This window comes from Puntigrus tetrazona, chromosome 5 (genome assembly GCF_018831695.1).
Source record: "Puntigrus tetrazona isolate hp1 chromosome 5, ASM1883169v1, whole genome shotgun sequence".
NCBI lineage: Eukaryota > Metazoa > Chordata > Actinopteri > Cypriniformes > Cyprinidae > Puntigrus > Puntigrus tetrazona.
In genome coordinates, this window is record NC_056703.1 from 24,954,402 (window position 1) to 25,008,672 (window position 54,271).

The 54,271-nt window shown below is 39.8% G+C and overlaps 1 long non-coding RNA gene and 8 other non-coding genes across 9 annotated transcripts; 7 read left to right on the forward strand and 2 right to left on the reverse strand.

Moving 5' to 3' along the window:
- Positions 1–35,608: 35,608 nt before the first annotated feature.
- Positions 35,609–35,681, forward strand: trnak-cuu. Its single transcript has one exon. It is a non-coding gene; the product is annotated as a tRNA-Lys (tRNA).
- A 112-nt stretch (positions 35,682–35,793) lies between these two features.
- On the forward strand, positions 35,794–35,867 carry trnan-guu. The gene has a single exon. It is a non-coding gene; the product is annotated as a tRNA-Asn (tRNA).
- A 1,756-nt stretch (positions 35,868–37,623) lies between these two features.
- Positions 37,624–37,694, reverse strand: trnag-gcc. Its single transcript has one exon. It is a non-coding gene; the product is annotated as a tRNA-Gly (tRNA).
- A 105-nt stretch (positions 37,695–37,799) lies between these two features.
- trnak-cuu lies at positions 37,800–37,872 on the forward strand. Its single transcript has one exon. It is a non-coding gene; the product is annotated as a tRNA-Lys (tRNA).
- A 112-nt stretch (positions 37,873–37,984) lies between these two features.
- Positions 37,985–38,058, forward strand: trnan-guu. The gene has a single exon. It is a non-coding gene; the product is annotated as a tRNA-Asn (tRNA).
- Positions 38,059–40,647: 2,589 nt separating this feature from the next.
- On the forward strand, positions 40,648–43,136 carry LOC122346025. Its single transcript, XR_006251074.1, has 3 exons — positions 40,648–41,451; positions 42,573–42,719; positions 43,002–43,136. It is a non-coding gene; the product is annotated as an uncharacterized LOC122346025 (long non-coding RNA).
- On the reverse strand, positions 40,761–40,831 carry trnag-gcc. The gene has a single exon. It is a non-coding gene; the product is annotated as a tRNA-Gly (tRNA).
- trnak-cuu lies at positions 40,937–41,009 on the forward strand. The gene has a single exon. It is a non-coding gene; the product is annotated as a tRNA-Lys (tRNA).
- Positions 43,137–44,117: 981 nt separating the features above from the next.
- On the forward strand, positions 44,118–44,188 carry trnan-guu. The gene has a single exon. It is a non-coding gene; the product is annotated as a tRNA-Asn (tRNA).
- The last annotated feature ends 10,083 nt before the right edge of the window (positions 44,189–54,271 follow it).

Sequence of the window (54,271 nt, forward strand, 5' to 3'; positions counted from 1 at the left end):
AAATTGAAATGGCACAGTTGCATCAACAACAATCAGATATTTCGACATGACAGATCATCAACTTTATTAACATTCGCTGATTTATTTTAACCCTGAAACACTGTAATACATACCTATATTAATAAAAAATATGCCAGGTTCATGTATTAAACCTGTGTTTTTAGCGCCACTCCAGTGGACATTTCTCTTTTAAACTGCGGCGAAACATATAGTAAGGCACGTGATAAGCGGTGTTATTGCAAAAAGTGCACAGAGAGTCGCGCATTTTATGAGACCTTTTCCAGTCAGATTTTACAGGTTTGAGTGCAAAATGAATGTGAAAAGATGTGTGGTGTGGATCACAAAATAGCACACAAGCAAGGCCAGTTCACCCCAAAGCATTTTCATTTTGATTTACTTAAAAAAAAAGTTAATCAAGGTGTTGCCACCTTATAGGTTGCCAAGTCTGAAGACACTTTAGGTCTGCTTGTCTATTTCTCTGTGATTACGTCTTTGAAATGAAGGGCACTGGAATCACTGTCTCTTTATGCACAACAATAAAGCGGGTCACAGTTGAACTGGCTTCCTAGATTGAAAGCATGAGTAAATTGCAATGGCCATATGCTGTGTTTCTGTTATGGCAGATTATATTATTTCTCCTGATATTACGCCTCTTTAATGGGAATAACAGACATAAACATAAGGAGGAAGGGGATGAGCAGCTCTGGCTTTTATCTCCTCTTCCTCTTCCTCTAAGGCTAGGTCTTTTATGTGAGGCTATGCTTCTGTAGATCTCCTGCAGAGGAAGACTCCCCGAAGCAGTGAACTGCTCACAGGCAGACAGATTCAAAACTCGCGCTACCTCCTCTTTGTACATCTCTCTTTTGTAAATGGGTCGAAATCAGTCAGTCAAAAATCAATCACAAATCCTTCTTCCCTCTCTGCCTTCATCCTAGTTATCCAGCCAGTGTGCTGCTCCTCCTCAATCCTCCATTTAATGATTACTTCGGCTTAAAATGAAGACTTCTGTTCTTTTGAATTCTGAAAGTCAAAGCTGCTCTTTACAAACCACGAAGGCAGTGGCAAAAATCAAATCACCTAAAGTAGTCCATAGAAAGCTCTTTTTCATCTTCCAAGGCCATGTGATAGTTTTGTATGAGGACTAAAATCAATAAATACATTTTGGAGTTAATAAGTTCATATATTGATTGATTGATTGATTGATTTAAAGAGTCTTAGTGTCCTGAAAGATTTGGACAGTAGATATCTACAAATTGATAAACAATTTAAAGAGCAGTTTGAACATATCTCAGAACATCTCTTTTGTGGTCCCCATAAGACACAACATAAAAATAGATGGCGATTACATATAAATATAATAATTTTATCCGTCTTGCAGGAAAGGATATTGGTCATGTGTGCGCTGTCTCTTAGCTAGTGAATCTTCATCACTGATACCGGCCATCAGGTATCTAGTCGATCACCCATGTCGCTTCCTCTGCGTTGGTGACCAAATCCAGAGATTCCATGTGATTTCCATGGTAAATAATTGAAACAACAACTTCGGATCAAGTTCCTTCACCATGGCGATGGAAAATGTCAGACCCCGACGACCTTCTGTGACCTTGTAAGTGAGTGGGATGGTGACTGGAAGGGGAGAGAAAAAGAGAACCACGATCTTTGAACCCCTGAAACAATGAGCACTCTGGCCTCACGGATGACCAATACGCAGAGTGCATTCATTAGCAAAGCAACGCCAGCAGCGATCTGACCCACATTACTCCACTACAATAAAAGATTTCCTTGGGTGAAGTTCAATTTAAAATCAAATGAATAGATACTGGAAGTGGAAATGGTGTGTTAATGATACTCATCTGATTCTGTAACTTGAATAAGCAATTATTTGAAGCAGCAAAATCTAGACAGTTCCTACTTACAACTTCATACGCTTGTCTCTCTTTTCACTTTTAAATCATTTGAAGCATAACAATGTGTAATTAGATTTCAGCACAGTTTCTCCCTTATGCCTTTTGCTCTCAGTTGCTCTCATTATTCCTCACTGTTTTTGGTTTCCCATAAAGGGCAGGCTTTGTATTGGCGGCCAGTGTTTGTTGTGTTGCTTTATGAAAGCACAATCCTTGACAGGCTCACCCAGGCACTATGTGCTTTCTGTCCGCCAGTCTTATCAACATCTAAACCAGCCTCTGAATCTTTTCCAGAAATCCCCTTTCAAAGGGGCATTTCTTTTACACAACCACATGTCATTTCGAACTGGTATGCTGTTATTTTTCAGGAAACACAAAGTAGAATTTCTGCAGAAATTTCAGGCAACCCTTGCCATGCAATGACAGTTCATAGTGGCCACAGCTGTCAAGCTCCAAAACCAAACAAACAACAACAAAAGAAGTTTCATAAAACTGGCTTCTGTATCTTTATTTCAGGTCTTCTTAAACTGTACCATAGCTACCGTGCTGAAGAACAGGAACTGATTATAAACCACTAATTCCCCCACGTCAAACAATGTCATGAACACTCTTAAAAATAAGGTGCTCCACAATGCCATAAAATAACTTTTTTTGTCTTATGGTTGCATAAAAAAACTTTAATCTTTATCTGAATCTTTATTTTGCTGCGAGCGAGTAGGTTCCACAGAAAATGCAGGTTAAACGGCATGAGCAGAATATAACATTACAAATTTTTAATTTCTGAGGGGAGCTACTCCTCGAGCACAGATCTTTAACACTTCCTGTTATGATGATAATCTTATCAAACAGCTCCATCTGTTCTGGAGAGCCAAGTCACATCAAAGCCATTGATTCTGGTGCTGATCCATAACCTGACAATGAGCTGGGCACAATCTATCCTTTTTTAGTGTAAGTAAAGGATAACAAGGGAAACTATCTTATGAGGCAGTGCACAAACGACAAATATAGAGAAGGTGGGGAGAAGGGGTGAGATGGAGGACAATAGCACTTGAGCTTTTTTTTTTTAACCGTACTGTGTAATAATCACCCATCTGGGGTAGGTCAGATCAGCTCCGTTAACAAAAGCCTAAAGTGAATATGGAGAGGAATTGAACAGGATTTTATTTCCAACACACTAACAACTCATCCAGGAGTAAAAAAGGAGCGCTTATGCAAATTCACTTCCCACCCAAACGAGCGGAGTGGAGCGCAGACACAGATGGTGAGAGGCGGTGTGTTTCTGGAAGCCCCTGGCACCTGATTCATACGCAGCCATTATGTAAGAGAGAGCTGCGCTCAGACGCTCAACATATCAGAATCTACATAGGCTGCTTTGATGGGAAAGCAGAGGAAAGTATTACACAGAGACTAGGAGGGGAGGAAAAGAGAAAGGGAGAAAGCCAGCAAACAAAGAAAAGACATCAAGAAAGTGACAGAAAGAGATCAGTAAACCACAGACGAGGAATATTGAAAGCAGTTTTGTTTCTGACTCTAGTTTTGTCACTAAGCGATGTTTCCATCAATAAAGAATTTAATACATGTAAAAAATATATATAATAATAAAAAATAAACAAGTAAATCGGAACAAAATTCTATGGGAAAATGACTATACATTCCAGTAAAAAATTTAAACATATATACACATTTAATTATAGAATTTATTATTATTTGAGTTAACTTCATTACTTTTATATTTTCAGTTTCATTTTTAAAGGTGGTTATTTTGTAATTTTCGGTTTTGTTGCTTGTTCTATTTCTATTTGACTTTTATTCCAGCTTTATTAAAAAAGTTATTAGCAGAACCATCATAAGATTTTATGTATATTAACAAAAACCCTTTACATACATCTGTGTGTATTTGACTTACTCTTAGCTTTCGCTCTTGCGAGAAGCGGTCTCAAGCGAATACAGGAACGGTGTTCATCCAAATAAAGAGCCGCACCAGACCTTTAGAACCGTTCTTCAGCTTCACCATCACAAAGTCCCGACTGCATCACTCATGGCCGCTCAACTGCGAATACAAAATAAACACAGCGTACACATTGAGCGGGCTGACACACATAAACAGCAGGTGGAAATACTAAAGCGGAATAAAAATGGATTCTGTCACTACCACAAATAATGCTTGGTTGATGGATGGAGGTATCAGGGTGGCTGATAGCGCCACTATGGATATTTTTAGATAGCGTGGCGATGGGCGTCATTTTAATTGTGACATGTAGAGTGGTGAGATATGCCAAGAATTAGATCCTTTCAGGATTTGCTCAATTACAACCAAGGCACAGAAAAGAAAGAGCTTGAAGAAGTTTGGAACCCTGCTGAAAACTCTGAGAGGCCAAGTGAAGTCAGCAAGTAAAATGATGCAACACAGCACAGCCTGCCTGCAACCCAGCTTATCTTCTTGGCTAGTGGGGCCTAGCAACTCCCTGTCCTAAAGAGCCACTGGGACCAATTGGCTGACAGATCTGAAAGTCTCTAAATAAAACGTCTGCCTCGGCTGAGGCTGGCTAGCTGCAAAACAAAGACAGGCGCGAGGAAGGAGATACATGCATGGCGTGAGTCGGCTTCTCCTTCAAAATCACTTTGCACCATGACACCAGTAGCGCTTGGCTCATCTCCTCCATCAGAGGACCGAAGAGGGTCTGTGAAAGTCTCCTCAAGCCCGGCTCAATATCTGAGAAATGCTCCCGGCGCTACTTTATGCAGGTGGTGGGATTTGGTGGAAATCACAGAGGAGAATCGAAAATGTGAAATCGGGCAGATAGTTTTGTATGTGAAAGCGCATGTATATTCACCATCTGACACGATCAGCGGGCGGCCTGAGGGGGTGGTAGAAACAACAAGCTCTTGGATGGTGTAAAGCGAGGTGGAATGCGATATTGACATGTGATTTATACAAGAAAAATGGGGGAGAATTGATCCCTGCGTCCAAACTGCTCGTGCTTTGCGGGCATTAAATAATACAATTTAGTAATTTGCGAGCAAATGAAGCACATTTAATGCTCTCCTTCATGGAAGTTTGCATCTGAAAGGTAAACTGCATTACAAATGCTTATTCAAAGGTCTTATGTAACATTCACGATCTATTTCAGCTCTTGTCGAACACGCTTGTAGACAGAAGTACTGGGAAGGATATAGATCAACTGGGCAGGGTTTAACATAATGGACAGGACAACTGAAAGAGGATTTGAGAAACTAATCTCACTCCCAGAAGCAATGTCAGCAGGGCTGTAGATGCACACACACATTAACAGCTGAGACATATCTGCTATAGATGATTAGTAGAACATAATGGACGGAGGCTCAGGCGCTTTGTGCCGTCACTGTCTGTGATGATGAAGCGGAATTAACAGTTAGGAAATTAATTGAGGATAAAAGGCTGAAAATAAGTACAGTAGAGAGAGTACACAAGGAAAAAAAAACTCCTTATGCTCCAATTCACCTTAGTCGCTGAACTAAGATGCTTATGGAGAATCCATATTAGATATAGGTCTCTGGGTAAAAACAATTATTTTGACCCAAATTATAGAGGCCAGGCATTGAAAGATTATGTGCAAGTGATCTAAATCTAAAGAGTCCCTCTCTCTGCCTTCTATCCCTCCCACCGACTCATCTATTCATCCGAAATAAGAGCGGCAGCATCCTTTTCCTATTGACAAACCTCCATTTTTCACTATCAGCGCTTCACAGATTGGGACGCAATCACAATCCAATTAGATTTGACATGACCATGAACAATGCTTTCTATTCCCCTTGCAAACACCCTCTAACCCTCCTGTCTTTTCTTTTCTCGCTGTTTTCCAAACACTGACATTCACTTTACCCAGGTGGGCTTGTTTATATTGTTCCCAGAAACACGCCAAATTATTACTATTATTGCTGGATGTTAGAGATTTGAACAAATCCTGACCTCAAGTACTAACTTGCCCATGCAGTAGACATGAGTGAACTACCAGGTGAAGGACGACAAGAGAGTTCTATTGTTACTATACAATGCCTTACACTGTTTACCTTTATTGAACTTTCTTTAGGCTGTAAATCCCACAGATTTTTGACTGAAAGAAACACTAACTTGTTAGTTGATTTTTACAAATCTTCACTGAAATTTAGTCAAACAGGGCCTTCAATTTTAATACTGATGAACCAACCAGTTTAAAGGCTGGAGCTGATATGCTTTTTGCTTTTGGAAGAAGCATTTAATAGATAAAAATACTGTAAAACATCAATGTTGTGAATAATTTTTTCCAGACTTGAAAATCACATCGAAATCATTCCAACCTGGTTTATAAAAATAAGTACCTCTGTGCGCACTTTTGTGCAGCACCAGTTCAAGTGCCTTGCTGGATGTTTCACCTCCGTTTCAAAGAGAAATGTCTAGTGAGTTAAATGTGAACCCTGGTACATTTTTATTACATTGATATAGATGTGTATTTTAAACGCAATAATTGAAATATCAGAAGAGGTAACAATTACAGGTTATACTTCTAAAATGAAGAAAACCTTTTTAATCTACTGTCTCTAAACGTGTTTGTGGAGTGTCAACTGTATTGATAAAATATAAGTTATCTTTGTATATATATATATATATATATATATATATATATATATATATAATATATATATATATCATATATATTGAGGTTCAGAGACAGAAAAAGGAGAGAGATTCTGTGCACACCCTCTTTAAACAAGCCCTTCTTGTTTGAAAGATTCAAGGTCACTCTCCAAAAGCATAGATACTTGACAGAATAACCGCTCCCTGGTCTTATTAAGTACCTGGCTTAGTCTAGCTTCAATTTTATTATTTTTCATTCTTCGTTTTAATTTAGATACTTTTAATCCACTCTTTGCCTTTGTAGGATCTTTTCCAGATATTCAGATCTTATTTTCCACCACTAAGTCCTCTGTTGTTCCACAGTTTTAGATCTAGAAAGTAAAAAGTAAAAACAGAGAAACTTCTTGAAAGCCTGTCAAACAGTATCAGTAAAATCTGAATATATATTCAGAGATAATAAAATAAATCTCAATTTTCAGTCCCAGAAAGTTTCTGCACAGACAAAAAACTTTCCCAATACTTTTCTCTCCTTCTCCCCGTCTCTTATTAGCCTGCAGTGTTCATGAAGTCACTGTTAGTGAGCGTTACTGTGGAAGAAAGTATTGATTTTCATTCTCATGAAAGCAATGGCTCCACCTTTCCCCATAACACACTGTTTGTTCTTAAATCAAGCCCTCTCTCAGGTTCTCGCTCTCCCTCAGAGGTCACACTGTATGTCTTCGCCTCCAGCTGGGTTTCAACATGAGCTTGCAACACACGTTGCCAATACAGACTGAGCGGCAACAAACTCATTATAATCTCTGAGGGAATGGAAACTCAAAACCAAATGAGCCGCCAAACTAGACAGGGTTTGTTAAAGTTCTTCACCGAAAATTATTTACTTAACTATTTGGTCATTTCAAACGTATGTGCTTTTTGTTTGTAACTTTCTTTTTCTGGTTTTGTTCATAAAATGGAAGCAAGTAGATACAAACTCACTCCAGGAAAATAAATATACAAAATAGAGAATGAGAAAAGATCTGATTTAAATAAAAAAAAAAAACTATTGGGCCAAAATGTGTGTGCCTTGTATTCTATGCTTATTAGTGTTAAGAAACATGTTAACATCAAACCTGTTAGTTACAGTTTTAATACAGTTTAACTTAAACAACAAAATTATGAAATCTGTGTATGATATCTTTAGTTCAACAATAATTAAAAAATTCTGCCATCATTTACTCACCTCCCTTGTAACAAAAATGCTTTCTCGTCCTCACAGACACAAATCATCAACAATGTAGTAACTTCCCTAGTATTTTATTGATTGATTTTTACATACTATAAGTCAGCTACCGTGAACTATTTGGTTATCGTTCTTCAAAATATCTTCTTTTGTGTTCAACTGTTGCAAAATGAAAATGAACTACTAATTCTAAATACTAACAAAACTATCATAGTATCTCAGTAATAATAAAACAACACTGTAACACTGTAACTAAATACATTAGATAAATTGCAGGTTGTAGACATCCCAAACCATCCGCTGTTAAAGTTCAATCCGTTGAGATGCTGTCTTCGGGCTAAATCACACTGCACCAACAGATGCGGTTAATGGCGTCAATCACTAGATCGAGCTACTCTCAGACATTCGCTGACCCTATGAGGCTGACTGAACATGTTCATTCGGTGAAATAAGTACTGACTAATGCCGACAGGAATAGCACTGGTCCGACATAACCCAACAAACATGTCCATCGCTGTTGAACAGCATCTGTGGTAATGCAGTGTGAGCTCCCTATCTAGGTAGCAAACACTACGGGCAGCTCACCAGCTTGAGATTTCCTTGCTACCTTGTAGCAAATGTTGATGCAACATATAAATAGAAGTATTTATCTTCCTTTGCTTTTTCGTAGCCTCCGCTCCTGGTGAGCGGTTTTGTAAAATGTTGACATTATGGATCAGTACATCTACGTGCTGCTGTTCCCTGAGCAAAGCAAAACTATACTTTGAATAAAAATGGCTTTCTGCAAACCACTTTAAATAACACTCGCACTTTATCTTGCAAATAAAGGAACCAACTCAAAAGCGCAAAATAAAAACATTATGCGCTTCAGACTTATTTTAAACCACCCCTGGCAAATTCAAAATATGTGTCTCTAAGTAACGTTTCCATGGCACGTTATTAAATGCCTTACTTCCTGTTTGTTAGGCTTAGTCGTGCTATGTTAACTTACTTATACAGATATGAGCTGTTTTGTTGAATTGTTGATTTACCAGAATCTTCATCGTCTCGGTGTAAAAGCTGTATCTCATTAGCTACCAAAGCAAAACCTATTGAGTAAAACAAAAGCATTATGCATATGATGCAAGTGTGCCACGTGACTCTTGAAAAGTGAGGACTTTGATTCAATCTCTCTACGTTGTGAAGATTTGAAGAACCAGTTTATCCACCTTTTTCGTAAAGGCATTATAGATTCTCTGGTATAGATTCGGTCTCATCCGCATCCAGCTATTTTTAGCTGTACAAAACAATGATACTGATAATTGGTGTGTCCTATCACATTACATTGTGCTATCTTTATTATGTTGGATAATTTTTGTAAAGTTTAGGCTTACAATCAGTGTTTGGTGCTTGTACACCTTTGTCATTCATCTATCACTTCCTCCAGATTGAGTGCGTTTTGGAGTTTGGCAGAAATGTGCTGGAGGTAGATGGGCGATATTTCCAATTAGCCTAGGTTGGTTTTAAGGACCGGGAGGACTGTGTACTCTTATTGCAGACTCATGGGATTCGGTCCCAAACAATTGTGATTAGATTTTAAAAATGCAACCAGGGTGCATCCCAACTTCCACAAGGGCACTCGACATCTGTGTACACAAGAGGACGCGTGCTCTCCACCTGATTTAGGATGCCCAAGCACTTGCAAATCAGAGGGACGGAGTGTGAAGGAATGCCCAGGAGCGTCATGGTCACGGACAAGCATGTGTTCCCGCTCTTTTCGTTACATCTAGGGTCATCAATTGGATCTCTAAATTAAGAAATCCATTTTTAATGAGTGGTCAGAACTAATAAGCAGTTATTAGAGTCTCTCTCCTTGCGCTCTGTTCTAGTCTCTTGTCCTCCCCTCTTTGGACTCTTATTATTGTTATTATCATGGAGTCTCTCCAGCTCATTTGAAACAAAATTAGTCTCATGTTGAGTAAACCTTCACGGCGATTACTGCGCACTGCACAGTGGGACTCGGCACTGATCTCGAGGGGAAGGAGACGTGTTCATTAGGCTGCAGTGAGAGGTGAGAACACTTTAGAAGGATTGACAAGAGCCCCTCACTTCCAGGACACCAGCCTCCCCTGCCACTTCATGACATGATAATAATGAGTTAAAGAGACCATTCAACTGTACTCTGGGGCAGAACTTTGGAAGTGAATTAATGAAAGAAAGAAAGCGAATAGTAAATAGTATAATTTATTTATAGCCTGCACATACGTTTTATTATACCATTTTTTCTTTTAAATAGATTTCTGCATGTCACATCACAATGAAGTGTTGTTTGAGTTAATGGTAACATTTTAGATAGAGAAGGGTGCTATTTCCCACTTATTAATAATTTGAAGGTGATTGCTAAGTTTAGATAGGGTAGGATCATTACTATCGCCTAATAAGTACTATAACCAGCCATTAGGCTAGTAATATGCATGCTAGTATGCAACTGTCACATCTCTGGACACTTTTGTTATTGTTTTAAGTCTGCGTGCCATGTGTTCCTGTGCCCTGCCTTTTCCTCCATGTTAATTGTATTATTGTCTGCAGCTGTGGCGTCAATCTAGTCATTTACCCTGTGTATTTAAGTCCTGTGTTTCAATTCCGTTTGTCCGATCGTCCAATGCTCCTACCTGGTTGTTGTCTGCCTGCCTGTCACCAATTTCATGCCTGCCGTTTGTATCTTTATTTTGCCATTTTGAGATTAAGCCCATTTAAGTTCATTTTTAAGCCTAGTTATTAACCGTTGAAAAGCGTGAACATGACAACAACAGTGAGAAAGTGTTACCAAATAATCTAGACATTCATATATATGGAATCAATATTAACACTATTTACATTTTAATATACATTATTGGTCTTAATTCATCAGTGCACATTATTAGCTAAAAAATGATTGTGTTTTCCTTCAGAAATCTTGGTGACAACACCAAAGTTGTTAAGGTTTCAACTAAGTGCCAGTGGGTTTTAGCTAATAATGTACTGATGAATTAAGACCAATAATGTATATTAAATGTAAATAGTGTTAATATTGATTCCATATATGAATGCCTAGATTGTTGGTAACACTTTCTCACTGTTGCTGTCATGTTCTTGCGCTTTAGCGTAACGACACCACGAGGAGCTTAAAATGAACTTAAATGGGTTTTAATCTCAAAATGGCAAATAAAAAGAATGCAGACGGCGAGCAGAACAGATTGAGCAGGCAGGCAGGACAACAACCAGGTAGGGACATTGGCGATCGGACAAGCGGAACTGAAAACACAGGACTTAAATACACAGGAGTAAATGACTAGATTGTGCGACACAGCTGCAGACAATAATACAATTAACATGGAGAAAGGCAGGGCACAGGGGAACACATGTACGAGGCGAAAACAATAACAAAAGTGTCAGAGATGTGACAGTTGCATGCACTAGCATGCATATTATAGCCTAATGGCTGGTTATTAAATTACTTATTAGTAGCATAGTGTGATCTGCCCATATCTAAACTTAGCAATCACCTTTCAAATTATTAATAAGCAGAAATAGCACCTTCTCTATCTAAAATCTTACCATTAACTCAAACAACACTTCATTGTGATGTGACATGCAGAAATTTATTTAAAAGAAAAAAAAATGGTATAATAAAACGTATGTACGAGCTATAAATAAAATTATACTATTACTATTCGCTTTTCTTTCTTTCATTAATTCACTTCAAGTTCTGCCCCAGAGTACAGTTGAATGGTCTCTTTAACTCGGTATTATCATGTCATGAAGTGGCAGGGAGGCTGGCGTCCTGGAGTGAGGAGCTCTTGTCAATCCTTCTCTAAGTGTTCTCCTCTCCTGCAGCCTAATGAACACGTCTCCTTCCCTCCGAGATCAGTGCCGAGTCCCCACTGTATGCAGTGCGCAATGTCGGCCGTGAAGTTTACTCAACAGAGACTAATTTGTTTCAAATGAGCTGGAGAGACTCATGATAATAACAATAATAAAGGAGGACAAGAGACTAGAACAGAGAGTTTACCAGGGAGAGAGACTCTCATTAACTGCTTATTAGTTCTGACCACTCATTAAAATGGATTTCTTAATTTAGAGATCTAATTGATGACCCTTAGATGTAACGAAAAGAGCAGGAACACATGCTTGTCATGACCTGCGCTCCTGGGCATTCCTTCACCTCCGTCCTCTGATTTGCAAGTGTTTTGGCATCCTAAATCAGGTGGAGAGCACGTGTCCTCTTGTGTACACAGATATCGAAGTGCCCTTGTGGAAGTTGATGTACCCATGGTTGTATTTTAAAATTCCAATCACAATTGTTTGGGACACGAAATCCCATGAGCCCATAATCGTGCACAGTCCTCGGTCCTTTAAAACCAACCTGAGCTAATTGGAAATCGTTCATCTACATTTCTGCCAAACTCCAAAAGCGTCATAAATCTGAGAGTGATAGATGAATGACAAGGTATTACAAGCATAAACACTGATTAGCTAAACTTTACAAAAATTATCCAACATAATAAAGATAGCACAATAAAATAATGTGATAAGTTTGTTATCAGTATCAATTGTTTTGTACAGCTAAAAATAGCTGGATGCGGATGAGACCGGAATCTACCCGTGAATCTGTCGTTTTCCTTTACGAAAAGGTGGATAAACTGGTTCTTCAAATCTTCACAACGTAGAGATTGAATCAAAGTCCTCCTTTTCAAGAGTCACGTGGCACACTTGCATCATATGCATGCGTTTTGTTTTACTCAATGGGTTTTGCTTGGTAGCTAATGAGATACAGCTTTACACACCGAGACGATGAAGATCTCTGGTAAATCAGCAATTCAACAAACAGCTCATATCTGTATAAGAAATGAAGTTAACATAGCACATTTCTTCAACAAACAGGAGTAAGGCATTTAATAGCAGTGCTGCGAAGACGTGTTAGGAGCACATATTTTAGCTTGCCAGAAATTGGTTTAAAACAAGTCTGAAAGCGCACAATGTTTGCGCTTGAGTTGGTCTTTATTTGCAAGATAAAGTGTGCAGGTGTTATTTAAAAAGTGAGTTTGCAGAAAGCCATTTTTTATTCAAAGTATAGTTTTGCTTGCTCAGAGGAACAGTACGAGATGTACTGATCCATAATGTCAACATTTTACAAAACGCTCACCAGGTTGGGCTACGCAAAAAAAAGCAAAGGAAGATAAATACTTTGTTTATATGTTGCATCAACATTTGCTAAGGTAGCAAGGAAATCTCAAGCTGGTGAGCTGCCTGTAGTGTTGCTACCTGAATGAGAGCTTCACACTGCACACACAGATGCTGTTCAGCAGCGTGGACATGTTTGTTGGGTTATCGGACCAGTGTTATCCTGTGGGCATTAGTCAGTATGACTGCGATCGACATGTTCAGTCAGCCTTTATAGGGTCATGAATGTCTGATAGCCTGATCTAGTGATTGACGCCATTGTTAGGCATCTGTTGGTGCAGTGTGATTTAGCCCGAAGACATCAGCGGGTTGAACTAACGGATGGTTTGGGTGCTCTACAATAAATTTACTCCAATGTATTTAGTTACAGTGTTACAGTGTTTGTTTCTTATTACTGAGATATATGATAAATTTTGTTAGTATTTAATTAATGATTCATTTCCATTTGCAACAGTTGAACACAAAAGAAGATATTTTTGAGCGTGGATAACCAAATAGTTCCGCGGTAGCTTTGACTTCCATAGTATGTAAAATCAATCAATAAATAAAATGCTAGGGAAGTCACTGGCTACTGTTGATGATTGTGTTCAGGAGACGAGAAAGTTATATTTTATTTACAAGTGGAGGTAGGTAAATGATGTAGAATTTTAATTATTGGTTGAACTAAAGATATCATAATACAGATTTCATAATTTTGTTTGTTTAAGTTAAGCTGTATTAAAACTGTAACTAACGAGTTTGATGTTAACATGTTTCTACACTAATAAGCACTAGAATACAAAGTACACACATTTTGGCCCAATAGTTTTTTTATTTTAAATCAGATCTTTTTCTCATTCTCTATTTTGTATATTTATTTTCCTGAGTGAGTTTGCATTCATTTGCTTCATTTTATGAACAAAACCAGAAAAGAAAATTACAAAAAAAAAAAAACAAAAAACTTACATACGTTTGAAATGACCAAATAGTTAAAGTAAATAATTTTTGAGTGAACAATCTCTTTAACAAACCCTGTCTAGTTTGGCATCACTTGGTTTTGAGTTTCCATTCCCTCAGAGATTATAATGTAGTTTGTTGCCACTCCAAGTCTGTATTGCAACGTGTGTTGCAAGCTCATGTTGAAACGGCTGGGCGAAGAAGCCTGAGTGTGACCCCGAGGAGAGCGAGAACCTGAGAGGTTGCCAGAACAAACAGTGTGTTGCGGAAAGGTGGAGCCATTGCTTTTCATGAGAATGAAAATCAATACTTTTCTTCACAGTGACGCTCACTAACAGTGACTTCATGAGCCTGCAGGTTAATAAGAGACGGGAGAAGGAGAAAAAGTATTGGGAAAGTTTTTGTCTGTGCAGAAACTCAAAGACTGAGAATTGAGATTTATTTTATTATCTCTGAATATATATTCAGATTTTACTGGATACTGTTTGACAGGCTTTGCTCAGAAGTTTCTCTGTTTTTACTTTACTTTCTGATCTAAAACTGTGGAACAACAGAGGACTTAGTGGTGGGAAAATAAGATCTGAATATCTGGAAAAGATCACAAAGGCAAAGAAGTGGATTAAAAGTATCTAAGTAAACGAAGAATGAAAAAAAAATAATAAAATTGAAGCTAGACAAGCCAGGCACTTAATAAGACCAGGGCGTGTTATTCTGTCAAAGTATCTTAATATGCTTTGGAGAGTGACCTGAATCTTTCAAAACAAGAAGGGCTTGTTTAAAGAATTGTGCACAAGAATTTCTCTCCTTTTTCTGTCTCTGAACCTGAATATATATATATATATATATATATATATATATATATATATATATATATATATACTATATATATATACAGCACAACATAGCTTTATCACTTACAGTTAGGACAAACACGTTTAGAACAGTAGATTAAAGGTTTTTCTGCATTTTAGAAGTATAACCTGTAATTGTTACCACTTCTGGATATTTCAATTATTAAGCTAAATACATCTATATCAATGTAATAAAAATGTACCAGGGTTCACATATTTAGCAACTCACTAGACATTTCTCTTTGAAGCAGTGAAACATCCAATAGAGCACTTGAAACCGGTGCTGCACAAAAAGTGCACAGAGGTACTTATTTTTATAAAACCAGGTTGGAATGATTTCCTGATGTGGCGCGAAGTCTGGAAAAAATTAGTCACAACATTGATGTTTTACAGTATTTTTAATCTATTAAATGCTTCTTCCAAAAGCAAGCATATCAGCTCAGCCTTTTAAACTGGTTGGTTCATCAGTATTAAATTGAAGGCCTCTGTTTGACTAAATTTCAGTGAAGATTTGTAAAATCAACCAACAAGTTAGTGTTTCTTTCAGTCAAAATCTGTGGGATTTACAGCTAAGAAAACTAATAAAGGTAAACAATTAGGCACATTGGTATAGTAACAATAGAACTCTTTATTGTCCCTTCACCTGGTAGTTCACTCATGTCTATTGCATGGCAAAGTTAGTACTTGAGGTCAGGGGATTTGTTCAATCTCTAACATCTCCTTAATAATAGTAATTTCACGGTGTTTGGAACAATATAAACAAGCCCACCTGGGTGCAAAGTGAATGTCAGTGTTTGAAAACAGCGAGAAAGAAAAGACAGAGGTTAGAGGGTGTTTCAAAGGGAATAGAAAGCATTGTCTTTCATGGTCATGTCAAATCTAATTGGATTGTGGATTGCGTCCCAATCTGTAGCGCTGATAGTGAGAAGTGGGCCGGAGGTTTGGTCGGAGACGGAAGGATGCTGCGCTCTTATTTGGATGAATAGATGAGTCGGTGGAGGATAGAGGCAGAGAGGATACTTTTAGATTTAGATCAATGCACAACATAAATCTTTTGATGCCTGGCCTCTATAATTTGAGTCAAAATAATTGTTTTTGCAGAGACCCATATCTAACATGGATTCTCATAAGCATCTTAGTTCAGCGACCTGCCTTGAATTGGAGCATAAGGGTTTTTTCCTTGTGTACTCTCTACTGTACTCTATTTTCAGCCTTTTTATCCTCAATTAATTTCAGAACTGTTAATTCCTTCATCATCACAGACAGTGATTTGGCACAGCGTCTGAGCCTCCGCCATTATGTTCTACTAATCATCTATAGCAGAGGGTGTGTCTCAGCTGTTAATGTGTGTGTCCGTCCGTTGAAGCATTGCTTTCTGGGGTGGAATTAGTTTCAAATCCTTTTCAGTTGTCCTGTCCATTATGTTAAACCCTGCTCCAGTTGATCTATATCCTTTGAGTACTTCTGTCTACAAGCGTGTTCGACAGAGCTGAAATAGATCGTAATGTTACATAAGACCTTTTGAATAAGCATTTGTGCGTGTTTATCAGATGCAAACTTCATGGAAAGGAGAGCACAAATGTGCTTCATTTGCTCTCGTTAAATTACTAAGTGTATTGTTAATGCCCATAAAAAAAGCACGACAGTTTGGGCGCGGTGGATCAATTTCATTTTTCTCTTGTATAAATCACATGTCAATATTGCATTCCACTCTCTTTACACCATCAAAGAGCTTGTTGTTTCCACCCCCTCAGGCGCCCGGCCGATCGTGTCAGATGGTGAACATACATCGCTTCACGCCTGGCAATATCTCTTTCGATTTTGCATTTGATTCTCCTCTGTGACTTCACCTCGAAATCCACACGGCGGCGTGGCGCTCGGGAGCATTTCGTATATTGGAGGCGGGCTTGGAGGGAGACTACAGACCCTTCTCTTTGGGTCCTCTGATGGAGAGATGAGCGGCCAGCTGGTGTCATGGTGCAAAGTGATTTCGAAGGAGAAAGCGACCGCCATATGCATGTATACTCCTCTTACGCGCTTGTCTTTGTTTTACGAGCCAGCCTCAGCCGAGGCAGACGTTTTATTTAGAGACTTTCAGATCTGTCAGCCAATTGGTCCCAGTGGCCCTTTAGGACAGGGAGTTGCCATCTCCTCCAGTCAGAAAGATAAGCTGGGTTGCAGGCAGCTGTGCTGTGTTGCATCATTTGGCTTTTGTTAGTTCTCGCGGGCCTCCAAGTTTTCAGCAGTTTCACGAAACTTCTTCAAGCTCTTCTTTTCTGTGCCTTGGATTTGTAATTGAGCAAATCCTGAAAGTGATCTAATTTTAGCATATCCACCACTCTACATGTGTCACAATTAAAATGGCATACATCGTCACGCTATCTAAAAATATCCCATAGTGGCGTTATCAGCCAATTGTACCTCCATCCATCAACCGTTACTTATTTGTAGTGACAGAATCCATTTTTATTCCGTTTTAGTCTTCACCTTGCTGTTTAAGTGTCTGTGTCAGCCGCTCAATGTGTGCAGCGTGTGTTTATTTTGTGATACGCCAGTTGGCGATGCATGAGTGTGATGCAGTGGGACTCAGATAGTGAAGCTGAGAACAGTTCTAAGGTGCTGGTGCGGCTCTTTTATTTGGATGAACACCGTTCCATGTATTAAGCTGGAACCGTCTCGCAAGGCGAAAAGCCAAGAAGTAAGTCAAACACACAGATGTATATAAAGGTTTTGTTAATATACACCATGATGATGTGGTTCTACTAATAACTTTTTAATAAAGCTGAAATAAAAGTCAAATAAATAGAACAAGCAAGCAAAAACAAAAAAATTACAAAACTAACTCAATCTTTAAAATGAACTGAAAATATAAAGTAATGTTAACTCAAATAATAATAAATTCTATATTAAATGTGTATATATGTTTAAATTTTACTGGAATGTATAGTCATTTTCCATAAATTTTGTTCTCGATTTACTTGTTTATTTTTATTATTATTATATATTTTTTTACATGTATTAAATTCTTTATTGATGGAAACATCGCTAGTGACAAACTAGAGGTCAGAAACAAACTGCTTTCAATATTCTCGTCTGTGGTTTTACTGATCTCTTTCTCTCTGTCACTTTCTTGATGTCTTTTTCTTGTTTGCTGGCTTTCTCACTCCCTTTCTCTTTTCCTCCCCTCTCCTAGTCTCTGTGTACTCTCTCACTTCTGCTTTCCCATCAAAGCAGCCCATGTAGATTCTGATATGTTGAGCGTCTGAGCGCAGCTCTCCTCTTACATAATGGCTGCGTATGAATCACAGGCCAGGGCTTCAGGCACACCGCTCTCTCACCATCTGTGTCTGCTCACTCCGCTCGTTTGGGTGAAGTGAATTCTGCATAAGCGCTCCTTTTTACCACAGGATGAGCTGTTGTAGTGTGCTGGAAATAAATCCTGTTCACTCCTCTCCCATATTCACTTTGAAACTTGTTAGCGGAGCTGATCTGACCTACCCCAGATGGGTGGATTATTACACAATTATGGTTAAAAAAAAAAAAAAAAAGAAAGCTCAAGATGCTATTGTCCCCTCCATCTCACCTTTCTCCCCCCTTCTCTCTATTTGTCGCTGTCATGTTTGTGCACTGCTCATAAGATAAACCTCTTTGTTAGTCCATTTGCATAATTAAAGGATGGGTGCCCAGCTCATTGTCAGGATTAAGGGATCAGCACCAGAATCAATGGCTTTGATGTGACTTGCTCTCAGAACAGATCACGGAGCTGTTTGATAAGATTATCATCATAGCAGGAAGTGTTAAAGATCTGTGCTCGAGTATCCCTCAGAAATTAAAATTCTGTAATGTTATATTCTGCTCATGCCGTTCTTAACCTGCATTTTCTGTGGAACCTGCTCGGCTACTTAGCAAAATAAAATTCAGATAAGATTAAAAAGTTTTTATGCAGCCATAAGACAAAAAGTTATTTTATGGCATTGTGGAAGCACCTTTATTTTTAAGAGTGTTCATGACATTTGTTTGATTTGGGAGAGGAATTAGTGGTTTATAATCAGTTCCTGTTAACTAGAAATCACGGTAGCTATGGTACAGTTTAAGAAGACCTGAAATAAAGATACAGAAGCAGTTTATGAAACTTTTGTTGTTGTTTGTTTGGTTTTAGACTTGACAGCTATGGCCACTATGAACTATCCATTTGCATGGCAAGGGTTGCCTGAAATTTCTGCAGAAATTCTACTTTTGTGTTTCCCCAGAAAAATAACAGCATACCAGTTCAAAATGACATGGTTGTGTAAAAAAGTACCTGAAGAGATTTCTGAAAAAGATTCAAGCTGGATTTGGGTTTAGATGTTGATAAGACTGAAGTGGACAGAAAGCACATAGTGCCTGCAGGGCACTATCCAGGATGTGCTCATGTAAACAACACAACAAACACTTTCGACGCCAATACTAAAGCCTGAGTTCCCTTATGGGAAACCAAAAACAGTAGAATAATGAGAGCAACCGAGCAAAAGAGCGCAAGGGAGGAAGCTTTGTGCTGAAATCTAATTACATTGTTATGCTTCAGTTTAAAAGTGAAAAAGAGAGACAAGCGTAAGGAAGTTGGGGAAGTAGGAACTGTTAGATTTTGCTGCTTCAAATAATTGCTTATTCGGTTACAGAATCAGATGAGTATCATTAACACACCATTTCCATTCAGTATCTATTCATTTGATTTTAAATTGAACTCTTCTGAAATCTTTATTGGTAGGTGTGTGGGTCCAGATCGCTGCTGGCAAGGCTTTGCTAATGAATGTAATTCTGCGTATTGGTCATCCGTAGCTAGAGCTCATTGTTTCAGGGTTCAAAGATCGTGTTCTCCTTTTCTCTCCCTTCCAGTCACCATCGACTCACTCTGGGGTCACAGAAGGTCGTCAGTCTGACATTTTCCATCGCCATGCAGAAGGCTTGATCGAGTTGTTGTTTCACTGGCCCCCCCACCGCCAAATCACATGGAATCTCTGGATTTGGTCACCTCTAGCATGAAACGAGGACATGGGTGACGGACTCAGATACCTGATGGCGGTAGTGATGAAGATTCACTAGCTAGAGACAAGCGCTACATGACCAATATCCTTTCCTGCCGAGCGGACAAATTGATATATTTATATGTAATCAGCTTACTCATTTTTATATTGTGTCTTATGGGGACCACAAAAAGAGAATGTTCTGAGATATGTTCAAACTGCTCTTTAAATTGTTTATCAGTGTAGACACTACTGTCCAAATCTTTCAGGACACTCTAAGACTCTTAAATCAATCAATCAATCAATCAATATATGAACTTATTAACTCCTAAAATGTATTTATTGATTTTAGTCCTCATACAAAACTATCATGGCCTTGGAAGATGAAAAAAGAGCTTGGGACTACTTTTATGGTGATTTGATTTTGCCCTGCCTTCGTGGTTTAGAAACAGCTTTGACTTTCAAATTCAAAAGAACAAGTCTTCATTTTAAGCCAAGTAATCATTAAATGGAGGATTGAGGAGGGATTCATTTGTCATTGGATAACTAGATGAAGGCAGAGGGAAGGAAAGTTTGTGATTGATTTTGACTGACTGATTTGACCGATTTACAAAAGAGAGAGATGTACAAAGAGGAGGTAGCGTGGCTCTTTGGATCTGTCTGCCTGGGCGGATTCACTGCTTCAGGAGTCTTCCTCTGCAGGGAGATCTTACGAAGCATAGCCTCACATAAAGGACCAGCCTTGGGAAGAGGAAGAGGAGATAAAGCCAGAGCTGCTCATCTCTCTCATATGTTTATGTCTGTTATTCTCATTAAAGAGGCGTGAGTCATCAGGAGGCAGTCGTATAATCTGCCATAACAGTAGAAACACAGCATAACCATTGGTAATTTCCTCATGCTTTCAATCTAGAAGCCAGTTCAACTGTGACCCGTTTATTGTTGTGCATAAAGAGACAGTGATTCCAGTGCCCTTCAAGGAACGTAATCACAGAGAAATAGCAAACAAGCAGACCTAAAGTGTCTTCAGACTTGGCAACCTATAAGTGTAACACCTTGATTAACTTTTTTAAGTAAATCAAATGAAAAAAATGCTTTGGGGTGAATCCGTCTTGCTTGTGTGCTATTTTTGCCCGATCCACACCACACATCTTTTCACATTCATTTTGCCGCAAACCTGCCAAATCTGACTGGAAAAAGGTCTCATAAATCATTACCTCTGTGCACTTTTGCACAACACACGTTTTCACGTGCCTTACTATATGTTTTGCCGCCAGTTTAAAGAGAAATCACTGAGTGGCGCCAAAACACAGGTTTAATAAGACCTGGCATATTTTTATTAATATAGGTATGTATTACAGTGTTTCCAGGAGTTAAAATAACTTAGCGGAATGTTAATAATAAAAGTTGATGATCTGTCATGTGAATATCTGATTGCAGTTGTTGATGCAACTGTGCCCATTTCATTCCTTTTACACACATTTGAACTGCTTTTCAAGCCGGGCTCCTCTCCTCAAGTGATCTCTGTATAACCCATAGATATGAAATGATGTAATGGCAGCTAAGCGTTCAAGCATCAGTTTACTGTCAAGTTTCTGCCTCTGGTGTACATTCTTTTGGAAACTGCAATATATGTACCTGTTGGTACATGTTCATGTCTCACAAAAAATACGATGAGACCAGGTAGGAAAAATAACTTAGGAATCACTGTCGCCAGACTAATGGACCACAGAGTGATCTTTAAATTTAAGAATCAATATCAGACTATTTCAAATGAGAAGAAAATCTATATTTTTAGAGCAGACTAGTCAGGAGCACAGGCATAGAAATGTACCCACTCACACTTTCTATACAAACGTATATGAATCCAAAGAAAACGGATGAAGATTAAATAATACATAATATATAAAATAGATATTTTGCTAAAGACCTCTGGTTAGAATTTAAATGCCCTCTGATTAGCTTTCTAGTGCGTCGCTGTTACCTAGATAAATAGCTATGTTTGGATGACTCAAGTCTGTCCTTGTCTGCAGACCACTTCGAGTAGCCTTTCACTGTTTTCCTTTCAGTCACAGAAGCACTGTTTCTTTCCTGACTGTAATTACATCCATCAAGGCTCTGCCAACCGTCATACTTCAGAAAACCAGACATCTCTTCTTCCGCCAATATAGGCGATCTATTTCCGACAGCTTCTCACTATGATCACGCATACCGAAAAACATTCCTCCATACCTATCGCACACGTTTGCAAGTATCTGGCAATTTATCCCAAATTTTTCTAGGATATTTATTACAAACACACAGAAATGTCTTGCCCAATCACGCATTTGCCCTCTAAGCGGATTAAGTCAGCTCTTTGTTTTCAACATCTCACTTTCAGGACCTTTCCTTTATGACACGGATCGCGATCGCACTCAACAGATGGGCTGAAGCATTAAAACAGAGCTTACTTATTTCAACTGTCCAGGATGGCCGTTTTTTGTAAAAAAAAATCAATGAAAGTGCACACTTTGCGCTGTAAAAAATGTGTGTTTGTCAGCTGTAGAGTTCTCTCAGTTGGCATTAGAGCTAATTGTGTTACCTTTCGGAGAAAGAGGAAAATTCAAGCTCATCCACTCTGATGTGCACAGGCAGAAAAGTAATACAGATAATCATGTTCTAATTAGGTTTTAGAAATGAAGCGTACAAAAAATCTTTCACGTTTAAGCGGCGTTGTCATCCTGAAATCATCTGATCAAGATAATTGTCAGTAGCAACTTTATTCTGTGGCTTCATTGTCCAGCTTTTCTCTAGTGGTCTTTCCTCTTAACCCTGCTGTAAGTGGATGAAGCAGACCTTCGAGGAGGCTGATAAGAATGGAGATGGTCTTCTGAACATGAAGAGATCTACTCAGCTTTTACACAAGTTGAGCGTCAACCTGCCTACTTGAGAAAGTCAAACAGATATTTCCAGGTATGTGGGAAAGTTTCTTTCAGTAATCAGCCATGGCTTTCTTTCAGAAGATTGCAAATGAAGATTTTAGTGATATAAACAATTAGAAACAATATTAGTGTTTTCTTGCACATTCTTGTCTTGTAGTTGCTAGGATAATGGCTATACAGTATGTGCTTTTGAATCTTCACTATTTATGTTCATTTAAGAGCGGAAGGCATGAAGGTGAGTAGATAATGAGAGAATTTTGGGTGGTGAACTGTCATTTTAAATAGCACATTGTTTTGCTGTTCAGCAGAGCATTGTGTTCTATATAGCACCTTATGATTAAAGTTGTATCTCTGTTTTGCTTCAGTTCATGAAGACATTGGTTGAGTAGAACTGAGCAGTAGTACCTTCAAAAGTAAGAGAGGGAATTGTGCAGAAAGGAATTATAATACAGATGACAAAATCAAACTTTTTCAGTTAAACTTTTATGGCGTTATTCAAGCAGAGTTTAGACTATTGTCATAGAACAAGCATGAAGAGACAGTTTTCACTTCATATTTTCATTTAACGGATATTTTCTCTTTGGAAACCATTATGCATCTGTTCTCTTTCTGCACGTGTTGACAGGAAGCAGACACTGATGATCCAGCAGGAGCACTCTGACGTTTGAGGGAGTTCACTGTCTTCTATAAGGTGATGTCATTAAGGCAGAGACAACTATCTGCTGCTCATGTGCTTCAGTGAAGAAGGATCACCTGACTGGAGAGAGGAACTTCGGCAACTTTCTGAGTGGAGCAAAGGTCTGTTGTGATGAAAACCTGTGGTCTCTCACATTGATATTGTGTCTCTTCTCATTGACCATATTTATATGTCATTCTTATATAGATACTTGAATCTATGTTAAATTCTGCCTGGTATCATGTCATAGCGTAACTGAGTGCTCTTTTGGCGAGGCACAAAAAACCTGGAAAAGTACGTATCACTGTAGTTTCAAAGAAATGAACAATGAGGCAGTAAAACTACACATATTCGTTTTCAAAAGTTTGACCTAATATTCACATATTTTTCTGAGACCAGGCTGGTTAATTTCAGTACACATGTTCCAGTGACCATGTCTGTTGTAATCGTATACGTGCTTTTATGAACATACATGATTATTGCAGAAGCTCTCTCCTCAGCCCTACATAGTATTTTTAAATGTAAAATCCCATAGCGCTGTCTGACTGATGTTCGTAACCGCCTCTGATGTCAGGCTTTTTGCTCCTTCCTCTTCCTTTTTCAAGCTTTTTGCATCATGTATATATATATATATATATCAAACCTGTACTTCCAAACATATAACACAAGTAATGCAGAACTACTGTAAACAACACATTCTATATTTATTATTAATATGTGTGTATGTACAACTGTTTAAACATTTGGAAATTAATATTTTTCAAGGACACATTAAATTGACCAAAAGCGTCAGTAAGGTCTTTGATATTGTTTCAAACAGTATCTCCATCAGTTTTCTTTTGCATTCCTATTCAACAAAGAATACTGAAATGCATTTAGTACAGTTTTACAAAAATATTAAGTAGCACAACTCTATATATATCCTTGTATTATTTATGACTTTGGCTACTTTCTATTATAGTTTTGATTCTAATGGTTGTATAGATGCATTACCTCATCATTTCTGTGTTTTATGTATTAGTTTGTGTACCTTTATCATCTTTTCCCTATTCCATCTCATTATTTGCAGAGCTTTTGGGGCATTCTTTAAGATTCAGAAAGTGAAAGGCTCTGCCTCTCTATCAACCGTTATAATGGCTTTCCAGCTGAGGCTATAGACAGCCCCAGTGTGATGCTAAAAAGTACTCTGCCTACTCCCTCTCTCTGCCCACGCACGAACCACAAAGCCCTAGGGAAGTTGTGAAAGAAGGAAAGAGGGTGAAGACAAAACAGAAGGATGAGTCATTTACCCAGTGACAGAATGGCAGTTTGGAAGATTTTGTGATCTTACTTTAAAGAAGGTGAGCCATAGAGACCAGATGATTGACATGTTACGGATCTATCTGGAAGACTGACGCAGGGGTTGACCCTCTCTATTCATTTCTTGCTTCTTCACAGATGTCCAATGTGACTAGTACTGTCTGGACATAATCAAGTTTGAAGTCTCTGAGGAGAACAAGCAGAATGGAGTTCTTGGGGTGAAGGTGAGGACTATGTTTGGCCACACTCAGCTTTCTTTCCCTCCTATTTTCCTGGATTTTTAGGAAACCTGGTAGGAATGTCTGAATATCTGAATAAGCTATTCCTGGTCATGTGTGTAACGAATGCTGTAACCAAAAATTAAAGAATAGTTCGCCTCCAAATTTATTTGTCATCATTTACTCAACCTCATGTCATTCCAAACCTTTCTTATTATGAACATAAAATAATTTTGAGAATGCTGATGATTAAGTAGTTGCTGGTCCCCATTGTCTTCCATATGTGTCTCAGGTCGTGGTGACCGCGAACTGTGCAGTTAAAAATATCTTCTTTAGTGTTCAACTCATGAAAAACTTATACGGGTTTTGAAGCGATTGAGGGAAGCAAATAGTGAAAACATTTACATTTTTGAGTCAACTATTCGCTGTCTCCAAACTAGATCTCAGAACAGCACAAGCTCAACGCAATACATAGACACTGCTAAGCCAGTACCAGTTGACGGTGTCATGAAAATATGTGTTTGTTAGCCTTGGCATTGGTGTCTCCATTAAATGTAACCTACCATAAAGCTATAGAATAGCTGTATCAGAAAGTAGAAATGTGTTTACCATTACTATAAAGAGAGTTGGGTAGTGTGACGACGGGATCTTAAAGTTTCTGTTTTGTATGTGTGTGTCATGAAATTTCATCTGATCTTTTAGAGCTTTATTGATTGGGTCCATGAACACTGTTCTGACAGTGAAGCACTAGCCATCCCTTTCCCCTTAAGCTAAATAAGACACAGGGGCTCAGTTCAGCTTGGCTTCCTGCTAGAGTAAAGCTGATGGAACTGATTGACCCTGCAATGTAATGTGTGAGCCCTTGTAATCCTCTGGCCAAACCAGACTATAGGCCTCTGTCTATCTATCTATCTATCTATCTATCTATCTATCTATCTATCTATCTATCTATCTATCTATCTATCTATCTATCTATCTATCTATCAATCACCTGGCATTTCCATTTCTCTTTTGACCACCTTCCTAGTTTTGAAGAAGTAGTCTTTCAATGTAATTTGTGAAATAATTTGGAAGGACAACAGAACATGACACAGTGGGCATCGGCGTTTGTCACATTTTCACAAAAGTCTGCAGAATTGTTGTGGTTTGTGCTGAAGTCAGGACTAGCAGAAGAGCGTTGTGCTTTTTGCATAGTTTAGTCTACAAACCAAACTTCCCGATTTCAGCTGGCAGTTAGAAATCCTAAAATGAGGTCAGTAGGCAGAGGCGGGCGAGCTTTAGTGGCGTTCGTACACATTTGAACTTACCTGCAGCGTCTACACTGTGAAAGAAAAATCAGTCAAATTTATTCGACTACTTCTGGAAGTGGCAAAGCTCCAAAGATTTCAGATCAGGTTACATGTATTAACATTGTCCACGTGATTGGATGGCGAAAAACACATCTTAATAAATGTAAACAGGTCCTTTTTATACATGCTATTTCTTGGGAATTTGTAATAGTTTTTTTAGTTTATGTGTGTGGGCTGCTTCCATAATTGTGTGTATGATGTGTTTTGTATGACTTGTTTTCCATTAGAGTCTTGTCAGGCGTAAACTAATTCATTCAGCACACATCTGCATACCACTACTTTACAACTCTCTTTTTGTCTGAAACTGCAAACTTGCTTTTGAAGAGAGCAAGCCATAGGCTTTTAAAAGTCACTAGATAGTCTCTCCATTTGTTGCACTCTGCAATTTTGCCATCACCCCTTTTGTCTTTAAAAAGAGTTGATTGTTGTACCAACTGATATTTTTAGCAGCGCACCATCGATCGTTTGCTCAAATCGTAAGATTTTGAAACACCAACGTGGCGTGTTTTGTTTTAGAGCTTTGTTTTGATTCAGTGACTCTATGTACCATACAGCTCAGAATAAATAAAAATTAACAGCTGTTTGGGTCTGTTTTTTACCTAGGGTTCACCAACTACATGAGGCCCAGTCTGTGATGTGTTCAATCCTCCAGCACAACAGAAGTCCAGCCAAGACATGGATCAGTCCCTGTGTAACTGTTTCATTGCCCCTCTTCCCTAACACCTACTTGACTGGGAGATCGACTGCTGTCCCATTCCGAACGGACATGTATGCTTGGGTTCTGCAGGCGGCTGCGCTGTGTGGAAGGTAGAGATTGTGGATACATGTCTAGCCCATCTTTTCAATGGCTGTAATTAATTTTAGAGACTTGTTTGTAACTATGCTTTGTGTTACAGTGGACTGTTGGGATGGTCCAGGCAGGGGAGCCTATGGTTCAACAGTTTACCTCCCCTGACCTCCAAGATCACCTTTAAATCTGTCATTGAGACCATCAACAAATGCATTTTGTAAACAATGATCTTGATACTTCCTTCTCTCTTCATTTTTTCTTTTGTGATAGTTGCTCATGATACGTTAGTCATTAGTCATTAGTTGATGTTAGAAATAAATCATCATTTTCTTTGCTTAACCTGAAACTTTCTAGTGTTGTAGTAAAGCCATTGAAAGCTCATTTAAATAAACCATATGTTCAGTTTTCAAGCATTTTCACATTTAAGAAGGAACTCGTGTATCATTATTCATTTGCTACTAAAACTGTAAGTCATTAGAGTTTTAGTGCGAAAAAGTATGTTATTTTTTATTTTCTTTTAAATAGTTTAAAATATTATTTTAGAGCCAAAAATTTGAACTAAAATGTTTTTAGTACTAATAACAGATTAAAATTATGTTGACACATTTAACTTCACATATTTTCCTTTGTGTATATAATACCCAAAAAATAACATGTACTACATGCAGCAAGCAGTAAGTTAGTTTTCCATTTACTATTACAGTACTGGCTTCATAATACAAAAATTGCTTGGTGCTCCTGAAAATACTGCATATTTAAGTAATCATTTTTTCTGAGGAGCGTTGTGTGTTCCATTTTTGCTATCTGCTTTCCATTGTAATAGACTGTTAATTCAAAAATAATTCAGATGGGCTAGAAACCTCTATGTTTGCTTTGTCTTATTAGACAAGGCATCCCAGTGAGTGCATGACAAAAAAATGATATCATTTGTTGTGGAAAATTGTTTTGTTTATCACCATGAGGATAAGTATGGTAATAATTGAAGAATCTTCCCTGTACCACTGCCTGGGTGCTCTTGAGAAAGCTACCTGTCTGTTTCTTTGATGGTTTTTATCATTAAACAGACACCTGTTTCAACTAATGGCTCAACACTTAATGGAGCAAATGAGCCTTTTAGCACATGCACATCATACAAATTACACTCACCAAATCCCATGACACCTGCTGAGACAGCACTGCTATCACTGTAGCCCTACAGGGCATCTTTTTATCGCTTCTCTCGTTCAGATTCCCTTGTTTTGTGTGTGTTCATGGTGTGCGTATTTGTGTGAGAGGATATGCGATCGCAATGTAGAGCTTTTAAACCCAGAGGTTCCCTGATTCCTGGGTATCTGACATTCAGTTGCTTGTTAGCTAAGCTGTTTGAATCTAATTTGGTCATTTTTCGGATCGCAGCATTTTAATAATAATAGTATTGCTGTTATTATTATTTTCGTGTGTTATTAGTAGTAGTATTAATTGTAATAGCGTAGAAATTCGGGGCTTACTTTATTTCACGGTCTCTTAACTAGTTGCTAATTAAGCATGCTTATTACTGAAATACTAGCCATTTTATTGGTAGTAATTAAGCGCATATTACATGACCCTATTCCTACAGCCCTAGTGCAATACCTCGAATTTAACTACCGTACTAACTAATAATAAAAAAGCTGGCAATGTAAGAATTTATTGAGAAAAAGACAGTTAATAGTTAAAGTGTTTTGAAATTTTGAAAAGAAATTTATGCAGCGTGTGTATTTTGTTTAGCATTTAGGCTCTGCTTTAAAGCATAGATGTGAATATAAAATATAGAAGTTGAATAGTTTATATCTGCATTTTGACCTATTATGACCAAACCTGGCAGAACTCTTTTACAGTAAAATATGTGAATGTCATTAAAACAATTTAGTGGATAGAGAAATTAAAATGTAAATAAATATTAATAAAATTTAAATAAAACCGTTTGTAGTGGGATAAGAAAACGCTTAATTCAAGTAGTTATTCTCCTAAAAGTACTCTCAATTATGAATTTAGCTTTGGATAAAGCGTCTGCAAAATGACTAAATGTAAATGTAAAAACATATCTACTTCAGACATGTATAATATCTTTTGTGTGTGTTAGCACTTTCAATAAATGTATCATTATTCATGGATGTTTCAATAGGTATTGAGTGAACAAAGCACAGACATCGATTAAGATTTTGCACTGTAAATGTCCCAAATTCCGCATGCTTTTGGAAACGCCTTTTTAGAAAATTGAAACCATAGTCAAGTGTGATTTGTTTGAGCGTGATGCAGATGAAGTAAACAGAACAGCCAGACAGCATGCGGCAAGGAAAGAAAGTCAAAGACAGACAGACGGAAAAAAGGAAAATTGAGATGGCAAAGAGAGAGAGAGAGAGAGAGAGAGAGGAAACACATGACAGTGAAGATGAGTCAAGATGAAAGAAATACGGATAAAGGTTAATGTCAGGGAAGGCTCTGGAGGCAGGAGCAGCTGCTGACTGTTCTAGCTGTTCCCTGGTTTGTGATTACCGTCACCCTCGTCCTTTCTCTCTTCTGTCTCCTGCTGCATCCAGGTTCCCCATGATCCCTGTCCATAGAGAATCACTGCAGCATTCAGCAGCAGAAGATAAGCTCAGCACCTGAAAAGAGATCCGGAGACAAGCTGGAGGTGGGGCTCTGAACAAGACCAAGCAACTACAGTCAAACTCCCTCAAAGGGCAAGATACTTATAAGGTTGTAAACTAAACCCTTCCTGCTTTAATCCAGTGTCTCTTTTTCTGGTATTTGTTAAGCCAAATCAATTTACATGCTGGTACGGAATAATTTAGTTCTGGTTTGGTGCTGGTCTAACTAATTGAACCAGAATAGCATTATCAAAATTCTGGTAGCATTCTACAGTGTTTACTCCTGGTAAATATTCTACAGACAAATGGCGTGCGTGCATGCATGAAAATTACTTTGTATAAAGACTGAATGTTAAGCCACAGGTAGTGCCATCGTAGCAATAATTAGACACTTTACTGTACTTACTAAATGTATTTACATGAGTAAATCACGCCAACATAATTATAGAGCCTTAACACTTTTGTTTTGCCTATTTTCATAGGCTGAACTTCAAAGATCTAAGTTTTTCTATGTACATACAAAAAGGCCCATTTCTCTCAAATATTTTAAAAACTACTGTGTTTGTGAGCACTTCTCTTTTGAGATAATCCATCCACTTCACAGATGGCTTGGCATATCAAGCTAATCATGCTGATTAGACAGCATGATTATTGCACAGAGTGTGCCTTAGGCTGACCACAATAAAAAGCCACTGTAAAATGTATTTGTGTTCAAACACTCTTTGAGTTCAGCTCAAAGTGTTGCTTTTATAATTTTTTTTCAGTGTATGTAGTGCCAGAGACGAAGTGAGTGCAAGAGGCGCGTCCTTTACAGTATCCATATATGGTAACTATTAAGACACATTTTTCTATTTCATACTAATAATATGTACATGGTTAATGCGTAACCCAACAATGGAAAAATTTGCTATTATGTGGTAATAAGCAGAACCACATACTGTACTTGGTATACAAGTAGTAAACATGTAGTACTTGCAAACAAGTTTGTGTTAATGTTATATTACTGCTCACAACAGTGCTTATAAAGAAATAGTAATTAATTATTATGTAATATTTTATGTAAAATGGTTCACTTTATTTTACAGAACTATTTCAACATGCCTATGAATTACTGGTGTATGAACATTAGTTAATGTACAGAATAAGTTCTGCCTTGCATAGTTAGGGATATAAACATGGATCAAATTACTTCCATTAATGGTAGTAGTAATTAATGGTAGATGGTACATAAATGAAGTATATGAAAAATGGACTGTAGGTACATTTACCATGCGTATACATTGGCCGTACAGTGAAGTGTAATTACTAATTCTGTAGTTATTACCTGTAAGTGACAGTTTTTACTCACACTTGTCTGTATGTACAATATAACTGGGAGAAAGCTCACTGATCCTAGGAATGGGCTTCAAAGTTATAAAAGCTGCAAATGTATTGGAGTGTGTAGCCTGCAGCTTACAGATCTCCGCTAGAGGTCTCACAGAGGACCAACACTCCAAAGTGGAATGAGCCCTCACTCACCTTGGGACTTTTACTCAAAGTGGCCTCCACCACCCAATGGGCCCAAACTCTGAGGCGGTCTAGAAGGGTTTAACCTTCTCACCCTCTGAGGAACCTTGAGGTCTAAGGTCCTTCCTCCTAATCTACCAGGGAGGTCTGTCAGAGGAGCATGAGGTCCATAAGCCAGGTTCCAATTAGGCCAAGGGAAGCACACTCCTGAGGAAATGGCTCACCTTGGGACTTTTACTCCAGTGTTAGCTCGCCACCCAATGCGTTGAAACTCTGAGGAGCTGTCTAAAGGGTGCAACCTTCTCGACATCTCAAGGGAACCTCTCAACGACTGTGCAGCTGTGGAAATTGCTCTTTTATATGGTGGCTCAGGGAAGAGTTCAGGAATGTACAGGAGTGGCCTTGGCATGCAGATTCCACTATCCAATTCTCTGGCCTTTTCTCACAGTTCAAATGGAACATTAAGTGCCATTTGTAATGCATAGAAATTTAGTTATCGAGTTGGGCAGAATTGTGAAGTTTTCCACATCCACAATTTTATGGTTGTTAAGTAATTGGCAGTGAAGGAACAGTTGTGAAAATCTTTTGTGATGGAAAAATGTAGATGAGCAGGGACAATGGAGCGTGTGAGGAGAGATAATTATCAGTTAGAAGACGGTAAAGGTTGAGGTGTAATACAGGTGTGAAGGTCTGGGTTAGCTTTATAGTCTGTAAGTTGGAAAAGACGCATATACTTGTGTATTTTATAAAGACATAATAGAAATAATTTTCATACTAAGTTAATCATATTTCCAGTCACCTGATAAAATCACCCCTTACCTGTAGAATGCTTCAAAATGGCTGAGTGGCATTTTTGAATTTCAAATACAGTGTTTTAACCTATTTTCATTTCGACACATTAGATGTTTACTGTATACTTCAGGTTTATGTTATAATTCCCAAAGTCATCATCATGTTCTTATAAACCATGTCTAGCCATGTCAGCACACAAATACTAAGATACAACTCTTGCATTGATAACTTCTCACCTTGCGTCACATTAGTCTTACAAAAAATGATGTAACAGTGCCGCAATTATGTTTCAGCTTTTGTGTGTGTGTGTGCGTGTTTGTTAAATACTTTTCACTATCTTTCAAGTAGCAGGAAATAGATTACTGAATTATATCTTACTCAGTTCATTCAAAAGCATGGATTCATTGTGTGTTGCTCAGAGATGCACTACAGTTTGTGTGGCTTGATTGGAACTATATGTTTTATTGTTGAAATTCAGTAAAACTGGCTGATGATGGACCAAACAGTGATCAGAAACTCCCAAAAGGCGCTCTTTGGACAAGTGGTAAGCATCCTTTATTATTGTCTAACAGTGGTCTAGTATGTCACATTGCCCGGCAATCGCACAGGTCTCCCCGCGGCAGGCGAAAATTCTACCAGTCTCTTTCAGGAAAGTAATATTGACCAATGCTAAATGAAAACAACAGAATGACATCCGTAGGTATTTTATGAGCAGCACTTAATTTCCAGTTCAATTTAGAAACAGCCTAAATCCAGGTTGTGTTTTTAGGTAGCCACTGCTTCTGCCTGCTACGACCGGGAATCGAACCGGGTCCCGCCTGGCAGCGAAATTACCACTGAACCACCAATGCCCGCCTGCCCAGCTGCGGTGTGGCTGAATGACTGAGGAACTTGAGTGTGGGGATTACAGGTGAGGTGGTTTCTTTTCATACCTGCAGTAAAACTTCGTTCAGGTCGTCTGCCAGTTGTTGAGTTTGCCACCATGCTGGGGATGGTGTCTTGTAATTGGTCATGTCTTTCAGACCTTTCCACACAAGTCTGTGCCACTAGAAGAGAAAGGCAGGTGTGAGCTTTTTCAGAATAATTCCTCTTTGTTTACTGAGTTTAGCAGTGAACCATTGTTTATCGTTATTTATAAGTTAAATAAGTCCGTGTAGAATTATATGTCTCACACAGAAGATAGAAACAGGTTTGTAAATCCCACTCTGCTTCGTTAGACTGTCTTAGTCTGTCTTTTTACAGTCCTAGGCAAGACTATAGCTGATATCAGCTTTTGCCTGGAGGGCGGTATGAGAGATGGACCAATCAGTGATCAGAAACTGATATATGAGGTTACCGTTTCTGTGGCAGCAGCTTCAAAGACAGTCCAAACGGTGGGAGAGAAACAGGTTTGTGAATCCCACTCTGCTTCGTTAGTCTGTCTTTGTTGACAGTCCTAGGCAAGACTATAGCTGGTTTCAGCTTTGCCTGGAGTTAAATATGAGATGGACCAATCAGTGATCAGAAACTGATATATGAGGTTACTGTTTCTGTGGCAGCAGCTTGGTAGAGACAGTCCAAACGGTGGGAGAGAAAACAGGTTTGTTGTCCCACTCTGCTTCGTTAGTCTGTCTTTGTTTACAGTCCTAGGCAAGACTATAGCTGATCTCAGCTCTTGCCTGGATTCTACCAGTCTATATGATGGACCAAACAGTGATCAAAAACTGATATATGAGGTTACCGTTTCTGTGGCAGCAGCTTCAAAGACAGTCCAAACAATGCGAGAGAGAAACAGGTTTGTAAATCCCACTCTGCTTCTGCTGTTAGTCTGTCTTTGTTTACAGTCCTAGGCAAGACTATAGCTGGTTTCAGCTTTTGCCTGGAGGGCGGTATGAGGTGGACCAATCAGTGATCAGAAACTGATATATGAGGTTACTGTTTCTGTGGCAGCAGCTTCAAAGACAGTCCAAACGGCGAGAGAGAAACAGGTTTGTAAATCCCACTCTGCTTCGTTAGTCTGTCTTTGTTTACAGTCCTAGGCAAGACTATAGCTGATTTCAGCTCTTGCCTGGATGGCGGTATATGATGGACCAAACAGTGATCAGAAACTCCTTGGCGGCTCTTTGGACAGAGTGGTAAGCATCCTTTATTATTGTCTAACAGTGGTCTAGTATGTCACATTGCCCGGCAATCGCAGTGAACAGGTCTCCCCTTTCTACCAGGTCTCTTTCAGGAAAGTAATATTGACCAATGCTAAATGAAAACAACAGAATGACATCCGTAGGTATTTTATGAGCAGCACATAATTTCTCAGTTCAATTTTAAGAGCAGCTAAATCAGGTTGTGTTTTTCGTCCGCCACTGCTTCTGCCTGCTACGGCCGGGAATCGAACCTGTCGGTCTCCCGCAAGGCAGGCGAGAATTCACCACTGAACCACCAATGCCCGCCTCTTGGCTGGGTGTGGCTGGTGTGGCAGCAGCTTCAAAGACAGTCAAACGGGGAGAGAAACAGGATTGTAAGGAGGTGAGAATGGTTTCTTTTCATACCTGCAGTCCTAGGCAAGACTATAGCTCGTCTGCCAGTTGTTGATTTGCCACAATGCTGGGGGATGGTGTCTTGTAATTGGTCACTTTCAGACCTTTCCACACAGAGTTCTGTGCCACTAGAAGACAGTCCAAGTGTGGGAGAGAAACAGGAATAATTCCTCTTTGTTTACTGAGTTTAGCAGTGAACCATTGTTTGTCGTTGTTATAAGTTAAAAGACTAAGTCCTGGTAGGAGATGGACCAAACCTGTGACAGCATATGTCCTCACAGAAGAGAGAAACAGGTCTGTAAATTCCACTCTGCTTAGTTAGACTGTCTTTGTTTACAGTCCTAGGCAAGACTATAGCTGATATCAGCTTTTGCCTGGAGGGCGGTATGAGATTGACCAATCAGTGATCAGAAACTGATATATGAGGTTACCGTTTCTGTGGCAGCAGCTTCAAAGACAGTCCAAACGGTGGGAGAGAAACAGGTTTGTGAATCCCACTCTGCTTCGTTAGTCTGTCTTTGTTTACAGTCCTAGGCAAGACTATATAGCTGATTTCAGCTTTTGCCTGGAGGGCGGTATGAGGTGGACCAATCAGTGATCAGAAACTGATATATGAGGTTACTGTTTCTGTGGCAGCAGCTTCAAAGACAGTCCAAACGGCGAGAGAGAAACAGGTTTGTAAATCCCACTCTGCTTCGTTAGTCTGTCTTTGTTTACAGTCCTAGGCAAGACTATAGCTGATTTCAGCTCTTGCCTGGATGGCGGTATATGATGGACCAAACAGTGATCAGAAACTCCCAAGGCGGCTCTTTGGACAGAGTGGTAAGCATCCTTTATTATTGTCTAATAGTGGTCTAGTATGTCACATTGCCCGGCAATCGACTATAGCGGGTTTCCCTTTCTCTCTTTCAGGAAAGGAATATCGACCAATGCTAAATTAAAACAACAGAATGACATGCATAGGTATTTTATGAGCAGCACATAATTTCCAGTTCAATTTTAAGAGCAGTTAAATCAGGTTTGTAAATCCCACTCTGCCACTGCTTCTGCCTGCATTGGCCGAAATCGAACCTGGGTCTCCCGCGTGGCAGGCGAGAATTCTACCACTGAACCACCAATGCCCGCCTCTTGACAGGGGTGTGCCATTGTGCTTGAGTCAAACACCTGAACGTCAGCACGCTCGTGCGACGTCTGACACTCCGTTCAGTCGGTGCATTTGACCGAGGGCCCGGCTAGCTCAGTCGGTAGAGCATGAGACTCTTAATCTCAGGGTCGTGGGTTCGAGCCCCACGTTGGGCGCACAGTTTCTATTTCTTGCAAAAGCGCCCTCTCACAAGAGCACTACCTGCTGTACGAGCCAGATCGATGCCCAGGCAAGTAGGCCCTGAATTCGGTCGGCGGCACCTCGAACGTCTCTGTGGCGCAATCGGTTAGCGCGTTCGGCTGTTAACCGAAAGGTTGGTGGTTCGAGCCCACCCAGGGACGGCAGATGAAACTTTTTCCGTTTCACTAACTGCTGTCTGTCTGTCTGGAAGCTGCTGACCGGTCACACGTCCTCTTCGCTAAGTTGAAGGGCAGGTGTGGGGGATTACAGGAGGTGAGAATGGTTTCTTTTCATACCTGCAGTAAAACTCTTCAGGTCGTCTGCCAGTTGTTGATTTGCCACAATGCTGAGGGATGGTGTCTTGTAATTGGTCTTGTCTTTCAGACCTTTCCACACAGAGGCTGTGCCACTAGAAGAGAAACTGAGTGCGAAGCTTTTCAGAATAATTCCTCTTTGTTTACTGAGTTTAGCAGTGAACCATTGTTTGTCGTTGTTATAAGTTAAATAAGTCCTGGTAGGAACGCATATGTCCTCACAGAAACTGATATATGAGGTTACCGTTTCTGTGGCAGCAGCTTCAAAGACAGTCCAAACGGTGGGAGAGAAACAGGATTGTGAATCCCACTCTGCTTCGTTAGTCTGTCTTTGTTGACAGTCCTAGGCAAGACTTTGACTGTCGTTGTTATAAGTTAAATAAGTCCTGGTAGGAACGCATATGTCCTCACAGAAGAGAGAAACAGGTTTGTAAATCCTGGTAGGAGCGCATATGTCCTCACAGAAGAGAGAAACAGAAACAGGTTTGTAAATCCCACTCTGCTTAGTTAGACTGTCTTTGTTTACAGTCCTAGGCAAGACTATAGCTGATATCAGCTTTTGCCTGGAGGGCGGTATGAGATTGACCAATCAGTGATCAGAAACTGATATATGAGGTTACCGTTTCTGTGGCAGCAGCTTCAAAGACAGTCCAAACGGTGGGAGAGAAACAGGTTTGTGAACCCCACTCTGCTTCCTTAGTCTGTCTTTGTTGACAGTCCTAGGCAAGACTTTGACTGTCGTTGTTATAAGTTAAATAAGTCCTGGTAGGATCGCATATGTCCTCACAGAAGAGAGAAACAGGTTTGTAAATCCTGGTAGGAACGCATATGTCCTCACAGAAGAGAGAAACAGGATTGTGAATCCCACTCTGCTTCGTTAGTCTGTCTTTGTTGATAGTCCTAGACAAGACTATAGCTGGTTTCAGCTTTTGCCTGGAGGGCGGTATGAGATGGACCAATCAGTGATCAGAAACTGATATATGAGGTTACCGTTTCTGTGGCAGCAGCTTCAAAGACAGTCCAAACGGTGAGAGAGAAACAGGTTTGTAAATCCCACTCTGCTTAGTTAGACTGTTTTTGTTTACAGTCCTAGGCAAGACTATAGCTGGTTTCAGCTTTTTGCCTGGAGAGCGGCATGAGGTGGACCAATCAGTGATCAGAAACTGATATATGAGGTTACTGTTTCTGTGGCAGCAGCTTCAAAGACAGTCCAAACGGCGAGAGAGAAACAGGTTTGTAAATCCCACTCTGCTTCGTTAGTCTGTCTTTGTTTACAGTCCTAGGCAAGACTATAGCTGATTTCAGCTCTTGCCTGGATGGCGGTATATGATGGACCAAACAGTGATCAGAAACTCCCAAGGCGGCTCTTTGGACAGAGTGGTAAGCATCCTTTATTATTGTCTAATAGTGGTCTAGTATGTCACATTGCCCGGCAATCGCACACGGGTTTCCCTTTCTCTCTTTCAGGAAAGGAATATCGACCAATGCTAAATTAAAACAACAGAATGACATGCATAGGTATTTTATGAGCAGCACATAATTTCCAGTTCAATTTTAAGAGCAGTTAAATCAGGTTTCGTTTTCGTCTGCCACTGCTTCTGCCTGCATTGGCCGGGAATCGAACCCGGGTCTCCCGCGTGGCAGGCGAGAATTCTACCACTGAACCACCAATGCCCGCCTCTTGACAGGGGTGTGCCATTGTGCTTGAGTCAAACACCTGAACGTCAGCACGCTCGTGCGACGTCTGACACTCCGTTCAGTCGGTGCATTTGACCGAGGGCCCGGCTAGCTCAGTCGGTAGAGCATGAGACTCTTAATCTCAGGGTCGTGGGTTCGAGCCCCACGTTGGGCGCACAGTTTCTATTTCTTGCAAAAGCGCCCTCTCACAAGAGCACTACCTGCTGTACGAGCCAGATCGATGCCCAGGCAAGTAGGCCCTGAATTCGGTCGGCGGCACCTCGAACGTCTCTGTGGCGCAATCGGTTAGCGCGTTCGGCTGTTAACCGAAAGGTTGGTGGTTCGAGCCCACCCAGGGACGGCCGAATGAAACTTTTTCCGTTTCACTAACTGCTGTCTGTCTGTCTGGAAGCTGCTGACCGGTCACACGTCCTCTTCGCTAAGTTGAAGGGCAGGTGTGGGGGATTACAGGAGGTGAGAATGGTTTCTTTTCATACCTGCAGTAAAACTCTTCAGGTCGTCTGCCAGTTGTTGATTTGCCACAATGCTGAGGGATGGTGTCTTGTAATTGGTCTTGTCTTTCAGACCTTTCCACACAGAGGCTGTGCCACTAGAAGAGAACTGAGTGCGAAGCTTTTCAGAATAATTCCTCTTTGTTTACTGAGTTTAGCAGTGAACCATTGTTTGTCGTTGTTATAAGTTAAATAAGTCCTGGTAGGAACGCATATGTCCTCACAGAAACTGATATATGAGGTTACCGTTTCTGTGGCAGCAGCTTCAAAGACAGTCCAAACGGTGGGAGAGAAACAGGATTGTGAATCCCACTCTGCTTCGTTAGTCTGTCTTTGTTGACAGTCCTAGGCAAGACTTTGACTGTCGTTGTTATAAGTTAAATAAGTCCTGGTAGGAACGCATATGTCCTCACAGAAGAGAGAAACAGGTTTGTAAATCCTGGTAGGAACGCATATGTCCTCACAGAAGAGAGAAACAGGTTTGTAAATCCCACTCTGCTTAGTTAGACTGTCTTTGTTTACAGTCCTAGGCAAGACTATAGCTGATATCAGCTTTTGCCTGGAGGGCGGTATGAGATTGACCAATCAGTGATCAGAAACTGATATATGAGGTTACCGTTTCTGTGGCAGCAGCTTCAAAGACAGTCCAAACGGTGGGAGAGAAACAGGTTTGTGAACCCCACTCTGCTTCCTTAGTCTGTCTTTGTTGACAGTCCTAGGCAAGACTTTGACTGTCGTTGTTATAAGTTAAATAAGTCCTGGTAGGAACGCATATGTCCTCACAGAAGAGAGAAACAGGTTTGTAAATCCTGGTAGGAACGCATATGTCCTCACAGAAGAGAGAGAAAAACAGGATTGTGAATCCCACTCTGCTTCGTTAGTCTGTCTTTGTTGACAGTCCTAGGCAAGACTATAGCTGTCTCAGCTTAAGCCTGGAGTCTGCGGTATGAGATGGACCAATCAGTGATCAGAGAACTGATATACAGGTTTGTAAATTCTGTGGCAGCAGCATTCAAAAGACAGTCAAAGGTGAGAGAAACAGGTTTGTAAATCCCACTCTGCTTAGTTAGACTGTCTTTGTTTACAGTCCTAGGCAAGACTATAGCTGATTTCAGCAGCTTTTGCCTGGAGGGCGGTATGAGATTGGACCAATCAGTGATCAGAAACTGATATATGAGGTTACCGTTTCTGTGGCAGCAGCTTCAAAGACAGTCCAAACGGTGGGAGAGAAACAGGTTTGTGAACCCACTCTGCTCTGCTTCTGTCTTAGTCTGTCTTTGTTGACAGTCCTAGGCAAGACTTTGACTGTCGTCCCAAGGTTATAAGTTAAATAAGTCCTGGTAGGAACGCATATGTCCTCACAGAAGAGAGAAACAGGTTTGTAAATCTTGGTAGGAGGCATATGTCCTCACAGAAGAGAGAAACAGGATTGTGAATCCCACTCTGCTTCGTTAGTCTGTCTTTGTTGACAGTCCTAGGCAAGACTATAGCTGATATCAGCTTTTGCCTGGAGGGCGGTATGAGATGGACCAATCAGTGATCAGAAACTGATATATGAGGTTACCGTTTCTGTGGCAGCAGCTTCAAAGACAGTCCAAACGGTGGGAGAGAAACAGGTTTGTGAACCCCACTCTGCTTCCTTAGTCTGTCTTTGTTGACAGTCCTAGGCAAGACTTTGACTGTCGTTGTTATAAGTTAAATAAGTCCTGGTAGGATCGCATATGTCCTCACAGAAGAGAGAAACAGGTTTGTAAATCTGTGGTAGGAACGCATATGTCCAGTCACAGAAGAGAGAAACAGGATTGTGAATCCCACTCTGCTTCGTTAGTCTGTCTTTGTTGATAGTCCTAGACAAGACTATAGCTGGTTTCAGCTTTTGCCTGGAGGGCGGTATGAGATGGACCAATCAGTGATCAGAAACTGATATATGAGGTTACCGTTTCTGTGGCAGCAGCTTCAAAGACAGTCCAAACGGTGAGAGAGAAACAGGTTTGTAAATCCCACTCTGCTTCGTTAGTCTGTCTTTGTTTACAGTCCTAGGCAAGACTATAGCTGGTTTTCAGCTTTTTGCCTGGAGGGCGGTATGAGGTGGACCAATCAGTGATCAGAAACTGATATATGAGGTTACTGTTTCTGTGGCAGCAGCTTCAAAGACAGTCCAAACGGCGAGAGAGAAACAGGTTTGTAAATCCCACTCTGCTTCGTTAGTCTGTCTTTGTTTACAGTCCTAGGCAAGACTATAGCTGATTTCAGCTCTTGCCTGGATGGCGGTATATGATGGACCAAACAGTGATCAGAAACTCCCAAGGCGGCTCTTTGGACAGAGTGGTAAGCATCCTTTATTATTGTCTAATAGTGGTCTAGTATGTCACATTGCCCGGCAATCGCACACGGGTTTCCCTTTCTCTCTTTCAGGAAAGGAATATCGACCAATGCTAAATTAAAACAACAGAATGACATGCATAGGTATTTTATGAGCAGCACATAATTTCCAGTTCAATTTTAAGAGCAGTTAAATCAGGTTTCGTTTTCGTCTGCCACTGCTTCTGCCTGCATTGGCCGGGAATCGAACCCGGGTCTCCCGCGTGGCAGGCGAGAATTCTACCACTGAACCACCAATGCCCGCCTCTTGACAGGGGTGTGCCATTGTGCTTGAGTCAAACACCTGAACGTCAGCACGCTCGTGCGACGTCTGACACTCCGTTCAGTCGGTGCATTTGACCGAGGGCCCGGCTAGCTCAGTCGGTAGAGCATGAGACTCTTAATCTCAGGGTCGTGGGTTCGAGCCCCACGTTGGGCGCACAGTTTCTATTTCTTGCAAAAGCGCCCTCTCACAAGAGCACTACCTGCTGTACGAGCCAGATCGATGCCCAGGCAAGTAGGCCCTGAATTCGGTCGGCGGCACCTCGAACGTCTCTGTGGCGCTACCTGGAGCAGGATCGTCTGTGTTTCGCGGTCCAATCGCCGAGCTCGCTTTCCATTTTGACAATGGACGAACGGCCAACCGCGTCGCGCTTGAGAATGGACGGGAGCCAATCAGAGCGCGAGCTGTCCATTGTTGGGGAGCCAATCAGAGCGCGAGCTGTCCATTGTTGGGGAGCCAATCAGAGCGCGAGCTGTCCATTGTTGGGGAGCCAATCCGGTCGCTCGCTATCCATTGTGTTGGGAGCAGACTTTACGCAGTCCTGAGGAAAATTGACAGATTTCAATATCGACAGAAGAAAATTGCATAATTCGACAAAGTAAGTATTAAATGTTTTTTTCCTCACCGTTTGCTATGTTTTTGAGCTGATAATTCATTACGTTTTAAATCCGTGCTTCATGTTTTGGCGTTTAAAAACTATGACTTCGTAACGACTTTTGAACATCTTCTCTATAATTACAATTTGCCTTTAATCTTATTTATTACATTCCATTTAGTCGTTTTATATCTCGGGAAAAAGCGTTACAACTGTCATTAAATTCCCCGGGGAAATTCAAAATGATTTGACTTGAGTGACGTGTGGTGTAGTAACCATGACGTGTTTTGTCGTCGCGTTGTTTGCCTTTAATCTTAGTTATTACATTCCATTTAGTAAGTTTTCAACTGTATAAACAAAGTATTGCTATACATAAAAATCTGAATGAAAAAAAACAACGTGACGCTTGTAAACATTTACCATGTGCAATATTTACTATAGTGGAAGTGTAGTAAAAGTGTTTTGTTAGCATAGTTTCACAAGATTTTTAAAAGTTTATTTTGGGTAAAAAACAATCATTTTACATCAAAGTTTGTTGTTTTGCTATAGTGTGAATGTAGTAATCCTGTTTTGTGTTTGCAGATTGATTACTATTTGTATAAACACATATGCAAGTGCTAAACATAATCATTTTAAATGACAAAGGAAAGTAATACATCAATTAACCATAGATATATAAACGTGCAGTTACAAAACTGTAGTTACTATGAAGAAACATACGTTTAACCACAGTTTTGAACTGAATTAACAATGCGTTTTATTTTTTTTTGTCATTATTACACACTAAATGTAGTAACTAACATAACAGTAAATTGGCATAATCGGATGTAACTATTCAAACTAAACAAAAACTAATCTTACCTCTATTGTAAGCGCATTTAGTCATAATAATGTTCAAATACTGTATAATTGAAGTGTAACACTTTAAAAACAAGGTTTATTTATTATTTATTTGTAGTAAAATAATTTTCATTTGCTGTAATGAGTGCCATTATTTAGTTACCTTGAATGTGTATATATATATATATAATTGTATCATTATAAACAAATTGAAATTGGCTGTGTAGTTGTCTAGTGCTTGCAAAAATGCACATTATTTAGAGTTATTTCCAAATTGTGTTTAGATGAGTACCAAGCCAAAGACCCACAAGGCCATGGGTGATGTCGAGTGGATGAACAGGTTGAGGGCTTTTGCAAGCTCTGGTGCATGGCCTTCTGGAGGCAACAGACCAGCACCACGGCAGCGGACGTGGTATGACCTCTACCAGAAGGTAAAGTTACCAGTATCTCATTACATTGTACGGAGGTGAATCAAAACCTGTAAATGAAACAAATCTTGGATTTGTTTGATATGATTTACAAAATTTACTGGTATTCCCATCCTTGTGACGACACAATAACGTGATAAATACCAGGTGAACACAAACACACACGGACACGGACACACATGCGCACACACACACACACACACAAAGTACATAATAGACTCCAATTAAACTGTATAATAAAAAAAATGATGAACATAAAAGTCTTGTTACATTTGTAAATTTCAGATCACAAAGAAGCTGGCCGGCCATGGACAGGGGACAGCACTCTGGGTAACCTCCATTGGAAATGAGGTTGACCAGATAGTGCCCAACCAATACAAGGGCATTATATACTGCCCCTCTGTAGAGACACTACCAAAGGAGCAGTGGTTGGAGAATATTAAAAACTAAATAAAAAAAAAAAAAAAGAAACTTTAAAGAAGGTTTTATTTATGTGTATAGTTTTATTTTATTTTTTTTACAGAAGAGAAATGGAAACTTTATTTATGATGTTTATTTATGTGTAAAGAATATAAAAAGTTTTATTAATCTGTATAGCTTTGTTTTTGTTTGTTTTTTTCCGAGAGGCATGGTAACTTTTTTTATTTTATTTTGTTTTTATTTATATTTAGTTTTATTTATGTTGAAAGAATGCACAAGACATTTTATTTATGTGTATAGTTTTGTTTTTGTTCTTTTATTTGTGCCAAGAATGCACAAGTGTCATGGATATGTTTAAGGTTTGTTCATGTTCTGTTCTTTCTGTTGTTTTTGCAATGAATAATTGGCTATGACTAATTGAAAAATAATAAAATGGTCCTGATTACATAACTCTCTTTTCCATGTTTTACTTTTCTACATTTTCATTCAAAGGTTATAGACATTTTTAAAAATTCAGAGAAATTTTAGGATTGTTTCAGAAATAAACGGACTATTTATACTATTTTATTTAGAAAATAGCTGCAGTAGAAGTATAATTTAAATTAAAAGTGAAAAACTGAACTGAAGAGAATATTGACAATCAGCAACATAAAATTAATAAAAGGTTTATTGGCAATTTCAGAAAAAATTCGTAGCATTAAGTAACGACTTTTATTCCTGGCAGCAGCGGGATTCGAACCAGGTACCTTGTGATCAACCGTTCTCCCTCACAAATGAATAAAACAACAGGAAAACGTTTTTTAAAAGCAATTTATTGCAAACAAACACTTACAAAAACATTGCTTTGGCGCGCACAAAGGGATTAGAGCCACTTTCCTCCTCATTTTCCTCTTTTTTTACCTTTTTCTCTTCTTCCCCTTCTCCCCCCTTCTTCCCTCGCCTTCCATTTCTTCCCCCCCTCTAACAGACTATTGTTCCCCAGCTTTGGCGCAATCGGTTAGCGCGTTCGGCTGTTAACCGAAAGGTTGGTGGTTCGAGCCCACCCAGGGACGGCCGAATGAAACTTTTTCCGTTTCACTAACTGCTGTCTGTCTGTCTGGAAGCTGCTGACCGGTCACACGTCCTCTTCGCTAAGTTGAAGGGCAGGTGTGGGGGATTACAGGAGGTGAGAATGGTTTCTTTTCATACCTGCAGTAAAACTCTTTCAGGTCGTCTGCCAGTTGTTGATTTGCCACAATGCTGAGGGATGGTGTCTTGTAATTGGTCTTGTCTTTCAGACCTTTCCACACAGAGGCTGTGCCACTAGAAGAGAACTGAGTGCGAAGCTTTTCAGAATAATTCCTCTTTGTTTACTGAGTTTAGCAGTGAACCATTGTTTGTCGTTGTTATAAGTTAAATAAGTCCTGGTAGGAACGCATATGTCCTCACAGAAACTGATATATGAGGTTACCGTTTCTGTGGCAGCAGCTTCAAAGACAGTCCAAACGGCGAGAGAGAAACAGGTTTGTAAGTCCCACTCTGCTTCATTAGTCTGTCTTTGTTTACAGTCCTAGGCAAGACTATAGCTGATGTCAGCTTTTGCCTGGAGGTTGGTATGAGATGGACCAATCAGTGATCAGAAACTGATATATGAGGTTACCGTTTCTGTGGCAGCAGCTTCAAAGACAGTCCAAACGGCGAGAGAGAAACAGGTTTGTAAATCCCACTCTGCTTCGTTAGTCTGTCTTTGTTTACAGTCCTAAGTACAGTTATATCTGATTTCAGCTTTTGCCTGTAGGTTGTTATGAAATAGACCAAACAGTTATCAGAGACTCCCAAGGCAGATCGTTGGACAGAGTGATATTCATATCCCTAACCCTAACCCTAACCTTAGAAGAAACCCTAACCCTAACCCTGACCCTAACCTAACCCTAACCCTAACCCTAACCCCATGCCTAATCCTAACCCTAACCCTAACCCTAACCCTAACCCTAACCTTAACTCTAGCCCTATCAGATCTGTAACCCTAACCTAACCCTAACTTTAACCCTGATCCTAACCCGAATCCTAACCCTAACCCAACATTAACCTAACCCTAACCCTAACCCTAACCCCTATCCCTAACCCTATCTCTAGCCCTATCCGATCTGTACCCCTAAACGTAACCCTAACCCTAACCCTAACCCATCATTAACCTAACCCTAACCCCAAACCCTAACTTTAACCCTAACCGTAACTCTAGCCCTATCCAATCTGTAACCCTAACCCTAAAATTAACCTAACTTTAACACTAACCTTATCCCTAAACCTAACCCTAACGCTAACCCTAACACTAAGCCTATCCGATCTGTAACCCTGACTTAACCCCTACCCTAACCCTAACCCTAACCCCATGCCTAATCCTAACCCTAACCCTAACCCTAACCCCAACCTTAACTCTAGCCCGATCCGATCTGTAACCCTAACCCTAACCCTAACTTTAACCGTAATCCTAACCCTAACCCTAACCCTATCTGTAACCCTATCCCTAACCCTTACCCTAAGCCTAACCCTATCCTAAGCCTATGGTACATATGTACTCTAACTCTAGTTTTATCCGAACTGTAACCTAACCCCTAACCCTAACCCTAATCCTAACTCTATCCCTAACCCTAATCCTAACTCTATCCCTATTCCTATCCCTATCCCTATCCCTATCCCTATCCCTATCCCTAAGCCTAAGCCTAAGCCTAACCCAAACCCAAACCCAAACCCAAACCCAAACCCAAACCCAAACCCTAACCCTAACCCTAAATGTAACCCTATCCCCTAACCCTAACTTTAACCCTAACCTATCTTCTACCCTAACCCTTACCTAACTCTAACCTAACCCTAACCTAACCTAACCCTAACCCTAACCCTGACCCTAACCTTAACCCTAACCCTAACCTTAACTTTAACCCTAAATCTAACCCTAACCCTATCCTCTAACCCTAAGTATAACCCTAACCCTAACACTTACCCTATCCCTATCCCTATCCTATCCTATCCCTATTCCTGTGCTTATCCCTAACATTAACCTAACTTTAACCCTAACTTTAACCCTTACTTTAACTCTAACTCTAACCCTAAGTCTAACCCTAAGTCTAACCTAACCCTAACCCTAACCCTAACTTTAACCCTGATCCTAACCCAAATCCTAACCCTAACCCTAACCCAACAATAACCTAACCCTAACCCTAACCCTAACCCTAACCCCTAACCCTATCTCTAGCCCTATCCGATCTGTAACCCTAACCCTAAGCCTAACACTAACCCTAACCCTAAAATTAACCTAACCTTAACCCTAACCTTAACCCTAACCTTATCCCTAACACTAAGCCTATCCGATCTGTAACCCTGACTTTAACCTAACCCTAACCCTAACCCTAACCCTAACCCTAACCTTAACTCTAGCCCTATCTAATCTGTACCCTTAACCCTAACCTAATTTTAACCCTAATCCTAACCCTAACCCTAACCCTAACCCTTACCCTAACTCTAACCCTAACCCTAACCCTAACCCTAACCTTAACCTTAACCCTAACCCTAACCTTAACCCTAACGCTAACCCTAACACTAAGCCTATCGGATCTGTAACCCTGACTTTAACCCTTACCCTAACCTTAACCTAACCTTAATTTAACTTTAACCCCTAACCTAACCTAACTATAACCCTATCCCTAACCTTATCTCTAACCCTAACCCTAACCCCAACCCTAACCTTAACTCTAACCCTAAATCTAACCCTAACCCTATCCTCTAACCCTAAGTATAATTTTAACCTAACACTAACCTATCCTATCCTTATCCTATCCTATCCTATCCTATCCTATCCCTATCCCTATCCTATCCTATCCTATCCTATCCCTATTCATGTCCCTATCCCTAACATTAACCTAACTTTAACCCTAACTTTAACCCTTACTTTAACTCTAACTCTAACCCCAAGTCTAACCTAACCTAACCTAACCTAACTTTAACTTGATCCTAACCGGAATCCTAACCTAACCTAACCTAACCCTAACCTAACCCCTAACCTATCTCTGGCCTATCTGATCTCTAACCTAACCTAACCCCAGCCCTAACCTTAACTCTAACCTAAATCTAACCTAACCTATCCTCTAACCTAAGTATAACCTAACCCTAACACTAACCCTATCCCTATCCTTATCCCTATCCCTATCCCTATCCCTATCCCTATCCCTATCCCTATTCATGTCCCTATCCCTAACATTAACCTAACTTTTAAACCTAACTTTAACCCTTACTTTAACTCTAACTCTAACCCCAAGTCTAACCTAACCTTAACCTAACCCTAACTGCTTGATCCTAACCGAGATCCTAACCTAACCTAACCTAACCCTAACCCTAACCCCTAACCCTATCTCTAGCCCTATCTGATCTGTAACCCTAACCCTAAGCCTAACACTAACCCTAACCCTTAAAATTAACCTAACCTTAACCCTAACCTTATCCCTAACCCTAACCCTAACCTTAACCCTGGCGCTAACCTAACACTAAGCCTATCCGATCTGTAACCCTGACTTTAACCCTTACCCTAACCTAACCTAACCTAACCTAACCCTCTTCTTCTAACCTGGCATTAACCTAACCTAACCTAACCTAATCCTAACCTAACCTAACCTAACCTAACTTAACCTAACTCTAACCTAAGCCTAACCTAACCTAACCTAACTTCTTCTTTAACCTAACTTCTAACCTTAACCTTAACTCTAACCTAAATCTAACCTAACCCTATCCTCTAACCTAGAGTATAGCCTAACCTAACACTAACCTATCCTATCCTTGTCCCTCTCCTATCCCTATCCCTATCCCTATCCTATTCATGTCCTATCCTAACATTAACCTAACTTTAACCTAACTTTAACCCTTACTTTAACTCTAACTCTAACCCAAGTCTAACCTAAAAGTTAAACCAAGTCTAACCTAACCTAACCCTAACCTAACCTAACCTTAACTTTGTAGTGATCCTAACCGAATCCTAACCTAACCTAACCCAACATTAACCTAACCTAACCTAACCTAACCTAACCCTAACCCTATCTCGATCTGTAACCTAACCTAAAGCCTAACACTAACCTTAACCTAACGCTAACCTAACACTAAGCCTATCCGATCTGTAACCCTGACTTTAACCCTTTACCTAACCTACCCTAACTTAACCTCAACCTAACCTTAACCCTAACTCTGGCCTATCCGATCTGTACTAACCTAACTTAACTTTAACTTAACCTTCTTTAATCCTAATCCTAACCTAACCTAACCTAACCTAACCTAACCTAACCCTTACCCTTACACTAACTCTAACTCCTTAACTTTAACTTCTAACCTAACCCCTAACCTAACCTTAACTCTAACCTAAATCTAACCTAACCTGTCCTCTAACCTAAGTATAGCCTAACCTAACACTTTACCCTATCCCTATCCTAACCCTAACCTAACTTTAACCTAACCCTAACATTAACATTAACCTAACCTAACCTAACCTAATCCTAACCTTTAACTTCTTTAATTTAACCTAACCTAACCTAACTCTAAACCTAAGCTAACCTAACCTAACCTAACCTAACCTAACCTAACCTTCTTTTTAATCTAACCTAAAGCTAATTTTAAGTTTAACTTAATTTTAATTTTAATCTAACCTAACCTAATTTTAACTCTAACCTAAATCTAACCTAACCTATCCTCTAACCTAAGTATAACCTTAATTTAATAACACTAACCCTATCCCTATCCTTATCCTATCCCTATCCCTATCCCTATCCCTATTCATGTCCCTATCCCTAACATTAACCTAACTTTAACCCTAACTTTAACCCTTACTTTAACTCTAACTCTAACCCAAGTCTAACCCTAAAAGTTAAACCAAGTCTAACCCTAACCCTAACCCTAACCCTAACCTAACCTAACTTTGCCAGTGTGATCTCTAACCCAGATCCTAACCTAACCTAACCAGCATTAACCTAACTTCTAACCTAACCTCCTAACCTAACCCCTAACCCTATCTCCGATCTGTAACCCTAACCCTAAGCCTAACACTAACCTTAACCCTAACGCTAACCCTAACACTAAGCCTATCCGATCTGTAACCCTGACTTTAACCCTTACCCTAACCCTAACCCTAACCCTAACCCTAACCCTAACCTTAACTCTGGCCTATCCAGTCTGTACCTAACCTAACCCTAACTTTAACCCTAACCCTAACTTTAATCCTAATCCTAACCCTAACCCTAACCCTAACCTAACCCTTACCCTTACACTAACTCTAACCTAACCTAACTCTAACCCTAACCTAACCTTAACTCTAACCCTAAATCTAACCCTAACCCTATCCTCTAACCCTAAGTATAACCCTAACCCTAACACTTACCCTATCCCTATCCCTATCCCTATCCCTATTCCTGTCCCTATCCCTAACATTAACCTAACTTTAACCCTAACTTTAACCCTTACTTTAACTCTAACTCTAACTCTAACTCTAACCCTAAGTCTAACCTAACCCTAACCCTAACCCTAACCCTAACTTTAACCCTGATCCTAACCCTAATCCCTAACCTAACCTAACTTGTAACATTAACCTAACCTAAACCTAACCTAACCCCTAACTAGCCTAACTCTAACCTATCTCTAGCCCTATCCGATCTGTAACCCTAACCCTAAGCCTAACACTAAGCCTATCCGATCTGTAACCCTGACTTTAACCCTTACCCTAACCTTAACCCTAACCCTAACCCTAACCCTAACCCTAACTATAACCCTATCCCTAACCTTATCTCTAACCCTAACCCTAACCCCAACCTAACCTATCCCTATCCTATCCCTAACCTAACCTAACCTTACTTGCTCTAGCCTATCAGATCTGTACTTTCCTTAATCTAACCTTATCTCTATCCTATCCCTATTCCTATCCCTATCCTATCCCTATCCCTATCCCTATCCTATCCCTATCCCTATCCTAAGCCTAAGCCTAACCCAAACCCAAACCCAAACCCAAACCCTAACCTAACCTAAATGTAACCCTATCCCTAACCTAACTTTAACCTAACCCTGTCGCCTAACCTAACCCTTGCCTAACTCTAACCTAACCTAACCCTAACCCTAACCTAACCTAACCTGACCCTAACCCTAACCCTAACCTTAACTTTAACCTAAATCTAACCTAACCCTATCCTCTAACCTAAGTATAACCTAACCTAACACTTACCTATCCCTATCCTATCCTATCCTATTCCTGTGCTTATCCTAACATTAACCTAACTTTAACCCTAACTTTAACCTTACTTTAACTCTAACTCTAACCTAAGTCTAACCTAAAGTCTAACCCTAACCTCTTCTAACCTTTTACTTTGGCCACAGTCCTAGCCTAACCTAATCCTAATTTTAACCTAACTTTTAACCTAACCTTAATTTAACTCTAACCTAACCTAAGCTAACCTAACCTAATTTAACCTTAACCCTAACCTAACCTAACCTTAACTCTAACCTAAATCTAACCTAACTTTGTCACTCTAACCTAAGTATAATTTTAACCTAACACTAACCTATCCTATCCTTATCCTTATCCTATCCTATATCCCTATCCCTATCCTATCCTATCCCTATCCCTATCCCTATCCCTATCCCTATTCATGTCCCTATCCCTAACATTAACCTAACTTTAACCCTAACTTTAACCCTTACTTTAACTCTAACTCTAACCCAAGTCTAGCCTAAAAGTTAAACCAGGTCTAACCCTAACCTTCTTCTTCTAACCTAACCTAACCTAACTTAACTTTAACCGTGATCCTAACCCGAATCCTAACCCTAACCCTAACCCAACATTAACCTAACCCTAACCCTAACCCTAACCCTAACCCTAACCCTATCTCCGATCTGTAACCCTAACCCTAAGCCTAACACTAACCCTAACCCTAAAATTAACCTAACCTTAACCTAACCTTGTCCTAATCCTAACCCTAACCTAACCTTAACCCTAACGCTAACCTAACACTATGCCTATCCGATCTGTAACCTGACTTTAACCTTTACTCCTAACCTAACCTAACCTAACCTTAACTCTAGCCCTATCCGATCTGTACCTAACCTAACTTCTTTTTAACCCTAACCCTAACTTTAATCCTAATCCTAACCCTAACCCTAACCCTAACCCTAACCCTAACCCTTACCCTTACACTAACTCTAACCCTAACCCTAACCCTAACCTTAACTCTAACCCTAAATCTAACCCTAACCCTATCCTCTAACCCTAAGTATAACCCTAACCTAACACTTACCTATCCTATCCCTATCCTATCCTATCCTATTCCTGTCCCTATCCTAACATTAACCTAACTTTAACTTCTTTTAACCCTTGCTTTAACTCTAACTCTAACTCTAACTCTAACTCTAACTCTAACTCTAACTCTAACCTTAAGTCTAACCTAACCCTAACCTAACCTAACCTAACCTAACCTAACTTTAACCTGATCCTAACCGAGATCTAACCTAACCTAACCCAGCATTAACCTAACCTTCCTAACCTAACCCCTAACCCTAACTCTAACCCTATCTCTAGCCCTATCCGATCTGTAACCCTAACCCTAAGCCTAACACTAAGCCTATCCGATCTGTAACCCTGACTTTAACCCTTACCTAACCTTAACTTAACCTAACCTAACCCCTAACCTAACCTAACTATAACCTATCCCTAACCTTATCTCTAACCTAACCTCTTCCAACCTAACCTATCCCTATCCTAACCTAACCTAACCTAACCTTAACTCTGGCCTATCAAGTCTGTACTTTAATTTAACCTAACCTATCTCTGTCCCTATCCCTATCCCTATCCCTATCCCTAACCTAACAGTAACTCTGGCCTATCAAGATCTGTACCTAATTCTAACCCTAACCTTAACCCTAACCTTAACCTTAACCTTAACCTTAACCTTAACCTTAACTTAACCTTAAACCTAACCTAACCTAACCTAACCTAACCTTAACCTGAACCTAACACTAAGCCTATCTGTAACCTAACCTAATCCTAATCCTAACCCTTACCTAACCCTAACCCTAACCTAACCTAACCTAACTCTGGCCTGTACGATCTGTAACCTAACCTAAACCTAACTCTAGCCCTCTCCGATCTGTAACCTTAACCTGTAATCCTAACCCTAACCTAAGTCTAACCTAACCTAACCCAACATTAACTAACCTAACCTGACCTGGCCTGGCCTAACCAACAACCTAACCTAAACCTAACCTAACCTTTACCTCTTCTAACCTAACCTAACTTTAACCTATCGCATAACCTAACACTAACCTAACCTTTAACCTAACCTGTCCTATCCTAACCCTTTTAACTTTAACCCTTCTTCTTGTACTCTGTAACCTAACCTCTAACCTAACCCTATCCTATAATTTAACCTAACCTTAACCTAACACTAACTTCTTCCTTAACCTAACCTCTTTTAACCTCTTTAACTATAACCTAATCCTGTTCCTGTCCCTATCCTAACATTAACCTAACTTTAACCTAATTTTGTAACCATAACTCTGACCTAACCTAACCTAAGTTCTAACCCCTAACCCTAACCTAACCTAACCTAACCTTAACCTGATCTAACCTGAATCCTAACCTAACTAAACGTTAACCTCACTTTAACTTAACTTTATCCTTAACCATAACCTAACCTAACGCTAACCTAACACTAAGCCTATCCGATTTGTAACCTGACCTTAACCATTACCTAACCCTAACCTAACCTAACCTAACTTAACTTAACCCTAACCTAACCTTAACCCCAACCCTAACCCCTAACCTTAGCTCTGGCCTATCCGATCTGTACTAACCTAACCTAATTTTAACCTAATCTATCCTAACCTAACCTCACTCTAACTCCTGGCCCTGTACGATCTGTAACCTAACCTAAAACTATCTCTAGCCTCTCAGATCTGTAACCTAACCTAACCTAACCTAACCGGATCCTAACCTAACCTAACTATAACCTAACCTGAACCTATCCTAACCTAACCTAACCTAACCCTAACCAGACAATAAACTAAGCCTAACCCAAATTTTAAACCTAATTTAACCTAAATCTATCCCTATCCTATCCTAACCCTATCTTATCCTATCCTATCCTATCCTATCCCTAACCTAATTTTAACCTAACCTAATCCTAATCCTAATCCCTGTCCCTATCCTATCCTATCCCCTAACCCCAACCTAACCTTCCTAACCTAACCTATCCTAACCTAACCTAACTTCTTTTAACCCCTAACCTTCTAACCTAACCTTTTCTTGTAACCTAACCTCTAACCTAACCTAACCTAACCTAACCTAACCTAACCTAACCTATAAGCTTCTTCCTAACCTAACCTAACCTAACCTAACCTTAACAGTAACCTAACCTTAACCTAACCTAACCGTAACCCCAACCTAACCTAACCTTGGCTCTGGCCTATCCGATCTGTACTAACCTAACCCCAAATTTAACCTAATCCTGTCCTAACCCTAACCTCACTCTAACTCTGGCCTGTACGATCTTTAACCTAACCTAAAACTATCTCTAGCCCTCTCCGATCTGTAACCTAACCTAACCTAACCTAACCGAATCCTAACCTAACCCGACAATAACCTAATCCTATCCTATCCCTATCCTATCCTTTATCCTATCCTAACCCTAACCCAACCTAACCTAACCATAATCCTATCCTATCCTATCCCTATCCTAACCCCAACCTAACCTTAACCTAACACTAACCTAACCTAACCTAACCCTAACCATAACCTAACCTTAACTCTGGCCTATCCGATTTGTAACCTAACCTAACTTTAACCTAATCCTAACCCTAACCTAAACCTAACCTAACCCTAACCTAACTCTAACTCTAACTCTAACCTAACTCTGGCCCTGTACTATCTGTAACCCTAACCCTAAACCTAACTTTAACCCTAATCCTAACCCTAACCTAACTCTAGCCCTGTCCCAGATCCTAACCTAACCTAACCTAACCCTATCCTTATCCTTGTCCCTATCCTAACCCCAACCCTAACCTAACCTAACCTAACCTAACCTAACTTTAACCTAACCTTAACACTAACCTAACCTAACCTTAACTCTAGCCTATCCGAT